The sequence below is a fragment of the Crocodylus siamensis genome, chromosome 11, assembly GCF_052110815.1.
Source record: "Crocodylus siamensis isolate JL-2025a chromosome 11, ASM5211081v1, whole genome shotgun sequence".
Classification (NCBI taxonomy): Eukaryota; Metazoa; Chordata; order Crocodylia; family Crocodylidae; genus Crocodylus; species Crocodylus siamensis.
Genome location: NC_143405.1, coordinates 39,498,837 through 39,568,390, shown reverse-complemented (window position 1 = coordinate 39,568,390; position 69,554 = coordinate 39,498,837). Strand labels below are relative to the sequence as shown.

Sequence of the window (69,554 nt, the reverse complement as noted above, 5' to 3'; positions counted from 1 at the left end):
CATGGACGTGAGGATCACCAGTTGCAAGGGCAAATTATGCATTGGGCTTGCTCCTCAGTTAGATGGCCAGATGACTGTGGTGAGTGATTGGCCACCTCTCTACAAGGTATTAGAGGAAGTATGTGTGAAGGAGATAAGGCGTAGAAGACGGCCCTGTGGAGAAGGTTGGATAGTGGAAGAGGATTCAGCTTCGTCTGATGAGGAAGAGTGGGTTAGCCTCGGGACAGGAACCAAGAGCGTGCACTTTCAGATGGCTGAAGAAGAGGATGACAAGCTACAGAAGATCCGGGAGAAAGAGGTTGCTTGGGTAGAGGAAGAGAGCATACAACCTGAATGGATGTAAGTGATGCATATTTTTCAGTACATAGGGGTCTGTTATACCAAGTAAAGTAGTGTCAGGTCCGAGGGGAATGGGCCCGGCAGCTAGTAGTCTCTGGAAGTCTCCATAAGAGGGTATGGAGGTTGGCACATGCTAGCCCAATGGGCGACCACCTCAGGGCAGACAAGGTGGTGACCCAGATAGGACAGTGGGTTTTTTGGCCAGGGATGAGGGATGACATTATACGGTGTTGCAAGCCACGTCTAGAATGTCAGAGGGTCCAAGAGAGACAGCCCCCACAGGCACCACTGCAACCAATGCCGCTCATCGAAGTACCCTTTGACTGAATAGTGCTAGATGCAGTGGGACCCTTAACAAAGACTAGCACTGGACACCAATATATATTAGTCATCATTGACTATGCTACACGCTAACCAGATGCAATACCCCTGAGATCAGCAACAGCCCCACGAATTGCTGGAGTTACTAAAATGGGTGTCCTGGGTGGGAGTGCCGAGAGAAATAATTACACAGGAAGAGACTAATTTTATGTCTGGAGTTATCCAGGCTATGTGTCAGCTGCTGAAGATTTGGCAACTTTGCACCTCAGTGTATCATCCGCAAACTAACGGGCTAGCGGAATGCTTGAATGGTACAATTAAATGGCTATTGCGGCAACACGCCCAGGATGAACCAAGAAGGTGGGACTTGATCCTAATACCTCTCCTTTTTGCACTGAGAGATGCTCCACAGGCATCCATGAGGCTGTCCCCATTTGAATTAATATATGGCCATAAACTACGAGGGCTGTTACAAGGGATGGGAGAGGAATGGGAAAATGTGGGATAACCGGGAGTTGGGGTACGGCGCTACCAACAGAAAATGATAGAGTGACTGGCAAAAGCCAGGCAGCTCGCTCAGGAGCACTTGGTCGAGGCTCAGCAGAGACAACAGTGGGAGTATGATAAAGGGAACAGTGCTAGAGATTTTCACATCGGAGATAAGGTCCTTGTATTACTCCCCATGACGGCTGACAGGTTGTTGACTTGATGGCAAGGCCCGTTCAAGATTGTGCATCAAACCGGGCCTACCAACTACGAAGTACATTGCCCTGGGCATAGAAAGGAGCGACAAATTTATCATGTCAACTTGCTGAAAGTGTTGTGAGAGCCAGAGGGCTGGCTGTTGAGCCCAGAAGGCCCACACAAAGAATTAGGACCTGAGGCAGGGGAGTCATCAGAAGGGCAAGAACCAGGTGGCCAACCAGCGTATGGGCCCAAACTCGATGCCCAGCAGCACGACCAGTTGAGAAGGCTGTTGGCAAAGTTCGGTGAAGTATTCAATGAAAAGCCTGGCCGGATCCAAGGGATACAGTATGAGATCTACACACCAAAAGGGACCATAATGTGTGAAAGGTGGAGGCCTATCCCCCATCACTGGCGTGAGAAGGTCTAAGGCAAACTATGGAAGATGTTAGCTCAAGGCTAACATCTTCATGCCTTCACACAGTCCTTGGTGGAACCTGATGGTAATAGTGCCGAAAAAAGACACTTAGAATATGCATCAATTTTCAGAAGGTTAATGAAGTCACCAGATTCGATGTCTTCCCCATGCCTCATATAGAGGAACTGCTAGACCAGATAGGGCAGGCTCGGTATATTTCCACTATCAACATGGCCAAGGGGTACTGGCAGATCCCTGTAGCAGAAAAAGATTGGCTGAAAACGGCCTTCGGCACCCCCTGGGGATTGTTTGAGTTTACGAGAATGCCTTTCGGCCTACACTGGGCCGCAGCAACCTTTTAATAACTGATGAACCACATTCTAGCCCCACACATGAGGTACATGGCCACATATATTGATGATTTAATAGATTTCATAGACATTAGGCCTGGAAGGGACCTCGGAAGATCATTGATTCCAGCCCCCTGCACAAAGGGCAGGAAGTCAGCTGCGGCCATAGGATCCCAGCAAGGTAAGCATCCAATTTGCTCTTGAAGGTGTTCAATGTAGGTGCTTGAACCACCACCGATGGCAGGCTGTTCCAGACCTTGGGGGCTCAGACAGTAATGAAATTCTTCCTTATGTCCGGCCTGAAATGGTCTAGTAGTAGTTAATGACCGTTTGACCTTGTCATCCCTTGGGGCGCTCTGGTGAACAAACGTTCCCCCAGATACAGGTGATCACCCCTGATAAACTTATAGGCGGCCATCAGATCACCTGAGCCTTAGGTTTTCCAGGCTAAAGAGCCCCATGGCTCTCAGCCTGTCATCGTAAGATCTGTTTTCCTGACCTCTGATCATGTGTGTGGCTCTTCTCTGGACTTTCTCAAACTTCTCAACATCCTTTTTGAATTGTGGAGCCCAAAACTGAATGCAGTACTCCAGCTGCAGCCTCACCAACGCTGAGTACAAGGGGAGAATGACGTCCTGGGATTTGCTTGAGAAGCAGCTATGGATGCAAGCCAGCGTTTTGGTCACTTTACTAGCTGCAGTATCGCATTGAAGGCTCATGTTCATCTTGTGTTCAGTGATGACCCCCAAGTCTCTTTCTTCCATAGCGTAGCACTGCTGAGCCTATAAGGATGCTGCAGGTTTTTCTTCCCAAGGTGGAGAACCTTGCATTTTTCTGTGTTAAACACCATCAGGTTCTCGTCCGCCCATTTGCTGAGCCTGTCCAGGTCAACCTGGATCACCCGCCTGTCTTCTGGTGTGCATGCTTTGCCCCAAAGTTTGGTGTCATCAGTGAACCTGGCCAGTCCACTTCTGACTCCAATGTCCACACCATTAATGAAGATGTTGAACAATATGGGTGCAAGGACAGAGCCTTGGGGGACCCCACTTGTCACAGGACACCATGATGATTGACTTCCATCAATTACTACCCTCTGGGTCTGACCACAGAGCCAATTTCCCAGCCAGTGGATCATGGTGGACCCAAGGCCACAGTTGGCCAGTTGCACCAAGAGGTGATCATGATGTAGTAATTTACTTGCAAACATGGGAGCAGCACTTACACCACCCCGTAGGGGTAGTGTTATAAGAAATCTGCTGGATGGGCATGATGGTGAACCCAAAAAAATGCACCTTCGGGGTCTAAGAGACAAATTATTTGGGCTTTAGAGTAGGGCAAGGTAGAATACGCCCTCTAGCTAGTAAAATAGACATAATAAGAAGATATCCGCCTCCACAGATGAAGCGACAAATGCAGGCTTTTTTAGGACTGGCAAACTATTATAGGAGGTTAATTCCCCGCTTCACAGAAAAAACCATGGCCCTAACAGATGTCATCAGAGGAAAGGTACAGGGCCCTATTGGCTGGACTCCAGGGATGGAAAGGGGTTTTGAAGACATCAGGAGAGAATAGTGTAGTGAGGTGGTCGTCATAACACCTGATTTTTCTAAAACTTTCATCTTGCAGATGGATGTCTCCGAGACAGCCGTAGGTGCAGAACGCCCGATCACTTATGCTAGCTGAAAATTAAATGACGTGGAAACCAGGTATTCCACCATTGAAAGGGAGAGTCTGACCATAAAGTGGGCAGTAAACTATTTTAGATATTATTTAATGGGGCAAGAATTCAATCTAGTGACCGACCATGCCCCTTTACAATGGCTGAATAAATTTAGGCACAGTAACGGCCAGATAACATGGTGGGTGTTATTGCTTCAGCCATTTAAGTTTAATGTGAGATATCAACCAGGGACAATTAACCGCATTGCCAATTTCCTGTCAAGGTTTATTGAGAATGAAAAGATGGAGGATGAGATGCCCCAAGGCAACTTAAATGGGGGGGTATGTGGTAAAAACTTACCAGAGTCCAGGGAGAGATGGTGGGATGCTGTGCTAGCAGCCAATCACGGCGAAAGTGAAACTGAAGCAGCTGCAGCCGCCATGGATGAAGATGAAAGGTGAAACCCGTGGCGGAGCCAGAAGGAGCCGTGAACGGCTCCCATATCTGCCTGGGTGCGCTTTATGAAAGTGTGCCAAGGGCGATTAGCTGGATGGGTGCCCAGCACCAGGAGAAAAGTTCCAGCCAGGGGGACTGGAAACAGTGCCCCTGGCTGGCCCAGAAGGGCGAGAGCACTAAGACAACCCTGGTGGCTCCCTCAGGAGGGGAGCATCAAGACAACACTGGGCCAGTGAGGGCCCAAGGAGTCACTTACGGAGCCAGTGTGGGCTAAGGGTGACAGCTGCAGTGACTGGGACACCAGCAAATACAGCAAGGACAGGACCCTGACCCAGATGACAGGCGGCAGGTACCAAACTCGGGGAGCAGATGACATGTCAAGGGGGGCTGGGGTCCAGGGAGAGTCTGGCTCCCCATAAGCCGAGAGCAGAGAGGGGCCGCTGGGAGCACTTGGGATGAGTACCATCAATAGCTAATGACCATAGCCCCTAAGAAACTGAGTATTAGGGAGGGCCTGAGCATTGGCCCTGATGGACAACATTGTGGTTGTCATTAGGTTGGGTGTAGGGGAGGTGGAGCCCTGAGAAGATATGACCGTGAGGATGGCCAAGGGGAAGTACCAGGGGAAGAAGGATCAGACATCACCCTCCTGATAGGAACCTATTTATCCTCAAAGATGTGGCAGGTGAGACCTCTGGGAAGCTGACTTGAGGCCGCTACCCATAGCCTGGCCATGCTGCCCAAGAAGCCACAGCGAGGTTTGTGAAGAACCCAGATACACGATGCTTGGGGGAGAGGCACAGGAGGCTACACCCTGCCAACTATAGACCGATCAGTCTGCCAATTATAGACTGGTCCTGGGGAAGATTGTTGAAAAAACTGTCAAGGAAGATATCACCCACAAGATTGCATCAGTACCATGGTGGGGTACTGAGAAGCATCCAGCATGGCTTTGTAGAGGGGAGGTCATGCGTAACAAATCTGGTGCCCTTTTATGACCAGGTAACTAACCACCTGGACATGAGACAGGAGGTAGATGTCATCTACCTAGATTCCAGCAGGGCCTTTGATACTATTTCCTATGAAATCCTCTCAGTTAAGTTGGAGAGTTCTGGCCTAGATCAGGCTACACTGAGGTGGGTTGGGAACTGAATCAGCGGCCGATCCCAAAGAGTCTTGACTGACAGGGTGGCCTCATCCTGGAAGACTATCTCCAGTGGTGTACCCCAGGGATCAGTGCTTGGGCCCATGCTTTTTAATATCTTTATTAATGACTTGGACAAGGGAGTAAAAACTGCAATGATCAAGTCTGCAGATGATACCAAACTGTAGGGACAAGCAGGCACATCAGAGGACAGGTCAAGGATTCAGGACAACCTTGACAGGCTGGTCCTATGGGCTGAACAAAACCAGATGAAGTTCAATAGGGACAAATGCTGGATCCTTCAGTTGGGTAGGAAGAACCCTCACCGTATCTATATGATGGGTGGTAGACCACTGGCTGGCACTGCATCTGAAAGGGAGCTAGGTGTGATGATCAACCAGATGAATATGAGCCACCAGTGTGACAGAGTTGCCAACAGAGCAAATAGAACTCTGGTGTACATCAGCAGATGGGTCACCAGCAGATCCAGAGAGATGCTTCTCCCCCTCTATTCGACATTGGTGAGGCCACAGCTGGAGTATTGTGTCCAGTTCTGGGCACCACACTTCAAGAAGGATGCGGACATGCTTGAAAGGGTGCAGAGAAGGGCCACCCACATGATCAAGGGCCTGGGGGACAGGCTCTGTGAGGAGAGACTTCAGGATTTGGGACTGTTCAGCCTGAGCAAAAGAAGGCTGAGAGGCAACTTGATGTCGCCTACAAATATGTCAAGTGAGAACACCAGGACCTAGGTGAACTTTTCAGAAAAGCCTCCCCCACCCCAGGAAGATGTGGACCAATGGACCCAAGCTAGCAAAGGAAAAGTTTCAGCTGGACATAAGGAAAAACTTCTTTTCCATACGGGTAACTAGAATCTGGAACACACTTGCAGCAGAGGTGGTACAGTTGCCATCTTTGGCAGTCTTCAAGAGGAGGCTGGACAAATACCTCACTGAGCTTGTTTAAGCCCAATTACCTCTTGCCCATGGCAGGGAACTGGACTTGATGATCTTATAGGTCCCTTCCGGTCCTTCTATGATTTCTTCCTTTCTCTAGTTCTTATTCCTGCTCAGGCTCAAGTTCAAGGGCACCAGCTTTCACTGAGGAGTCAGGGAATTGGGGTCTGAAGCCACTACTCTCTTCCAGACAAATGCTGGGACAGTTCTCATCTAGGAGGAGGGCAACAGAGCAGCCTAGGACTCAAGCCCCCCCAGCCCATGTGGTGGTATACTGCTATTCTACTATGACAGCCTCCATCCCACCCTTCCTTGGGCACCCATTGAGCAAGCCTTGGTATTGATGGGACAGAATTTCACCCTCCTTTCCCCAACCTCCAGTTGACAAAGCACCCACAATTCTCCCCAGTTCCAGTTCATAAAGCATTTGGTTCACTTAAACATAAGTTTTTAGCTGGTTAATAAAAAGTTCTGGTTCATGAAACAATAACTGTGTGCACCCTATGCCTTGCTGAATCTTTAGTTATTTGTACTCTCCTCTCACTGTGCACTACTGAGGTTTTATCTTTTGATTTACCCTGATGGTGGCTTCAGATTTGAGAACAGAATCCTCAAAAATGATATATAACATCATTTTAACCTTGTGTCTGGTTTCAAGATGAATGATGAGTTTTGTGCTGTTCTTGGCTAAAACTCTAAAAAAGCATGTTATTAAATTGCTGGGGCATGTAGATCTCAAAACAAAAACAAATCTGTTCTGCAGAAACATTTGGCTTCTAGAATTTCCTAGAATATTCATTCCAAATTCAGCCCTTGAATATGTGGGCACATGTCCCGTTAAACTAAAATCTATAGCATTGTTCCATTACCTTCTCTTGGAAGAGCTGAAATTGAGGTTTTATCTACTGGTAATCTTTTAAGACCCACCCCCATCCCCAAGGTACCTTTTGCAAGACTAGTGTTGTTAACCCTAGGGATTTGGCTGAAATACAGCTTAATAACATTCTACCTCTCTGCAGTAAATTCATCCAAGACTTTCAAAGTAGGAAGCAGTTAAAAAAAATCCATCCTATCTGGTAGTGAAACCAGCACACATGGACTACTCATGTTCTACAGCCTGGAGGCATAGTGATGTCACTGGATGAGAAGAACATGCTGGATCTGCCAATCTTGTGCACATCTGTGAGAGATGCTGCCTTCAGCAAGGGAGAGAAATAGCAAAAATGAAATGGTTATCAGTGATGGAATTAATCTAATTGTTCTGGTTTCCTTCCTTCCTTTTTTATCCTCATCTATTTAGGCTTAATATAATGTATGCTCATTGTACCACAAAACAGTATAATCTTTTCTATCTCAAGACATGGAATAATAGATAAGCAACAGTGCAATAACCCACTGGTTTGGGTACAGTTTTGTCTTAGTTTTGCCTCACTTCCAAACTAGTACTGCAGCAGAGCACTGCCCTGTGCACTCTCCCACAGTACCTGTTACAGCTCTCTGAAGCATCAGTACTCTGTATGAGAGAGAGAGTTAGCCGTGTCAATCTGAAGACAAGGTAGTGCTGTCAGAATCAGGGGTGCATATTTTTTTCTGAGTGACAGCTCCTTTTTTCTGATGCTATGAAAAGACCAGCAAACAGCTGGCTATCAAGCATAAGCAGTGATTTAAATACAACATCACTCTCTGCATGTCCTTTCATAGCATCTGTAAGGTGCATCTCTACACTGCCTCCCGGGAGAAAAAGTAAAACTCCCCACAATGCCTTGGTGAAATCTTCCATTTCTTCAGAGGGACACCAATAAGTATCAGAAGTGAATCCATTTCCCCACCTTTTATGTGGAGGCCAACATGAATGCTCATCTCTCACTCTTCACTTATCAAGAAAGAGGTATTAACACTTCTAAAAAGCAGTGCTAAGTACAGCTGGGTGAAATCTTTATTGGTGAAAAAACATATGTATTAAAATTTTCTTTAATTTCACCAAATTGTCCATTTCTGGGAAAAATAAGCCCTAAACACATAGCAAATAAAATTCACCAACTGAAATGGTTCCTTTTGAAATAAGGTAAAATAAACCCCTGCTTTTGATTTAAAGCAAAATGTTTGACATTTTTCCCCTTGCTGCAAACTGCTGAAAAGAGAAACAAAAAAAAAAGTTAATTTTGAATAAAGTGTTTCTTTCCTGAAAGTTTTCCAACGACTATTGATTTGTCATGTTCTTGGCTTGTTGTAATCTGTACTGAAGGTTGGATTTTTATTTTTTGGGTTTCTTTAATATCTGAATAGCCAGAAATCTATTATTTATCCAGTTCTTGTTGTGAGGCAGGCGTGCTGAGAAAAGTAAGTCTTCAGTTCTCTGCCTGACAAATTTAGTGGCAAATTTCATGGAACCTAGCAACTCTGAATAGTTACTGATGACCAGTCAGGGTTAGGAAGTTCTACAGGGGCTGCTGTTATACTGCATGCTTCTGGGTGTTACATTATGTGCTGCAAGAGTCTGTAATCAGAGATTAATAAATCTGAAAAGTAAGACTCTGGAACTACATAGAAATTACTGATATTGATGGAGAAGTCTGCATTCCTCCCCTGCAGCCCAGCTCAGGAAGGTAAGCTGCAGCACCTGGAATTAAACAAGAAGTTCAAACCAATTTGATAGACCATATGCACTGTGTTTATAGGCCACAAGGTGGCATATGATGATTGATGATTAAACATACCTAAGCTATTATTTAACACAGGGGTTATCAAACTTTGACATAGTGAGCCTCATTAAGCTATGAAAAAAAAAAAAGACGGGGCCTCCCCATAGCATCATTGTATTTTCATTCTTCATGTTTTGCTGCAACCTCTGCTGCTGTGCTGTCTTTGGTTTGGGTTGTTTATTTTTCTCACTGTCATGAAATGATCCATTTCTTATTTAAGCTGTTTCTAACTAAGGCCACTGCTTTTTTTTCATATTTTAAATGTAATTAAAAAATATTTTGTCCTAATGTACGTGTGCTTGCATAGTATACATAGAGGCAATTGCAGAATAGTTCAAAATAAAGTCTTATTTTTGTATACCATATGGGGGAGTGTGTGAGGTTTGGTTGGGACATAGAGGTGTGCGGGGGAGGTTGTGAGTGTCCAGTGTGTGTATACCCTTCTCCCCCCACACACACGGTTATGCAAATGACATAAATACCAGCTTCATATTAGGTAAATAACATGGAGATAGATTTTTGCCTATTGCCTTAAACTTGTGTATTACCTTGATGGATATTTTGTGCATTTTCTTGAGTTCTGCATTGCCTTAAGAAACTCTAATTTTGTACTGCTCTGTAGCTTGACATAAGTGGTCAACCTCTGTATTCTGTATGTGCGACAGAATGGGTGAGAGAGTGTCAGTGGAAAAGGAAAACATCAGCTGGCAACTGGTTGAAGACTGCAGACAGAAAAGTGAACAAAACAAGAAGAATCTTCCCCAGAACAGCGAGAGAACTACATCAATCGACCTTCAAGGAATAACACAGTGAACAAACATAGTGATAATGCAGCAAAAGCCCAGAGGACTGGAGAAATTGATAAGGCAAGACATATTGATTTTGGGTCTTGTTCTGCATCAGTTTGCCTGATGAGATGGACCAGCAGGAACCCAGCTCCCACTCGTGATTAACTTGGCTGGTCACTAAGTTGATCCGAGCACCGGTAAGACTGGTAACATATACCAGCGCAGAACAGAAATTGGGGTATGAATATGGTGTGTGTGTGTGCACGCATGCACATGTGCCTGCATGTATCAAGTGCTTAATCAATAAATGCGGTACTTTGCTTTATCCCTCTCATAAGGTCTCACTTGTGATTTGAGTAATTGGCAATGTGTGTAACACCAGCCATAGTGCACAGCTGCTGCTGCAGCAGCAGCCCCAGGGGGATGGACCCCGGGTGTTCATGGCCTGCACAGGTGCAACCCCCAGATGGCACATGGCTTCAGCCAGTTCCAGGAGCTACATGTGGTGGCAGGGAGCAGGGCCAGGCTGGCCCAGTTCCATTGAGCAGGGCTCCTAACGGCTCATGTGGAGCTCTTGAAAACTGCATGCTGATGGGGCAGAAGCTGTGCGAAATGCTGGGCCCCACTGGGAAGCAGGGTCGAGCCGGCCTAGCTCCACCGTATGCGGCTCCCTGCCACTTCCGGCAGAGTCCTGATTTGGACTCGTGCTCCTGCGCACTGTTACCAAGTCTTGCAAGAAAAAAAAAAAAGTGGCACTGCTTGTATGAACAAGCTCAACCCATTTCAAAAAGAGGAGAGTGGGGTTGCTTATCAACTTACAACTCTCAAAAAATTAAAGTGACTTAAAAAAAAAAGCCCAATTTCACTTCATATAGATGGATTTGGCAACACTTCTACTGCCACCCTGCTGGGCGTGAGCCCTGTGCTTTGACCTCTGCACTTCTGCCTGCCCTGCTCCACACTCCTGCCCAGCTGCAGCTTCCTTTTGCCCCCCTCTGCCCCTTTCCCTACCTGCTGCCCTCACCTCAAAACAATAAAAAAACCCTCAGCTCACACCTCCCTTGACATGAAACCATGCTCCTGCAGAGGCCCGTCTCCATCTGAGAACCACTGTTTTAATATCATCCAAGTCACCCATGGCAAAAATTTAGACCCGATTTAGGCAGGCACAATTTTAGTGGTACTACACCAATCTATAATCAGGCTTGAATTTGACACTGCGACATTAAAGCGAACCTCAGAAGTTCATCTTCTTAGATTCATTCTCTCCACTCCATTGAAACTACTCTCACCCAAATATCAGATGGCCTATTCCCATCAACATATGAAGACCTACAGTCCATTCTTGTGTTCCTAGTGTTCTGCCTTTAGATACCCCAGAACATTCTCTCTGTGATAACCTTTCTTCCTGGCACTATCAGCATCTCTTCTGGTAGCTATCCTTTTGTGGCACTTCTCCATTCTGCTGTTTACCCCAAAGTGCTCTCTTCTCTGTCCAGCTCTCAAAAAGCATCTTTATATCATATTTTTGCAGGTCTTTTTTTTTTTTTTTTTTTAAAGTATTCAGTTGAGTTGTGCACAAAACTTCTAGTCAAGCCATGTCTATTTGAAAGTCTTTGGCAAACAGATGCAATAAATATTTCAGCGCAAAGCTAAGGAAGGATGGTTCAAGCTGATCCTGGGATCCCGTGAAAGTAACAACAGCTTTTTGTTCCAGAGACAGAGAGACTGTTTAATGTTATGGTAGTGCAAGAGTGATGTTGTAGCTGTGATGGTCCAGAAATTCTGCAAGAAGCAAGGATTTCTTAAGGCAACCGTGTTGTTTTAATTGAACTAACTACATAGTTGGGATAGTTAGATGAGTTCTTGAATGCAAGACATTTTTCTCAGGTCTCTGGTGAAGAACATCTTGTATTCAAAAGCTTCTAACATTTTTATTGGACTGATTATGCAGTTAGGATAAATATCATCTTAAGGCCCCTGCTATATATGTACATATATTACACAATTAACTGGTCAATCACACACTGCCTTATTTACACCCACCACCAGGGCAAAGTAATTACTACAGAATTAATGGGTCAATTGCAAAGTAAACTTAGACAGACCACAGGCAAAATAATGCTGGCCACAAGTGTGAAGTAGTTATTATCATGAAGTTAACTTATTCATCCCACAGTCAAGCCTGACTTTAACATACCAGCCCCAACCTTTCACAGACTGTCCAAAAAGCCTGCTACCCAGCGACCCTCTGCTTTTAAGCAACTGGAGCTGGTTTCTGTCCAGCTTTAAGTGGAAGGCAGGGTGCTCGGGGAGGCCGAGCAGACAGACGTGCCCTGGGACCAAGACGGCAGCAGAAGAAAGAAGCGACACGAAAGAGGCGAGACAGGCTGCAGCCGCGTCGGTCGAAGGCCGCGGGCAGACACGGCCCTTCGGGTAAGCCCAGCATCTGGTATCAGACAACGCGCACACTGCGGTCTAGTAAAAGCCACGCCAGGAGGCGCGAGCGACTTCTGCAGGGCAGCGCCGGGCCCGAGCAAGGTAGGGCGCGGTACCAGATTCACCCGAGCAGAGCGCAGCACAGGACGACAGCCTCGCGTCCGCCACCCACGAGCGCTCCCGTTTCCCTACTATCTCTGCGCTCCCTTTTCATTCAACGCTGCAGGCAAACGCGCAGCCCCGCCCGCTCGCACATGCGCAGTGGCCGCAGCGAGGCATACTTGGCTCTCCCTGCCCTTTCCCGATGTGGGGTGGGGTTGTCTCTTCTCCGATGCCGGCTTTGGCTGAGGCTTTGCGCGCGGCAACTGACACGGCTGTGGCCCGGCCTCGCTCCTGGGGGCGGCCATGAGTCCGCCGCGCCCCCCGGGAAGCCGCCGGGCTCCGCTCTGCCCCGCTGAGGTAAGGGCCGGGGAGCCGCGAGGGGAGCCCGCGCTGGGGGCGGGGGCGCGGGCCCCTGCTGGGCGGGGAGTGCAGCCGCCTTAGCCCGGGTACAGGGCTGCGCTCCCCGGGTGCGTCGTGGGTCGGTGGGCAGTGTGGCTGCACGTGTGTGTATACACTCACGTGTAAGTGTATGTGTAAAAGTAATGTATATAATTACATAATAGATGGTAGTTAATGTAATATTAGTGAATAATAAATTAATGTGAAGCTATATGTATTACACCCTCAGGGACAAAGTGGTGCAGTCTTGTCCCCTCCTTTGCTCCCCCCAATCTTTAAAACCAATTGCTTGCCACAGTCTCTTTGGACTGTTCTTTGCTTACTTTGTTTTTCTGTGCTTGTTTGTTTTTTACATTTGCATATAAAAATGTACCTGACTCCAATAGTTGCATTTATTTTTTGCTTTGATATTAAACTGGATCTATACCCTTCCCCCCCACAACAGCATATTAGTAAAACCTCTAGTTCACGTGGAGAAACATTTGTTGTATTGTATGTGATGATGCACCACTCTCTTTGCACCAGCCTTTTGAAAATCCTAGATCCTCCCATGAGTGTCACACACACGCACACACTCCTCCCATGAGTGTCATACACCCCCCCCCCTTATTAGATTGGTAAAAACCACAACATTTTTCTCCTCTGCATGAAGAAATGAATAAACAGCACTGAACTTGCCTGTTGACAATTCAGAGTTAATTGTTTTGCTTAGAGCTGGTCCCTTGCTGCCTTGTTCTTAGAAAGAATCCTGTGTGCGTAGGGGGTCATCACCTGAGCTTGTAAAACTAGGGATCAAGTTGGCAGAGTAATTAATCCCAAAGTGCTACATGCACCATAAACCAAGTGTTTGCAATTACATAAAGGTTCGAAGCAATTCTCTCAGTGTTCTTTCTTCCCCTCAGCAATAGTTTCTATAAAATGTACAGTGGAGGCCCCATGTGTAAGGCAGCCCAAGAAAAGTAAGCTAGGGACACAGAAGTAATGTCTTTAGGGTCAAGTATTATCAATTTATCACTTCTATGGCATAATTAACTAACTGTTTAGTCCAGTCTCATTGTTAGGGTTCTTAGCTGGCAGCCTTAAACCATTTGAATAATATTTTTCATTGGGAAACTCCAAACATTTTGAAGCAATGTCATCCATATGTCTTATTGGTGACTTGAAATAAAATAGAAGGTCATACATGGAAACTCTGCGTTGTCAAACTGAGTATGCTTTGTAGTTGTGGTGTGGGGAGGGGAAGGGAGAAAATTGGTGCAGGGGAATTGGGTGGTTTGGATGTGTGAAGAATCACTTCAGGAGGAGCAAGGCTTTATTTCATAGTTTTACAGATGGGAAACATCCTCTGTCAAATAAAGTTGGAGAATTGTTTTTAATAGGAGTAAAATTCTATTAACCAGAATATTTTGTAACACTTTCAAATCAAATATCATTTATTTGTACATGACAAGTTTTCAATTGGTTTATTGCCAAAAATATTACTGCAGCTGACTGATTAGGATTGCTTTTAGATACTTTTTCCCTGGCTTTAGTTATTTTTCATAAAGATAGAAGCAAGAGACATGTAAAGGCATGCTAGGAGCAAGGGTAGTACCAGACATTGCAACTCTTTTGACAGCAACCATATTTTGTATTCAGAGATTGAAGTCAGTAGCTTAAAAAAAATCAGATTTAAGGAGAGATTACTTATTTCTGTTACTGATAATATACTGGGGCTAGACAAGGTAGTCATCTTGTTTACTTTAATACATCAGTTCAAAATAGATGTTAATCCATGTAATTATTGAGTTCAGAGCTTACTTGCTCTTTAAGCCGTTCATAGCAACTGTTAGCAGGTTAGCATCCAAAGAGGAGGAGGAGGAGGATGTGGTTGTTGGGTGACATCACCAACAGGTCCAGAAAGTGGGATGTGAAGTGAAGACTGCTCAGACAGTTTAAGTCTGCAGGAGCAGAGCTGCATCTTGACATCTTCACACACAAGCCACTGCCCTCCGACCCACCTCTCCCTTCAGATCCTTTTCTCTTGTGCACAGTTAGAGACAAACTTTGGAATTTTAAGCAATGTATTAAACTTGGTTTTTGCCATTACAGGTGTCCCTCACCAACCACGGATTTGAGTATCCACACTTCAGAGAAGTGGGGGGTACAGTCAGAAATACCCCCCATGGCTCTCCACAGCACCCCAGCCCTGCTTGTGCCCCCCCCCCGCTCTTACAACTTTGCTGCTGCCCCTCACCCCCTGCCCACAGACTCTGTTCCCCTAGCCCTGCCAGTTTTGTCAACCACAGGAGCTTTCAGGAACCTGACCCCCATGGTTAGTGAGGGAAACCTGTATCTGTAATAAATTACTTCTTGTCATAATGCACTAGCTGAACTCCGCTTTTTGGTAGTTCATTGAGTGCTGTGTTTATATCTCACATGCTGTGCCTGTATACTTTTCAGTTTTCCTTACCTTAAATTTGCTGTTGTGACATCTCTTTCCCTTATTTCTTTGGCACAGGTTCTTATTCACCTTCTCGTGAAAAAGGAATCCAAAAGCCCTAAGCTGCTTGAACCTGTACAGCCTCCCCACTTACATACCTGCTTACCCAGACTTCCTTCTTTACATCTACAGTTACTTCTTCAGGGACTTTCAAAAGGAAAAGTCATAACAGACATAAGTTTTGCAAAGCTTTCTAAACTATCTTTCTTTGCTTTAGATAATATTAAGTTACACATATTAAAAAAGAAATAAATACTTACATTTCATTTACCACTGTTCTAATGTAACTCCCAACTTTTCTTCTTCCTCATAATGTAACTCCATGTTTCTCTGTGCTTCAGGTCAGCTTCCTTTGATCTTAGCTGGTCCTTCAATCAAAAACAATTTTCTCAGCTACAGGAGCAAACTCCTTTTATTCATCTATTTCTTGCCCTCAGCTTTCTCATCCTGCCTCCAACTCCTAGGGTTTTATCTCCTACCACTAAGGCCTAGTTCCTTGATTGCTCCAAATTCTCCAAATCAGTTTCCCCTGAACTTCAGCTATCTTTGTTCTGCCAGAACTAGGTCTGTTCATTAGCTGGTAGTCCTTAATAATTCTCTCTTTCAAAGGCAGGTTTCCAGGTGCTAGTCTTGTATAGTGCACAGTGCATGGGGCAATAAAAGATGATCATAGCATATAACAGACATCTAATAAAATAAAGCAGTTATTAATAAGTTGTCCAGATAGACTATAGAGAGATTCCCTGTATTGTCACATGCCAAAAACCAGAACAGTAAAACTAGCACTTATGGCACAAATCAATAAAAAAGAACTCTCACAGAAATGAAAATGGGATAATAAAACTGAGCTTCCTAAACTCCCAGTCACAATATGAACGGTGTGATAGTATATCTTCTCAAGCTGTATTGAGATCAAATGCTGCTTGGAGGCAATATCTGATAATAGACTTGTGTTTCAAGAAAATGTTGAGGAAAGGGGTGGGAGGGGGAATGGATTTTAGGAAACATTTACTATCCAAGATCACTAGAAATGTAGTGGTACAACAAAACTGCAAATGCAAACTTGTAAAGAGGACTCTAGAAACATACCTTTACACATCTCGTGCCATAGCCAGCCCATGAAATTGAAATTGCCAACTGAAATAATATAACTTGAAACATGCACTTTGGAACATTCTTGATTTATAGCATATATTAATATATTAGAGCTCTTTATTCACTAAAAATTATGATATTTCTTTCTGGCCACAGAATTACAGATAAATAACTAAAATGCTTCTGTTCAGGTTTTTGGTAAGTAAAATTTAGGGCAGTTTTGGAATTTGCTTCATTTGCAAATTAATTACTATGGGCAACAATTATGATCTTGAATCCAAATTGTAGATTGCTATTTTATATTTATTTCCCATAGGATGTATATAGTAGAAGTCTGCAATGAAGTTCCCAAACAGGTTTGTGTCCTATTGCAAAAATACATTTGTAGAGTATTGCAATTATTTGATTGTGGTGACAATCTTCATGTATGAGGTAGTTAGTTCTCATAGGAAGATGGTACTTGCACTGAAGTTAGACTGTTTTGGTTTTAATTATTGTATGTAGCTTTGCTTTTACAGTAGGTGTCACTGTAGGCTGTGAGAGCTCAAAAAAATTGATTGCAGTCAGTATTCACTCTAAGGAAAAAAAAAATCATGTTTTTTTCCCAAAGCAGAAACATGGAAACTAATCATTCAGAATATTTATATTTAAAATTTTTGATTTATCAATTATGACTGATTTTTAGAGAGTTTATTTTTTGTTCTGTATACTTTCTTCATGGCATTTTATCTTGCATTCTCTTCAGTGTAGAGCTTTCCCCTAATATTTCTTCTGTGATGTCTTAGTAATTGTGAATGTTGATCAGATCATGTTGTCCTCTTAATGTCTTGCAGGCATCATTCTCAATGTTAAGAACCTTGTCCTTACTCTGTTCCCTTTGTGCTGGGTTAAAGTGCCTGAGTGGCATAAACAGGTCCTAAAAAGCCCCAAATCAGGCTGAGATGAGGATTTCCCTGGAGGATGTGCTGTGGGAGACAGCTATAAGGTTGCCTTGTGAGGACCCAAAGAAAATACTCCCGTGGGCATGTGGGTTGATTTGGAAGAATGTATTGAGGGGCAGGTTCACAAATTGGCTGCATCAAATCACTGCTGTAACTTAAACAGGACCCCACTTCCTCCAGGACAGATCCAAAATGGTTTAGCAGATACAGTCTTAAACAAACTCTAGTTACAGAATAAGGAGATTCTTTCTTTCAATTTGTCATTACTCACAGATTTTTGAGTCCTTAGAAGCAGTTCCTCATTAGCAAAACTCCAAACCACCCTTTTTGCTAGGGTATTTTCACATCACTTTATGCTTTCAAGTGAGGTTCCTAATCTCCTTAATTGTGATTTACATTTTGGCTGTCTCCAAATGTGATAATTTTTAAATTTATAAATTAACTTGGAGCTAATAACAGGCCATGCTGCTGAGATATCTGAAATCGGAAGTATACTCTAGGGCTTAGCCTTTCATACATTTGTTCTAATGCAGCAAACTACACTACGCATGCTACGATCCAGAACACTCTTTAATGAAATGGATTTTTCATTCTGACCAGTTTCTCTGCTTAATAAGTTACGGTGTAGCTTGCCTGAGAATTGTAACACCCATAACAGGATTGTAAATTGTTACAGAAGAATAGAACCCATGATTTTTTAAAGAATGCAGTGATAAAAATATAGTAAAAGCTCTGTTATCCAGCATCCCCCGGGAATGGGGGATGCTGGATAACAAAATATGCTGGTTAATTAAGCAGCCCAGGCCACCGCTTCTCCTGCTCCATTTGGGGCATCCCTCTGCCCCTCCTGGTGCATAACCGCCCCTCCCATGGACCCCGCAGGACAGAGAGGCGGGCCCTGCACAACCTGTTATGCCCCTGGGCCGTGGGGACTCAGCAGCTCAGGCTGCTTTGCCCCGTGGGGGCTTGGAGAAACCAGACGTGCCATGGTGGGCACTTCTGTTTTCACTTTATCTTACAAGCTGGCATGCTGGTTAATTGAGCATGCTGGCTTGTAAGATGCTGAATAACAGAACTTTTACTGTAATAAAAACCATCCAGAATAAAAAGAGGTACATTTCACAGTTAAAACATTTGAGCTCATCTTCTTCATACAATCTCTAGGTATCTATAAGAACATCTGTATTGAAATATCAAGTGAAATTCCTTATGTTCAACTTTTGTATGGGAAAATCTCAGACTTATTTCAGGAATACATGACAATGGTAGCATCACAATGAATGCCTATTGTTGATGCTGAGACAGTAGCTATTGTACTTTTACTTGTTGTCCAAGTTGATTACATAAGTATCAGATGGCAGAATCATGACTGAAACAAGAGACACATAACGCTAAATGTTTTAGAAAGTTCAAGATCTAAATCAATATGTGCTCCTCAGTACTCCTGTCAGGTTATGTTACCCAATGTTATATATGGCAGAAACTGATGGGAAAACACTATTTCTATGGCAGGAGACTATACCTTTATAGTTTTACTACTGAGGCACACGTTTTTTAAAATGAATACTGTGTTTTAGAGGGTATAACTGGTCTTGGCTTTATTCTTGGGCCTCAGGAGGCTTGTAAGATGTGTGTTTACTTTATCATTGTTGTGTGATCTCTTTTTATTACAGCATGGGACTGGGATTCAAAGGTGGGTTCTGTTCTGGACTTCTACTCTTTTGCTATGTGACCTTATATGATACTTAAAGGGACACTCATGACAAAAAATGGACCCCAAAACAAAGCTTTTGAAAGCAAGTTTTTATAACATTAAAACAATTTATGAAATGGGAATAAAATTAATTATTTATAAATCAAACTACCTTTCTACAGTTTTTGAGGAGAAAAAACTGAACACTAGGAACCTTGTAATAAGGTTGGCTACATTGCTTTTGATTGCCCCAACTAAAAGAAAAGCAAAAGTAAAAAGCATAGATTGGAATGTCCAGAGCAGATTAGGAGATTTAATTGTGCAACTTCTATAAATAGTAATGATAATGCTAAAGTGATAAGTAGATTAGGTCTTTAGATCATTTTATTGTAACTATTTGAAATTTCAGTATAATATGAATTTATCTTGTTTATTTGGTTTTGAAGACAGTGCAGAATTAGTGGGAATCAGAATTTTTAACCGTATCTAGTAGGTTATTAGAAATAGTTTTCTACTGGCCCAGTCTGATTAATTAGTATCTGGGTTCATGGATAAGTGAAGTTTAAGTCCTTTGTAAAGCAGCTATAAGACGGTGCAGACAGTTTTAGAGGCATAAGCTGTCAGACAGTGACCAGAGCCTGCTCTACTAACCTAAAAAAGCCTAGTGTTGTGTTTGCATTATGGTAGTTCTGGTCTGTGCAGTTAAAAGAAGAGGTGTTACCATTACTCTAGAAAATGTAACTTGTGCCAGGATCTAAGTAGTGAATTTCAGTAGTCACAGAGGATCCCATCAAACATCTTTAATTCCTAAGGAAGGTAAGGGGAATGGAAAATGCTCAGCAGCTTGTACAATATTGGCTCATGAAATAGTGAGATTCTTATTAGTTACATATGGAGGTCCAATCTTTTAAGTGTGTAGAAATGTACCGAAAGGAGGGTGTTTGTTTCCACAATCTTGCAAAGAACAATTTTTCCAACTATTTAGTTGGTCTAGTAAAAGATATCACATCTGCCCAAAGAACCATGTCTGCCTGTGTCCTTAGATCAACATGGCTACAATCAACAACCCTAGAAATGTGGGCTATTTTCTTCAATTAAGTAGCCCCATTGACTCCTGGAAAACAGCTTGAGAAAGTGAAATTACTCATGTGAATGTAGTATCTCATGCTAATATGAATATCTAATCTAGTCAGGTTTCAAAATAGGTACTTTGAATTTTTAGAAATTAAATTATTTCTGAACTAGGAGTTATACTTGTATCTGATATATAAAAAATAATGTTGACATTCAACCAGATAATATAGTTCATATATTGCATTTTAGTTACTAGCTTTCTAAGTCAAAGACTTTAAAATTCTATATAATGAGATCTCCAAGTAGCATTTTTAAATAAATTGTGCACTCTTCTATCACACCATTGTAGAACATGGAAAACATGAAGCAATGAGCACCGAATCCTTTTCTTAAAACCTTATGGGTTCATCCAGCCAAGCCTGTACGTGCCTCTTGCAACGTCTCAAACTCATTTGGAGGCATGTGCGGGATGGGAAAAGTTTCCCCCCACTGCAGGTTTGCAGCATGGGGACAAAATTAGAACCCTGAATATCCAGGGGTCAAAAAAAAATGGAGCAAAAATTCCCCACCTGGCCTGATCCCCTGCCCACTCCTCCTGCCCCCCTACCCTCCACCTGTGCAGGGCAGGCAGTGTGCCAGCAACAGGGCTCCAGTGCTGGTAAGTAAGGGGTTGGGGTGCTGGAGGTGAGGGGGGGGCGATAGCTGCCCAGATGGCCGGGCAGGGGCACACATGGCAGTAGTGCTGCACAAAGGCCAACCCTGCACCCACAGGCACCTGGCCCAGAGGGGCAGATGCTTCTACTGGCTGTGCAGTCCCCATCTGGGTCTGGCAGATGTGCAGCAGGTCACAGCCAGGTAGCAGCCCCCACTGCCAGACTGCTGCAGTGGGTAGAGGGTACAGGGAACTCTCAGGGCTGCTTCAGCTGGCACAAGGGATTGTGTCCCCAGGTACCAATTGGCTGGAGCCCAGAAGCTCCTGAGAGCAACTAGTGCTGAGCTACTTGCCAAGGCAGCTTTTTGTACTGATGGGGTCAGAACAGGGCACAGGTGCTGGCCCTGGGCTCTAGCTTCCCCTGGCTGCAGATCCAGGAGGAGCCAGGCAGGGTTATTTTGCCCCAAGTGGCACAATTTGCTCCACAACAAAGTGCACATCCAAGCAAGTGCGCTGAGACAAAAAGACCCAGCTCAAATTTGCACTGCTTCTATTTGAGCTGCTGCAAGCGCACATGCTTGCATGTGTGGACATGTCCTATCTTTGTATCCATCTCCCATTTGTCTTGTCATTACTTAGCATCATCAGCCCTAAAAGTGTGTTTTGCTTCTTTTTATGGAATATCACAATGAAGCAGAATAAAATTATATGTCCCAAACCTATCTGTTGCAAATAATAAGGTTATAAGTATGATAACAGCCAAAAATGGAATTTTAAAGACAACTCTCAAAGTCTTTTAGTATACTGAACTCTAATATACTCAAGTGTGGCTGGAAAGGTTTACTGTCCAAAAGAATAGCTACTATTTGCCACATGATTAAAGACTTCAGGGGTGCACTGATAAAGATGTTCTTGGCTGATACTAAGAGCCAATTATTAACCAGCCATATCAGCTGATACTGATCTGATAATCAATTCACAGGAATGCAGCTGGGCAGCATGGAGAGCAGCTCCCTGCAGTTAAGTCTGTGAAGGGGCAGGGGCCTGGTGGGGGGGTATAGAGGCCTCCACAGTGAGGGAGAGAGTGGGGCAGGGGTGGGAGTTGGGGGTGTTGTCCAGCTAGGACAGTGAGTGGGACCCAGGGCAGAGGTGGAGAGCAGGATGGAGCCCCAGGCAGCTCGTCCAGGGAATCAGCGTCCTGGTGTTTAAAAATGGCAGCAGGGGGTGCTTGAATTAACATTCATTCAGTGAGTGTTAGTTCAAGCACTGCCACCACTATTTTTAAGTGTGGGAGAGCTTTTAACCAGAGCATAGCCAAGTGGGGTGAAGGTGGATGCGGGCTGCCCGCCTTGGGCTCGGAACTCTCTACCCTGTTGTCTTTGCCCTGGGGCCCCCACGCCAGCCGCTTGCCCCCTGCCCGCCCAGCAGCAGGAGATGCAACTCACTGACCCCACTGCTGCTGGGCAGGCAGGGGCCATGTAGCCAGTGCAGGGCTCCTGGGGGAAAGGCAGCAGAGTGGAGAGCCCACAGCGAGCAGCCAGTATGTGCCCTGTGCACAAATATGGCGGGGGCAAATGCCTCATGTGGGGAGTGCATGCAGCAGTGGGGAGCTTCTTTACCTCATGCCCCCTGGATGAGTTGCCTGTGGCTGTCTCGCTCCCCACCCTGGCCTTGGGTCCCATTCACCACCCTGGCTGGGCAGCACCCCCAGCCCTACTCCCTCCCTCATCTTGGCCTCGATCTGCCCCCTCCATGCCCCTTCTCTCCCCTACATCCCTTCCCCTCCACAGACATAGCTGCAGGGAGCTGCTCTCAAAGCAGCCCAGCTGCACTGCTGGCCATGTGCATGCGTGTGGCCATACACATGCATGCTACATCTGTGGGCCCTGGCTAGAAGGCATATTTAATTATAGACTCATAGATTGTAAGAAGCTGGAAGGGACCTCGCAAGATCATTGGGTCCAGTCCCCCAGCACTAGGCAGGAAAGACTACTGGGGTCAGGTGACCCCAGCAAGGTGACCATCCAGTTTCCTCTTGAAGATTTCCAGGGTAGGCGATTGTACCACCTCTGGAGGGAGTTTATTCCATAGTCTGGACACCTTAACTGTGAAGAAGTTTTTCCTGGTGTTAAGCTTGAAACGGTCTTCCAGGAGTTTGTGGCCATTATTGCTGGTTTTGCCCAAGGGTGCCCTGGTGAACAGTTGCTTGCCAAGCCCTAGATGTATTCCCCTGATGTAGCGGTACACTGCTACCAAGTCCCCTCTTGGCCTTTTCTTTTTTAGGCTGAAGAGGCCAAGGTCCCTCAGCCTTTCCTCGTATGCCTTGCTTTGCAAGTCTCTGATCATACGGGTGGATCTTCTCTGGACTCTCAAGCTTTTCCACATCCCTGTTGAAGTGCAGTGCCCATTGGATGCACTACTCCAGCTGCAGCCTCTCCAAAGCCGAATAAACTGGAAGAATCTCTTCCTTAGTTTTGCTTGAGATGCGTCAGTTGATGCATGCCAGAGTATTGTTTGCTCTGCTGGCAACAGCATCGCACTGATGGCTCATGTTCATACTATGGTCTATTATAGCCCCTCGGTCCCTTTCAGTCATGGTGCTAGTTAGTTTGGTGTCATCGAGCCTGTAAGTATGTTGGGAATTGTTCATCCCCAGATGGAGCACATTACACTTCTCAATGTTGAACTTCATCTGGTTCCGATCTGCCCAACTTGCCAGCGTGTCTAGGTCTGCCTGTATCTGCAGCCTATCTTCTAGCATGACCACGCTCCCTCATAACTTTGTGTCATCCACGAACTTGGCCAGTGAGCTCTTCGACCCCACATCCAAATCATTGATAAAGATGTTGAAAAGCACTGGACCAAGCACGGACCCCTGAGGGACACCACCGACCACTTCGCCAGGATGACACAGATCTGTTTGTTAGAACTCTTTGGGTCCTACTCTGCAGCCAGCTCCTTACCCACCTATCTAGCCGTTAAGCCTGCAATCCTCCAATTTTATGGGATACCAGATCAAAGGCCTTTTGGAAGCCTAGGTGTGCAATGTCGACCTCCTCTCTCTTACCCAGGTGGTGAGTTACGTGGTTGTAGAAGATGAGATTGGTAAAACAAGATCTGCCGGTGATGAAGCCATGCTGACTGTCATTCAGAATCCTACTTTCTGCGAGCATATTGCACATAGACTCTTTGATGAATTTTTCCAGGATTTTCCATGGGATAAAAGTTAGGCTAATTGGCCTATAGTTGCCCAAGTCCTCTCTCCTCCCCTTCTTGATGGGCACAGCATTGGCTCTCTTCCCATCTTCAGAGACCTCCTCTGAGTGCCACGAGTCTTGAAAGATTTTTGCCAGAGGTTCTACAATGACTTTGGCCAGCTCCTTCAGCACTCTCGGATGAAGTGCATCCAGTCCTGTTGACTTAAACGTCTAATTTTTCTAATTAATCATGCACCAGTTCAACGTTAATAGTAGGAAGGCAGTCATTCCCACCATGCCTGTTCTGAATCTTATCTAGTATGATTTTCCCCTTAGTCCGGTGAAACAAAAAAAAACTTATTGATGAGCATTATTGGCTACACTGGCTGAAAAAAGCCGATTTAATGCAAACTTCCCTCTTATGGGTGCCAATTTGGTATGCAACCAATATATCTGTGCACCTATAAAAGACTTTAATGGATATTTCCATTCATGTTATTTTTCAGGTATGAAAAAGAAAGGAATTACAATAATTTACCCTAAAGGCTGAAAAATATTAATTAAAATTGCTTTTTCCCCCACTGTGGTAAAGATCTGTTATTAGTCTAAATATAGAGTATTTCTTACTAGTATTTCTGAAATTAAAACTGAGTGGATGTATATGTTTTTAACTTCTTCATGATGCACAAAAATGCCTTACGTGTAGAAAAAATGAATTCCTTTTCTCTTTCTGTAATTAACAAATGCAACATTTATGAGTAAATTTTATAATTGGCGTAACAATATAATGGAGTGTGCCAGAACCAGTGTAATCTTGTAACCATTTCATCACATCAACTTCTCATAGGACATCAAACCAATCACTAGGTTTGAAAACAGCTTTTAACCATGTTATTTGTTAAGAAAACAAATATTAATTAGAAAGTCTAATTAAAAAGGATAGGATGTGAATGCACATGTTTATCCTGCCACAGTTTGTCTTCAATCTTTTATTCTGCAGTAAAATTACACTGATGCTGGCTGTGTCTATGTTCATAGTTGTTACTGTAAATTTAGTAGTAATGCAAATGGGCAGTAACGTGAGTTAGTGTGCAGTAGCGCCGGTGAATGCCTTTTTTTGTGACCATACTGTGCAGTTGCCTAATACTACTGTGGAGTAACACTGTGTCATGGTTTTTGCTATGTGATGTTATTGTGCAGCAGTATCGGGTTATTGAGCAGTCAGTGTCTCCTATAGATGCGCCTACTGAGGAGCAGATGCATACAGCCAACTCTGGAGGTAGATTATGTATGAGATGGTATGCAGTTACAAGTCCTCACTACTAGGCAGAAGTAAGCCAGCAGTAGTCAGGAGCTACCCTGGGGTGAAACTGATTACATCTCTGGACACTCAGGCCAGGTACAGACATTACACTTTTTCTGACTTAGGCGATCAAAAAATCAGTCTATACCTGTAACAGGACAGAAGTTTGGAGCACACAGACCATTTTAAAATTGGCAGATCCTGGTTTAAGATAGACCTGGATTGATGTAGTATCAGACTTACTCAATCTAGATTAGACTGGTGAGTTGAATTTCAGTACTAGGTCCGCTTCCAAATCAAGGTAGGTCACTGTCTGCTGGTATCAGTTGCCTGTGCAGCTTCCCTTACTAGCCCTCCCTTGCAGGGAGCCACTGTGTGGATTACAGAATGCCCATCACGCTAACTGCTGATGGAGCAGGGAGGGGAAGGAGGGATCAGCTCCCTATGTGTTATAGATTGATTAATTGAGCTGAGTTAAAATTAGCTGCTGTTTTTCTTTTTTTAAAATTTTTTGTCCCATGCATGGCCATCGGGAGAGGGATTGAGAAGTGGGGTGGGGGCGGGTGTATGTAAGAGAGTGCGGGAGATAGTTGGGGAGAAAGAGAGAAATATTTTTTTCAAATCTTCTCCCTCAGTTTCATTTCTCCCCCTCGGTTCTTTGATTCTCTCTAAAGCTCTTCCTGCTGTGAAAGGTGCTGACCAGCACAGAAAGACAGCCATTATTTAACTTAGTTGGAGTGTAGTGCTAATAGCACCTGGGTTGTAGGTTTGATCTCTGGTTAAACTAGATGATATCCTGAGGTCCCTTCCAGCCTTACTTTTGTATGAAATATTTCTAGGAGAGGCCACCACCATCCTGTCACCAGGCAGCTGGCTGCATTGGGCTTCTCCTTTTTTAAACATTTCTTTTAAATTTTTCCCTTCCTGCCTCTACCGTGGTGATTATTTCTGCTCAACCTGCTGCTTCCCATGGCAACCATCTCACAGTTCAGCCCAGCAAGGGTGGCTTTTCACTGTGCTTGGCTTCTGCACTTTTTTGTGCTGTAGTGCAAAGGGCTGGAATGGCAGGGACAGGAGTGGGGTGAGGTACAAGGAGGGCAGGGGTGTAGATGTGTGTGAGTCTAGGGTAGCAGGTTTGTGTGGGTCACTGCTTGGGGTATTTTTACCCCCTTCTCCCTGTGTTTCTCTGGTGCGGACCTTGCTGCTCTTCATCCCCTTCCTAGTTTCCCTGCTGGCCAAGGTGGTGCCTTTGGTTTAAAGCAAAAATAGACAGTGCTGCCCTTCCCCTGTCTTTGTGAGGGTGGCAGTTCCAGGGCTCTGTATGTGTGCCATGCTATCACAACTCGTCTGTCTTCTCACCTGCCCCCATCAGCAGTCTGTGAGACAGGCATGTTCAGCTGGGTTGGCTCCCTGTCACTGACTCTGTAGCATTCGGCAGCCCAGGAGGCTGCAGGTCACACTGGGAGGTGCGCTCGCGTGCTTCTACCCTGCTGGCCTCAGCTAGTGCAGGGAGTCTCAGACTCCATCTCCTCACCGAATGGTGAACTTGTGTTTGCTCCCAACCTAAATTAGGATGCTTATAGAAACCCACGTAGGTTTGAGTGATTTTGCCTCTAGCTTTTTGAGCATCTGTGCTTAGCCTCAACTGATATCTTGGATTATTTCATCAGCATTAGGCCAGCATAAACCCAGCTAAATCAGACTAGAAACATGATTCTGCAAACAGAGCAAGTCATTTTAGCTCTTCTGCAAAGTTAAGTCTCTTCACTGGCCAAACGAAGACAGCATTTTTCACGGTTAATTTTGTAGTTTTAAACCTGAACAGAACTGTCTTCTGGTTCTTCTTGCTTCTGTAAACAAAGTGGATACCCCACCTTAAACAGCTTGTGCACATATACGCTACTTTGCTTTTAATTAATGTGACGTTGTTCATGTTAGTAAACATTCAACAACCTGATACTTGTATGATGCTTGCTTTTAATAGGAGCTGTAATAAGTTAAGGAAATCAGAGAAAATCTTTTGTATAGTGAACTAGTATTTAGTGGTTTAAATTCATTTTGTAATATTCCATATTTTGTATACTGGCTATACAAAATATTTTTTGTGAATATTTTTTTTTCCAGAACTCCAATGGAAGTGAGGTGATAAGGGAAGAGGATTGTGTTGCTAAAGTACCAGATTGGTGTGGCCTATTTGCTTCAATCCTCTTTAAAACCTAGAACAGAAGCAAAAAGCAGTTTATAGGATGATTATCTGCATAGTCCCTTAGGTATTCTGCCTGCAGTTTTAGGGGGGGAAAAAATCAGATGTTAAACTGGCTCCTCCCAGATTAACTTTACTAGGCCTATTAGCCATAGCAGATACTAAGGCAACATCATTCAGGTTCATTCCATAAATGTATATTCCTCACAACACACTACTTAGGCTTTCTGAAGTTTGCAGGAATGAAGGGAACAACAATTACTGACTCCTTTTGCTGGGTAACAGGTAAGGAGTTAATAGACTGAAAGTACTGAAACTTTTCTGTTAAAAAAACTTGTTTAAAATATAAAAAAGTTAATTACCTTCATTTCTGATTATTGGTATTTACATATACTTTATACTTTTTTAGCTTGCAGTTGTCCAATTTTAGAACATGAGCACTTGAAAGTAGAGTCAAATTAAAATTGTATGTTGAATCCCAAATGATAGTTGTTCTACTTTGCATGTGGCTCAGAAAAAAGGTAGCTTTACCAAACTACCCAGATTATATCCAAGATAAAGAGTATCTGAGTCACCAGTTTTGTTTGTAGAACACTTAATATATTCACTTTTACACTGTTCCTTTATAATTCTCAACAGTAATTATTGGTTGCCAGCCTGTTCAGAAGTTATTTAAAATAACTTCTGTAAACAGTTGTGCTAGCACTTACTGTAACAAACTCAAAATGTATTCAGTAATACAATTAACTCAATTGTTAGACTTGTCTGCTAGTTTAGCTTGCGCTGTCTTGATATTTAACTTATGGCCCCTTATGGTCTGCTTGGGTTAAATAATATTACATCACCATAGAGCAGCACCTGGGCAGTTATATGCTTCTGTTTCTTTTACATATATTGCATATATGCAGTACATTGCTACATCATAAAAAGCAACACTACTCTTATGTAAACATTGTGCTTAATGATTAAGTGATATTTGCTTCTTATGGAAACAGATGGCAAAATTCCCTCTCTGTCTCCCTCCCCCCTGCCCCCAAGGTTCGATACAGAATTAACATGCTACTCCCAATCCTCTTCCCATTTAAATTTCTGGAAAATTATTGGAGTTTTGCCACAGATGGAAAACCAGCCCGCACTGTAAATGTCATGTGACCTATGTACATTAAAACATGCTTACATTATTATTACTTCATCCTCCTCCCAACCTATTTGTTTGCTTTCAGTCACCCATTGTTTTGTTATTAACCTAGATTATAAACTCTTTAGGGAAGGGACTTAACTATTGCTAGAAAATTTGAAAGGAGTCCTCGGAGGGTTAGGTGGCCAAATCCCATTGAAATCTAGGTACCTGATTCTCTTGGGCTCCTTTGATAAATCTCAGACTACTTGTTTGTGAAGTGCTTTCGGTATCAAAGGGATTGCAATAATTGCTGTAATAAGCATCATAATAACTTTCCCTCTAATTACATATCATTTGTTAGAATAAAAAAAATGGAGGGAAGTATTTCTGCCATTTTTTTTACAAATATTCTAATAGTATGTCGGATTTATTTCTGATAGTGTAGCTTCCATTGTTCCTACGGTCCTTCCTTTCCGCCAGTTTGACAGTAGAAAAATGGAATTGACTTAGCTTTCTTTAACCCTCTACCAATTGCCTTCTGCAGACTGAAGGGCATAAGTAGCAAGTTCTTTTGTAGCTGGTACCTGTGAACCAAAATGGTACAGACCTTCTGTGTAGTGTTTCCTAAGCTAGTCTTTCCGTGCTTATTCCCCCAGCTGCAATACAATTCCGCTTGTTCTTTCTATGAGCACTGTCTGCACTAGAAGAGTAGGGAATAGAATACATCTCTGATGGGCAAGCCAAAACATTTGTGCTCCATGGCTTTGCTGTTAATAACTTCATTAAGTTGGAAATGGTGGGGAATATGTAGTAGAAGCAGGACACAGTTTCTCACTGAATCATTGTATAGCTGCACGCTTTACAGTATCTCTGTTCATGCATTTGGAATGTGCAGGGCTTAATGGGTGTTGCTGAAGCATTGTATTCAAAATTCAAGAGATGTTTATTCATTCAGAGTATATAAAATAAAAGAAATGCTGCTTACAAACATTTTGTTTCTAAAAAAATAACTGAAGTTCTGCCTACGCTTGTCATTTCAACAAGTAAGTTATTAGTAATCCAGTTCTGGGAGAAAAAAATAAGAACTGAAGAATAAAATTTTGTGATGTACCTTAAACCCTTTCTATAAATATCTTCAGAGTAACAGAAAAAATTAACAGAGGTAGTTAGTCATTGCCTCACAAGTTGGCAAGAAAAGGAGATGAAAAGGCATTGTTTCTTTAGATCAGTGGTTGCTCAACCTTTTGTCCCCACGGGCCAGATGAGTGGCATGGCACTGGTCTGTGGGCTGGATTCATGGGGTGCTGCCCTGTGTCCATGCACCCAATATGGTGTGCAGGGCATTACTATCTGGCCCATAGGTCGAGAAATTTGGCAGCAGAGGAGTAACAATTAATGCTGCTGCTGTTCCCCAACTACCAAATTTGCAGACCCAAGGGGAAACCCTGCAGGTGGTATCTGGCCCATGGTCCAGGGGTTGAGCACCCCTGCTGTAAATGGTAAGAAAAAAATTCTTTAACTGAAAGAGCAGTTGGACAGTGAAATAAGTTTGCCCAGGAGGTGGGTGAACAGTGCTGCTACTTGAGAACTGCTTCACAGGGGAATAACGTAAGTAGGTGTGGAAAATGCATGCTGTGGATCTAAATGAACTTACTGATCATTTAATTCTGCCCTATTTTAATTTAGTATTAATGTATGCCATATGACTATTACTCAGCTGTTATTAAATATGTGGAACAACTGAATAACTCTGGAAGTCAACAAAAACTGCTAAATCCTTTCTCTTTGATAAGTTCTCTCAAGGGAGGAAATAATTGCCGTCAAATATATAGAGTGCATCAAGGCACCAGCACTAAAATGACAGCTTTTTGGTAGAAACAGTTCCCTAAGTGCAACCTTTTATGACCTTTAAGCATCAGGTCATATACCTCAATTTCAGAACTATAGTTTTTTAGGGTGATATACTGCTGCTTTCTTCAGCCAGTTTCATAGTTTTTAGGGTTGAAAGTGACCTGAGCAGATTACCAAGTCCAATCCCCTGCCATGGGCAGGAATGAATGCTGGGATCAAATGACCCCAGCTAGGTGATTATCTAGCTTCCTTTTGAAGACCCCCAAGGTAAAAGCAAGCACCACTTCCCTTGGAAGTTGGTTCCAGATCCTAGCTTCCTTGACTGTGAAGTAGTACCTCCTGATGTCTAGCCTGAATCTACTGTCAATCAACTTGTGCCTGTTATTCCTAATTACTCCAGGTAGTGCTTGGGGGAACAGGGCCTCTCCCATTCCCCACCGGTCCTCCCTGGTAAGTTAATAGATGGCCACCAGATCCCTTCTCAGCCTTTTCTTGTGGAGGCTGAACAGGTTCAGGTACTGTAGCCTCTCCTCGTATGGCCTGCCTTGCTGCCCCCTGACCATGTGATTGGCCTTCCTTTGGACCCTCTCAGTGCTGGCCACATCCCTCCTGAAGTCCAGAACTGGACACAGTACTCCAACTGGAGCCTGACCAGTGTTGCACAGAGGGGGAGGATCACCTCCTTGGACCTGCTCATGATGCATCTGTGGATGTGTGACAAGGTGCGGTTAACCTTACTGACCACGTCTTCACATTGGCGGCCCATGTTCATGTTGGAATCAATAATGACTCCAAGATCCCTTTCTGCCTCTGTGCTGATGAGAAGGGAGTTCCCCAGTCTACAGGTATGCTGCTGTTCTTCCTCCCTGGGTGCAGGACTGCACTTGTCAGTATTGAATCCCATCCTATTCTCATCCGCCCAGTCCTGTAACTTGTCCAGATCTAGTTGTAGCCTGTCCCTCCCTTCTAGCATGCCTACTTCTCCCCACATCTTAGTGTCGTCCGTGAATTTGAACAAGGTGTGCTTTTCACCCCCTTGTCCAAGTTGCTGATAAAGATGTTGAACAGTGTGGGCCCGAGGACCGAGCCCTGCGGAACCCCACTGCTCACATCTCTCCATGTTGAAAATGACCCATCCACCATCTCTCTCTGGGTGTGGACCTCTAGCCAATTTGTGACCCATCTGACTGTGTAGGTATCAATGCCACAGTAGCTTAGTTTTTTAATGAGAATGGGGTGAGAGAGAGTGTCAAAGGCCTTCCTAAAAGTTCAGAAAGACTACATCCACTGTGACACCTGCGTCCAAGAATTTTGTGACCTGATCGTGTCTGACAGGACCTGCCCCTATGAACCCATGCTGGTTGCCCCCGAGTATAATCTCCCCTGCTGGTCCCTTGCAGATATGCTTCTGGATAATTTCTCAAACAGCTTCCCCAGGACTGAGGTAAGAGTAATGGGCCTATAGTTACGTAGGTCCTCCTTCCTCCCTTTTTTGAAAATGGGGACCACATTGGCCTTTTTCCAGTCCTCTGGCACCTGGCCAGAGCACCACGAGTGCTCATAAAGCCATGCCGGGGCCCCGCAATGACCCCTGCCTATTCCTTCAGCACCCTGGGGTGGAGAGCATCTGGACCTGCTGATTGAAACACGTCCAGCCCCACCAGAAGTACCCCAACTAGGTCCTCCCTGACCCTAGGCCTGGCAGTGCCTCTCCTGAGTTGATCCGAAATCCTGGTGGGAGAGATGTCCTGGTCCCTGCTCAGGAAAATGAAGGCAAAGAATTTGTTGAAGAGATCAGCTTTTTCATCTGGTGCAACCACCAGATTGCCAAGCATGTCCTGCAGGGGCTCCACGTTACCCGGTGCCTTCTTTTTACTCCCTATGTAATTAAAAAAGGACTTGTTATCTTTAATCCTGGTTGCTAGTCCTAGTTCCATCTCTGCCTTAGCTTTCCCAACAGCCCCCATACAGTTTTGAGCAATGGAGGTATGATCCTTCTTGGTGATAGCCCCTCTCTTCCACCCGATGTACACCTCCTTTTTAGCTTTCAGATGTTCCTGAATGCCTTTGGCAGTCATTGTTTTTACTATAGTTTCAATATTTATGTTGTAGTCTTAATAGCACTACCTTCTGTGGTTGATCTACGTAGTTAAATTAAGCAGATGGAACATCATTTAGGACACTTCCATTTTTTTTTAACATGATTGAAATCGAAGACCTGTTTATTTGCTGTCATGGCAATAGAGATGCATGTTACATAGATAATGTAGATGATCTGATTACTGTGAGAGCATGACTGCCACAAGACATGTGACTTAATTCTCTGGTTGAGCTAATAAGGATTGTAGCCTGGAATAACATTCTGTGCTTGTTGGGTTTGTTTGTTTGTTTTTTCTCTAGCATCCTCAGGTATTGAGGGTAAATAGAGTGGACAAATTGCTGAATAGGCCTTTTAAGAGCTAAAAATATATTTGACACAAGCAAAATAAAAAATATTTGTTCCTCTCCAGGAAATACCCTCCATCTTGATTCTAACCGCTTTAAGAAAGTTGCAGTAGCAGCTTTTAACAACACTTATTCCAAGGTTGTTGTTCTGTTTCTACTCTAATATCTTAAGCAGAGCAGAAAGCGAATTGTTTATACACAAACACCAGTTTGTAAAACCAGAGTTGTGGAGTAAAGCAGTAGGGTCAAACCAACAAATTCTTATACTTTTAATATTTAGATTAAACTCACTTGTGCTTGGAAGTGTTATACTTGTCTAACTTCCTGCAACTCCTCTCCTCTTGCAGTTACAGATCCTGTTAGTTTGAATTCTAGTTTATGTAAAAAAAGCTAAAAGTAGTTTTAGATGTAATACCTGCTCCTGATACCTGTGCCAGATTTTGTGGTTTTACAACCATGTTTGCCTCTTTTGAGATTCGTTTTTCCCCTGGTTGAGTGAATGATGCAACCAAACAGGAAAACTGAATGTTGTAAAAAATATGCACATACAACCTTATCAGTAGCACAAAATAAATCACAGAAAATGTGTATTACTATAATACAATCAAAAGAAATAAAAGGAAATTTCAAGCGTGAGATACAATCATAGTAGTTCTCAGAATCAAATTTTTACAGAAGTATGTTTACCTTGACAATACCTTTTTAACATGAATTTGAAAAAAATCACTATTTATTTTCTAGGCTTTCTGTTATGAAAGAGATTAGATACTTTTTAGTTCAAACTTTAATCAGCATCCCAAGAAAGTTATTTGATTTTTAAAAAAAAAATTGTTAAAAATACTGTTCAAGCAGCTGCAGCAGAAATAATAGTGTGAATTGGTACTTTTTATTAAGTAGCCTGCTAGTTTCTGGTTAAATAGGTTTGTAATAAGATCACTTGAAGTTGAATTATGATGAGCAGTTCCATCATTCTAGTCATGTTATAGTCTTATGAACAAGAGCTTTGAAGAATTAAAATATGCGAGAAACTAAAGATTTTGCAAGTGTTTACTGAGTCCAGTTCGAATTGAAATATATATAAAAAATGCCTTTAAGGAGTACAAAATGATCAAATTATCATCAGCACTTGATGTATGCATTTACTGAATCTCCAGTAATTCCAGTAAGTACTGCAACTTTGTTAGAGGAAGATCTTGTAGTTTATAAAGTCAAATGCTTCAAAGTTAGAAATGCTAGATTTAGAGTCAGGGCCAATTGCCAGATATGTGGGACAGGGAGCCTGATCTGGCATTGAGTTTGGGGACTTGCCTCTTCATCTACCTTTGGAGAAAGGAACAGAAATGGGATGCCTTGGCAGTGCTCTGGTTTGGTGGAGCCTGAGCTAACTAGACTCGGCTCTTTCCCTTTCTTTACCTCCCACCTCTGCAGCTTCTCTGGCAGCTCCCAAGCACTTGCAGGGCATGCATGATGCTGCCTGCATGATGAAAAGGATACTCTTCAGAGTGTTTGTGCATTCTGTCATGGTTTTGGCAGGCTTCCCGTGTTTCCCTCAAGGAATGCAAGGGAAAGATGGAAAAGGGCAATTTTTACTAGTTCATAATTCTGCTATATACAAACAGATTATTTCTGGAACAAAATAAAAGCACTATAGCTTGAAAGCTTCTCCTACAAATTTTTCAAAGGCATTGTGAAGACAGAGGAGGAGGTGTTACAGTTCTTAGAAAAAACTTTTAGAATGGAATTTGAGATTATGTAATTATAGGGGTTACTGCTCCTTTAATAAAGCAATTGGCTTCTACACAGGAAATAAGGAAACGCTGTAGATGTAGGTAATCCTGGTTTGTTTGTTTGTTTGTTTTTTTACATTATGATTTTATTTCTTGATCTTAGATTTTAAAAAGTCCCTTGTTTTTAAAAGTATTTCTACTTTTACATAGTTTCATCAGGCCTGATATTCTGAGGCCACTTTATATTAGCTGTGTAGTATAATGTGGGCTTAAAAATGAATATGTCTGTAATTTTTGCTTGCTTTCCAGCCCCTCAACAAAGTTAGAGCACTGAAAAGTGGCTAATATACCAGTAAATGAGAACATTGTCTTTATTTGAGGTATTTCTGACCCATTCCCACATAAGCTCATATAATGTGTTATCTGAACTGACAAAATGACATTAAATATTTAACATAAATGGTTTTAAAAGAATTATACAAAATTATTCTTAAAAGATGGACAAGGAACAAGAAGCAGTTAACACTTTATAAAAATAAAGGCTAGAACTGCTACATCATATCTGCTCCCCTTCCCCCCCTCCACTTTAGCAACACAATTCTTGCTTTGTTTATGCTATTGAAGCTTAGCAACATTGTTACAGAATTGGAGACTTAATGCTTGTCTGCATGGAAGTTTTAGAAGTAAGATTGTTTTGATTATATGTTTTACTGGACCAACTCTATAGTTGGAAAAGATATTAAGATAAGCTTTTTGGCCCCAAATGCCCTTCTTTAGGTCTGAGAGAGAAGCAGGAACATTCTAAGCTAAATACCTATTAGAGCAATTAATTGGGTTTAACCTGATTAAGTTAACAAAACTGATCATGGTGTGGACAAATGTTACATTTGAAATGTTTCCAAGCACAATAAGCTTAGAACGATTTTAAAAAATAGTCTTTCAGTTGTTGGAAATATATACAGCCCCTGTACTGTTTGGGAGGTGGACAGTAGTAGTCCCTCAGCAGCAGATGGGTGTGACAGGGGGCAGACCTGAGGCTGGGTCTTATGCCGGCCCGCCCACGTGCCTCTATGGGGCGGCCTGCCCAGTCTTTCCTGCCACGACTGGCTATTCTATAAACTGTTGGTATAATGCAGGAGACTGCCCATTACTGCCCCAATGCCAACGGGTGCCATCTGCAGCTCTGGACCTTCCCTACACTGTAGCCCATGCCTCAAAGATGGCACCCAGATTAGTATTGCCCCCTTGTCTGAGACCGGAGCAAACCGAGTCCAAAGTTGGGCTCCACTCACCCGTACATTCATACCACCTCCTCTCTCACAGGAGGCCTCTTACACTCCACCCTACTCTCACTGGGGCCTGTGGTATACTGCCCATTACTGGGTCACACTCCACTGCCCTTGCTGCTCCTTGAGCGGTCCCTCTTAGGCCATCAGGCTTTGCTACTTGCATTCTGACCTCGCCATACAGTCCTTTGGTTCCCATAAGTTCCCCTACTCTACGTAATCTGGCCTTGTGCCAAACCCTGGGCTAATTCCGCCCCAAGTCCTTCACTGGGCAACTCTACGCTACGCCCTACCCCGAGGTCTCTGTCTCATGCTTGAAATCAATTTCTTATGGGGCTAGCCCTTGTGCTGGCCTTCAGGCTTACTCCCATTTGGCCCTACTCAGTGTACCCCTAGGACTGTCCTTCAGGCCTACTTGAATTTCAGCCCTACTCAGCCCCCTCACATGCAGAGCCCTTCAGACCTACTCTTACAGCTCTACACACTACCCTCTCTGGGGTCTCCAGGATCAGCATCCCTGCTGGGCTCAGGCACCCACATGTGGGCATACCTGGCCCCACTGCTCCTCCAGCTTTCAGAATTACCCACTGGGGGGTGGGGGGCTGGGGTTACCCCTACCTGCCTTTCACCAGGGGGGTAACTGGCCTGGCACTTCCTGGGGGCTGCCATGCCACTAGGAGCCTCAGGAGGCTACCCTTCCCTGACAGGGTGCAGTTTTAGGTCATGCCCAGGACCAAGAGCCACCTGCTTTGACCTCTAGATGTTCCATGCCATTCAGCCAGGTGATGCTTCTGCCTGGGCTGGCAGCAGCAAACTACAGCCTTTACATACCTAGTGTTCCCAAAATGGCTGCCCTCATCAGGCACTTGGTAGCTGCGTGCCTCTGCCCTTAAAGTGGCAGGCACCCAAAGGTGCACTGCCACAATGGGATATGGAGTCTGGGAGCAAGGTCAAGCAGTGGTCAGGTAGAAGAGAAGTGGTGGGGCATGGAGATTGGTGGTGGCAGCGGGACTATCCTACTGCTTGGATTCCAGCTTTCTAACAGCTAATCCCCAAAAACTCTTGTCCTCCCTTCTTACCAGAGAGGTAGAAAAGATTGGGGCCTGAAGAGCCGGAATTCCAGTTTGGTGGCAGGTGCAGTGTGCAGGAATCTTGGCATGGAGTGTGCGATCCCCCACATAGGACCTGACACTGCCCCAGTATCAGGAGGATCCTAGGACCTGAAAGTGCTTAGGTAACAGAGTGGTTGGGAGCAGGACTCTGTAGCTGCACAGTCTGGCAGACCTTCAGTCAGCCTGTCAGCCTCTCTATCCCACTCCCCCTCTACCCCTTCTGGAGGTTGTGGAACAGGGGAAAGCAGAGTGCTGTGGGATTCTGAAAAACCTATGAAAAACCTATCACTGTGCAGACAGTAGTAGTAGTAGCAGTGAAGTGCCTCAAAATAGCAAATCATATCAAGAATTACTGTTTTAGAGTGCTTCAGCTGCTTTTGGAATGTCTGTACATGTGGCTCTTCGAAGTGTTTCAGAGGCATTTGAAATTCTTCAAGTGTTACATCTGACCTGGGAGTTTCAATTTACAATTTAAATTATATTTAAAAAACCCCCAAAGCTTCTTACATGGTCAAAGACTCAGACTCCAGCTTCTAAAAGAGTAGCTAAAAGAGTAGTATTCCCCAAAGAAAATTTCCTTGGCTGCCACCATGTACAAAAATGGGGGAAGGGTTAACAGCTGCTGTATATTCATAATTATAGTGATTAGTTTTATGCATGCAGATGCCTGCAGGTATGCTATGTACAATCTCACATACATGGTCATCTTTTAAAAAAGTATGCAGAAAGGTTGCTGGGACAAGCTTTCTCTCGTTTAAAATGACTCCAATGATTAGGTCATGCTAATGATTACACCATAGGTGCTAATGCCTAGCTGCTCAAAACCTCCATACTGTGCTCTGGTACCTGATTGTAGTTTTATAAAGAGTAGGTTGGTTTCTTTCAGTGAATGTCTTGAGTCTCTGCATGTACAGTAAACATGTTACTATTTCAACAGGTCCTGCAATGGCTGCAGGAGTCTTGCTGCAAAATCAGTTACCATACTCTTCCCTGTTAGAGAGCAGTGCATATCTTGCAAGTATGAGTTCAGGTAATCATTTTCTCTAATATGTCTTTTTAATGAGAATTTAGGTGATTTTTTTTTTTCTGTTTTGTTTTTACAAAGGAAATAGATTCAAAGAAATAAAAGCAAAATAGATCTATGATGGCTAACTTTTGGTGAAAATGTATATATAATACAAATGTTTCCCTGTACAGGTTTCCCTCCATTTATGTGGGTTCTGAGTATGCAAATTCGATCTTATGCGTTGAGGATTTTTAGACCCATAATTCATTATATGAGAGGTAAATTCACTCTTGTGATCGGTATAGGTCCCTGCCCAAGCAGGTAAGTCTGTGGGAGGAGGGGAAAGGGCTGTGGGGCTGAGGCCCCACTCACCCCAGCCCTGCTGCAGCAGTCCAGGGAATCGCCAGTGCCAGCTGCAGAGGGAATCATTAGTGAGTGCAAGGGGATAGGGGGGAACATGCCTCTTGCTGCTCCACATCTCCTGGGAGGGCTGGGGGGCTGTGCCCCCAGATCTGTGCATGGGACAACAGCAGGATGGGGCCCGGCAGCGGCACAGGGTTGTTCCCAGTACTTGGCGCAACTGCCCTTTTCCTAGTCCCAGCCTCACTCTCTCCCTCCCTCTCTCAAAGCCATGGGAACCTACCCCTATTTGTTACATTATAAAGTGGGTTTGCTTTATGCAAATTTGATTTATGTGTCATTTCTGGTTTGTCAGAAGGTAAGCTTTTAGAGGCGAGAAATGAGCTGTACTTTGTGTTCAGAAAGTGCCAGTACAATGTGACGGGCTACAAAAAACAGTAATCGTTGTTATGGGGTTAACCATTATATGATGACTCTCATCCTTTCAGCTGAGTACCTCCAAATCCTACTAAACCTAACGGGTGAATGATGACAGGATCATATCCTTCGTCTACATCAATTTTACCAGGTCTTGGCTTTGCTATCTAACTCCCTAGATTTTGATAAATACAGAAGAAAAATTGCACAGAATATTAACGAGACACAATTCAAGCTAAGGAAGCAAAATGGTCAATTTTGAAAAGTTATTTAAATTCACTGGATGTAGCAAGTATTTTGTCTCTATACCCTCTTCCCCCACCCCCTGCCCTCTAACACCCAGATGAGAAGATTTCTTCTCCCTCCTGACATCAGTATTAGGGTTGAGCCAAGAGAATAGAGACTGTTGGGCACTACCACCAACAACAGTCAGGGCAAGCAGCTTTTCTTACTTTCTGTCACCACTGCAGAGGCTGTCGTCTTCAGCAGACCTGTCCTTGTGTCTTCAATAGCCAAATGACATTAGTTTTCTGTATTCAGGAATTTGCTTTCAGCCTATGATTTGAAAAAAAAAAACCAACCCAGTAAGTTATGACCTGAATATTTTTCAAATGGAAAAATTCACCTTTCATTTAGCAGGGTTTTTTTCATGCAAATTCTACTCCAAGCGCTACTAGCTGCTTTCGATACATATATGCAAGTCCTAATGATGTTAAATGAGAAACATATGCCCTGAGGGCAATACATGACCCTAATAAAGGATAACAGGAATAATTCTATGCATTAGGCAGTGCTATACTGATGTTCTTCACTTGCCTGTTAGTATCTATAACATGCACTTTAATATACAGCTGATGAGATGATGATATTGTTTAAATATTTTTACAGTCATTGCCCCAGGCAGGGGCAAAACCCATATCGGTTCCTGTGCTTTTGATAAACTTGCTTTTTTTTTTTTTTTTTTTTTTGGCTAAGTCAAATTACCCCCTTAGCATGGAAGCAAGTGAGAAAGCAGCTTATAGCCCAATACATAGCCCTCAAAGCTAGAGCTCTAAAATGAGATGGCAGCTCCACCCAATATTTTGCCTTACCAGTAGAGCTAAAAGCTTTGGTTAATCAAAAGCTTTGCTCTGAAAAAATAAACCTCTTGTTTTCAATAACAAATTGTGTTTTGTTAGTGGATATGAATGATCCAGAGTGAACAGTCTACAATTCATCATGTACTGAACCATTTCAATAGGAACACACTAATCTCAATCATTACTAAACTAATGATGCATTTTGAAGCTGCTGCATGGAGGGAAAGCGGAGGTAGTGGAATGTCAAACTGAGAAGTGGGGGTGTACAGTGTATTTACTTACAGATTTCTAGGAGAGCAGGGCACTTTGATTGCTTTATTTCTATGTCATATGCTATGTACTAATATATTTTAAAGATACAGCATTTGCTATACACTAAAATTCTTTGTTTATTTATGCAAAATATTGTGGTCATTTCCATCAATTTCCAAAATTATCTACTGGAAATGCAACTATTTTCATCAGCTGTGGACAGTTTGTCCCAAACAGAATCCATTCATATAGAATTTAGCTGCCACAGGGGTAGCTGGCATCAGTGGCTTCGTTGTTTGTTACTATGGAAACTGCTCAGCCTATCCTGAATAGCTGTTAGATCACACAGAAAGATGCACATCCCTGTGTAACTTCAGCATTGAGCAAGTTGGATTTCAGATCCATTCAGTCTTCTACAGCATATGTGAACTATTTGCAATCAGCTATGCAGGGCTCTCCCAGGCGGCGCTCAGCTGTTAGTATTTTTAGCAACTTCTTTCAGGGTCGGAGGCATTCTTGCTCCGATCCTCTTCTCCGTATAATCCAAAGGCGCCGGAGTTCGGTTGTGGAGGTACTGTCATCATCAACACACAGGGTTATGGTGGCTATCTCATCCCTAAGCCCTGAAGAGCTGGATGCAACTTTTCCTGAGAAAAAGAGTAAAGTACTTTTAACTTGGTTTTGTTTAATACAAATCATGGTTGCATTTTATAATAGGCTAAATATATATATATAAAAATATTGTTTTGATACACAGGGCATATGGGGGGTCTGCAAGTGCATGCATGCAGACACACACACACATACTCTCTCTCTCTCTCCTAGTTTTTATAATGGTTAATGTTTTATTATATCTAAACTACCTTGATTGGTATTTTATACGGGAATGAATCTGTTTTATTTTTTATTTGTACAGCATTTCAGTTTAACACCTTTGTTACAGAAAACAAATAAACAAGACAGTGCTATGAGATTTGTGAGGACATAATAAGCACTTCTATATTTAGGTAAAAGATGACCATGATATTTGTGGTGTTGTGATGAATGCCACATGCCTATAATATCCTCAAGAAAGAAAACACGTTGATGTAAGAAAAAAAATTACATCAACAACAAGAGAAGGAAAGAGCATTCATTTCACTGAATATCTTTGCTGGTTTTTTATATTTATATTGAAAAATAGATCTTCAGTATATAGTCCATATGTTTGTGTATTTTGCAATTTAATCAAGTTGTTGGTCTGATTCAAGTTTTGGATAGTGACTATCATTCGTTAACTTTCTTATTTACTCTATTTTTTGTATGTGTTGTAGAAAGTGCAATGCGCCCAACTGCAAAATATACTAAAGTAGGGGAGCGCCTTCGCCATGTAATTCCTGGTCATATGCAGTGTTCAATGGCATGTGGTGGACGTGCTTGTAAATACGAAAATCCAGCTCGATGGAGTGACCAAGAGCAAGCCATTAAAGGGCTTTACTCTTCTTGGTAATATGCAATGATAAGTTCTATTTAAATTATCTATAGTAAATAAAACATAATGAAATAACAGTAATACAGACCCGTATTCTGTTTTCTACAAAATATATAGACTGCCATGATAAATACTCCATGTACTGTAATAAAATGTCAGTTAATGTTTGGTAGCCCATAAAGCCTCATATAAAGGGATTCCTCCCATTTAAGTTCAAAGAGTTTGGCCTCAGATCAAAAATAAAATACCTATTTATAGATTATGTAAATATTCTAGATCATAGATGTTCCTTCTTGAAATGTCAATACAGCTATATTTAAAATGAGTTCATAATAACTTATTTAATCTTCCACAATATTTTTTATTTTAATAATGAAAAAAGCAATTTTCCATTCTGTATGTTTTTATTATTCTAATTTGATGGAATTTTTTAGAGAAAGGTATAAAAGCACATTGCTAGTTAGAGAGAGTTTCTTGAAAAGGAAACAGTGTCTGTATTTTGGTAGACTGTTACCCATGAGATCATTTTTCCTAAGTTTTGAATGTCTTTTCTCAGGATAACAGATAACATATTGGCAATGGCTCGTCCCTCAACAGAAATCATTGAAAAATATAGTATCATTGAGCAATTTGAAAGGTAATGATCTTTACTGGTAATGAATTCCTATAAATAGTACTGATGTATCCCTGATCCATTTTTCCCTCCTACTTAGATCTGGATTGTTGGTAAAGATCCTTTCATTTTAGATATACAGGTAAGGATTTATTCTGCAGAAAGAATAAATATATGTTTCAGAAAATAAGGGATAATGAAAATTTAGGTGCATATAGTAATGTGACTCATTTGTTCCTTGCTTAAGATGTGGCATAAAAACAGTAATTAACCTTCAGCGTCCTGGGGAGCATGCTAGCTGCGGGAATCCGTTGGAGCAAGAGAGTGGCTTCACCTACCTTCCTGAAGCTTTCATGGAAGCTGGAAGTAAGTTCACTCCTGCTGCTGTTCCTCATTAATTATTGAGGACAATACTTGCAGATATTCTGACTCTGAGCTCTCTCAGTCAAGAGAAGTTACATGAGGAGGACTACACAAAAGCAGATCTATAAGAAAATGAAACTTAGTAAGCAGTTTTGAATTGGCCCCTCACTGACATGTTGTTGGGTGTAAACTGGAGAAGCCATGTTGCTTCAACTGCCTGGTAAAAAGCTAAATGGAAATTGAGAGTAAAGACATACATAGGATATAACTACATTTCAGACACTTAAATGACTCATATTTTGCAATTAGAATTCAATACACTGATTTCTTTGTATTGGCAGTATTTCTTTTTTTTTTCCCTCTCACATTACACTGAGTTGGGAAGTGTTATCTGCTTAGGAAACAGCCATTAAATTAAGATATGCTATTATGTCCAAAATAGAATGTTACACTATTCCTATATATAGCTCAGTAATTTTAGTATGAATCATTTAGTTTTGTGATACCCGTTACATTCCAGCTGAGCTAAAGTCTGAAACAACTAACTCCAGGGGTGTATAAAACTTTCCTACTGAGCTTACTCTGAAGTGCAACTAATCCATTTCAAACAAATTATACACAGGTGGATCCTACTGGGATATTTCTGTACTGTCAGGATTTTTATTTATTATATAATTTCTCATCTGCATGCACAAAAAGATTAATTCTACACTGTATAAAATAATTCTCTCTCTCTTTTTTTTTAGTTTATTTTTATAATTTTGGATGGAAAGATTATGGTGTGGCATCTCTTACCACTATACTCGATATGGTAAAAGTGATGGCATTTGCCTTGCAGGAAGGGAGGGTAGCTGTTCATTGCCATGCAGGACTTGGCCGAACAGGTATGCTTTCAGATGCATAAGTCAATGTAAATGTTTTTCTAAAAGGTACAATATCAGATTATGAACCAGTACAGGTTTGTTTTAAACTGTATATTTTCTGTCCTGAGATGTATGCCTATGAGACTGTTAACATCTATTAAGTAAACATATTGTGTCATTCTGTCAAATGCAGCAAGATGAAACAGCAGATTGAGAATTAAGAGAAACTTTGTTCCATAGAATTATCTATCGCCTAGCTATATTGAAACTACAGTTTCCTCACCTAGACATTTGCCATTCCACAGTCTCAGATTAAGGAAATAATTCATCTTGTGCTTTTCCATTCTTGAATGCAGCTAGTATGTGTTTGCTCGCTCAGTCTGCAACTTTGATCTTTGGCACTTTCTAAAGATATTTCAAGATGGAATTACTTCTGTTCCCTTTCCAAACTTGTTTCTTTGCCTATCCTTCTCTGCAGTAGCCACCATTGCTCCCTGTGGGGGAAAAGAAGTTTGTAAATAACAAGGTTAATAGGGATGCTGTTGAGAGAGAAACTAGCATTCTTAATGTTAGTTGAATTTTAAAAGTTTAATTTCTTAACCACTACCTTTACGTTCCTTAATTTATTTAAATCCTTTTTTTTTGGCTTCAATTTGCTTAAAATCCCCTCACATCCACAGAATAACAGCAGTGCCTGACCCGTAGCAAGGTAAGGGTGAAGCACCTGCAGCTTCTGATCCTCAGGGCCAGAAAAGAGCTTAAGGTTAACATCTGAGGTGCAAAGTATGTTATGTGCAAGAAAAAAGAACAAGGGCTTACCAACTGGAAAAAGTCTATCTGAGGATTCTAGAGACTCGAGGCAAGAAGGAAAGAAGCCAGATGTTGTTCTGTAATAACTCCTTTGAAATAATAATGTCTCCATATTGTGTACATGCATTGTGCACTCGCATATAAAATATGCTTTTCTCAGGTATACCAATGAGAATAGGACCTTCCTTATAGAAATGAATGTCTTTCATTCCTGCCCCACATTGTCTAATATTCATGCATTTTGACATTATGTCTTTTGATTCATTTGAAATCTGAGTGCAGAGACAAAATTTAGATACAAACACTCAAAATGGAACAAAACATTCTGAGAGTCTCATCTAGTCTTAGTAGCTCTTAACTAACATCTGATGTTTCTTGCTGTTCTTTTCCTGTCCCTAAGAGGCTGGGGACAAAAGACCAGGTCTGCAGCATGATTTGAAAGCTAACAAATTCAGGCTTTGGTAGCAAAATGGTAGAAGTGAATTCTAGAATTCAGTACCCACACCTAAAAATGCACTGCCTCTGACCCTTTGTAGTTGAATCATGAATCAGCCTGCAGCTCCACAGAGATGTATAGAAATAAAGGCAGTCTTTGAAGTACTGTTTCCAAACCATTTACATAATAGCATTTTTGCTACTCCATGATAAGTTAATAGTGGGAGTCAAGTTTCTCCCCTACGTACCAAGAAGTGGAGATCTTGGTCTGCTAGCAACAATACTGGAACAATAAGATATATCAAAGGTGGGGGTGAGGGAAAGCAAAAATGAAAGAAGATGCTAGAAGGGTTAATGTTAGTCATGTGAGCCATATCAGTAACCTACCACTAAAACAGTAGATTTGATGCAACAGAAATCAATGATCATCTAGTTTTTACCAATCTATTTATTACTATCCAAAAAAGTGCAAACAGGCATGTAGGAAGCACATTATGAAACAAAACATAAAAATTGCATCTTAGTGAATGAGTAAATAAAAACATGTTTATCCTTTGTCTTTTAAATTTTCTAGGTGTTTTAGTAGCTTGCTACTTAGTTTTTGCAACAAGAATGACTGCAGATCAAGCAATTCTTTTTGTTCGGGCAAAAAGGCCTAATTCTATTCAAACTAGGGGACAGTTATTATGTGTAAGAGAGTTCACTCAGTTTTTGATCCCTCTGAGAAATGTTTTTGCTTGTTGTGAGCCCAAAGCACATGCAGTTACTCTGTCCCAGTACCTGATCCGTCAGCGGCATCTGCTTCATGGTTATGAGAGTAGACATCTCAAGCATGTGCCAAAACTTATTCATCTAGTTTGCAAGCTTCTTTTGGACTTGGCTGAAAACAGGCAGGTGATAGAGGAAGAACTGTTAGACATACCAGATCTCTCAGCTGAAATCGAAAAGACTGTTTCTCAGTTGCTCTCTACACAACTAGATAAAGAGTTAACAAGACAGGACAGTGATGCATCAGATTCATTCTCCCACTCGGTGAGAAATAATCCTTTTGAGACCCAAGATTCTGTTTTCTCACTTGAACACGAATGTGATCCTCTTTGGAAAAGAAGGAATGCTGAATGCCTTCAGCCTCTGACTCATCTGAAAAGGCGTCTAAGTTACAGTGACTCAGATTTGAGGAGAACTGCATCTCTCTTCGAACAGGGAGAAACTCCATGGACAGTGCCTGCACAAATACTATTCTGCAACAAACTGAAACGACCTAACAGTGGGGAACATTGTTTTGCTGCAGGCAATCAAAAGCCTCAGCTGGATTTAAACAAAGAAGCTTTTGTGCGTAGCACATTTACTTTCTGGAGCCAAGGTAAATTTAATTTGGATGGATCCATCCAAAAAGATGGATCTGCACTTTATCATAGAAAAAAATCTCCAAAAGAAGTACAGCGTAGTAGAACCTTTTCAGCAGGTCTTACATATGTACACAATGCTAGGGACCCCAGAACACCAAAGTGTAATTTTGCCAAAGACATGGGTCACAAAGAAGAACAAAAGACTAATATACATGGCAAAATAATTTGTGCATCTGAGGACTCCGATTGTTCTTCTAAAGAAGAATGCTCTCTTGGATGTGAAAGCCAAGATAGTAAAGATCTATCAGAAACAATTCCACACATTATTTTGCAATCAGAATTGAGTCTGGAGGCACGAAGAATTTTGGCAGCTAAAGCTCTTGCAAATTTAAATGAATTTGTGGAAGAGGATGAATTGAAGCAGAAGGTAGAAATGTGGCAGGTATTCTGTTTTTAAATTTTATTCAGTACTATGTGTATCCGTATTACATGTATATTTTAATCCATTCCGTATTAAAAACTCTACTGACCTAATGAGAGTAAGTAAGTAAGACTCTTAGAAATTACATGTAGGACACAGATGATGTGCTAGTTAAGTACAAGGTTGCATTTATGAGCCAAAGGACAGTACCAAAGCACTTTTTCCCTAGCAGTGAACAGTGTGCTTTATCTGCCTGAGAGAACAAAAGATTATGGGTTGGAATTCAACATGGGTGTTATAATAGGTCATGGACACCAGCCCGGATATACTGGGGATCACGGAAACATGGTGGGACTCTATGCATGACTGGGCGGTGAATGTCAAGGGCTATAGGTTGTACAGGAGGGACAGGATAGGAAGGAGAGGTGGGGGCATGGCACTCTATATCAAGGAGGAGTACACATCCTCGTTAATTAGCAAGGTGTCAGAGGAGGGGCACTCTGAGGTGCTTTGGGTTAGAGTACAAGGCAGTTGAGGGGTGAGAGATTTAACAGTGGGGGTCTACTACAGACCTCCCAACCAGGGAGAAGAGCTTGACCAGGAATTCTTAGGTCAGCTCACAGAGGTGGTGAAGGCTAAAGATGTGGTAGTCATGGGGGACCTGAACTTCCCGGATATCTGCTGGGAGGAGCAGCCAGCCAGGTTTCACCGCTCTTGTAGGTTCTTAAACAGAGTGCAGGACCTTCATCTAACCCAGGAGGTGCACAGCCCCACCAGGGGGGATGCCTGGTTGGACCTAGTGCTGGCCACGGGTGATGACCTGGTGAGGGGGCTGCGGGTGCTCGACCTTCTGGGTAACAGCGATCATCCCCTGCTGGAATTTACCATCCAGAGCAAGGTGGCAAGGGCATGCAGTAAGGCAGCAGCCCTAGACTTTAGAAGGGCAAACTTCAGCGAGCTAAGGAGGATAGTTGGGGATGTGCTGAGGTCCCAGAGGGGAGGGGAGCCAGATGTCCAAGGAGAGTGGTTGCTCCTTAAGGGGGCAATTCTCCAAGCACAAAGGAAGGTAATCCCAATGAGGATCAAAGGGAGCAGGAGAGCACACAAGCCTCCATGGCTCACCAAAAGCATCCGGGAATGTCTCTTTGCTAAAAAGGAGGCATATACCCAATGGAAGGAAGGGGTCATCACCAGGGATGACTATTCTGCAGTCGCTTGGGGTTGTAGGGGGGCAGTTAGGAAGGCCAAGGCAAAGATGGAAATAGGAGTAGCTTCTCAGATTAAGGACAATAAGAAGTCCTTTTTTAAATACATGGGGGGGAAAAGAAGGTCCCGGGTAACGTGGGGCCCTTGCAGGACGCATTGGGGAATTTGGTTGTCACACCAGACAACAAAGCTAACATGTTTAATGATTTCTTTACCTCTGTCTTCCTAAGTAGGGACCAGAACAGCCACCTCCCTGCTGGGCCCCCCTTGGGCCCTGGGGGAGGCACACCTGGGCCAAAGGTTAGCGTGGAACTAGTTAGGGGCTTCTGGAGGGGCTGGACATGTTTAAGTCAGCCGGCCCGGATGATCTCCACCCTAGAGTCCTTAAGGAATTGGCTGAGGTCATTGCAGGACCCCTGGCACGGCTCTATGAGCACTCGTGGTGCTCTGGTGTGGTGCTGGAGGACTGGAAGAGGGCCAACGTGGTTCCAATCTTCAAAAAAGGGGAGGAAGGAGGACCAGGGAAACTATAGGCCAGTCAGTCTTACCTCGATCCTAGGCAAGCTGTTTGAGAAAATTATTCTGGCACACATCCACGAGGGGCCAGCTGGGGACTGCATGCTCAGGGGCAACCAACACGGGTTCATCAGTGGCAGGTCCTGTCAGACCAACCTGGTGGCCTTCTATGATCAGGTTACCAGATCATTAGATGCAGGGGTAGCAATGGACATAGACTTCCTGGACTTCCGGAAGGCATTTTACACTGTCTCTCACCCCGTTCTTGTTTGGACAATGGGGTAAAAAGCACCCGGTTCAAATTTGCTGATGACACTAAGATGTGGGGGGACGTGGGCACACTGGAAGGATGCAACTGGCTACAATCAGACCTAGACAGGTTACAGGGGTGGGCGGATGAGAATAGGATGGGTTTCAACACAGACAAGTGCAAGGTGATGCACCTCGGGAGGAACAACCGGCACCATACCTACAGGTTAGGGAACTCCCCTCTTGTCAGCATGGAGGCGGAAAGGGATCTGGGGGTCATAATCAACTCCAAGATGAACATGGGCCGGCAGTGTGGGGAGGCAGTCAGGAAGGCCAACTGCACCTTGTCATGCATCCACAGATGCATCTCAAGCAGGTCCAAAGAGGTGATCCTCCCCCTGTATGCGGCAGTGGTCAGGCTGCAACTGGAGTATTGTGTCCAGTTCTGGGCGCCGCACTTCAAGAGGGATGTCGACAGCATGGAGAGGGTCCAGAGGAGGGCCACTCGCATGATCAGGGGACAGCAGGGCAGGCCCTACGAGGAGAGGCTACGGGACCTGAACCTGTTCAGCCTCCAAAAGAGAAGGCTGAGGGGGGATCTTGTGGCCTGTTAGAAACTAGTCGGGGGGGATCAGTGGGCATTGGGGGAGTCACTGTTCCCCCGAGCACCGCCAGGAGTGACCAGGAATAATGGTCACAAGCTGGCAGAGGGTAGGTTTAGGTTAGATATCAGGAGGCGCTTCTTCACGGTCAGGGCGGCTAGGGTCTGGAACCAACTTCCAAGAGAGGTGGTCCTGGCTCCTACCCTGGGGGTGTTTAAGAGGAGGTTAGATGCACATCTTGCTGGGGTTGTTTGACCCCAGTGTTGTTTCCTGCTATGTCGGGGGGTCGGACTACATGATCTACTCGGGTCCCTTCCGACCCTGGAAACTATGAAATTAAACCAGGGATCAGCAACCTGTGGCCCAAGGAGCTGGGCAACTTTGGTGGTAGGAGCCTTTGCCTATACCATGGGTGGGTGGCAGGGAGAAGTGACAGCAGCAGCATCCTAGCATCAGCCTGCCTCAGACTTAAACTGAGTCATTTCAGGCCATTGTCAGAAAAGGTTGCAGACTACTGATCTAAAGCATTTGAAAAAAAATTTCTTATGCAAATAATCTAAGATTTAAGAAGCAGCATAAAAGGTGGTCACTGTAATAGAGACATTTTATGGTAGGAGGCCTCAGATTGAAGCCAGAATAGTTTATAAAAATTTACGTATCAATCTTAGTTTTAAATGGAAAGTTGAACATTTTTTGTGGTTGTGTTTGTTTTATTAAAAATCAGTCTATAATTGTGGTCATCATTTTGCAGTTGGTAACATGAAAGAACTTCAGATTTTTAGGTTAAAGCAAGTCTGCAAGCTCTTTTTATTACAGATTTCTCAGAGCTAATCACACGATTCTGTGTGTAAAAGTATAAAGGAATTTTTTAGGAACTCAGTGCTTATCCTCAAAACCAAATCATATTAGCTTTGAAGTAGGACTCAAAAGCTGCTTTATATATTCTAGTAGATAATTAGAAAAGAGCAGACCTGTGCTATTCATGTGGTCCTAGTCTAAAGAGCTGATTAATGTTGACAATTCAGGAAAGTGTGGAAATAGATTTGTATTGCTGATAAACTCTCCTCCAAGTGTTTAAGAAGCCAAATGCTGCTAGAAGCAAAGCATATCTTAGCAAACTTAAATAGATAGTGCATTTTTATTTTTTGTTAGAAAGAGCTGAATTCTCGAGATGGAGCTTGGGATAAAATATGTGCTGAGAGAGATCCTTTTATTCTTTGCACATTGATGTGGTCCTGGATAGAGCAACTGAAGGAACCTCTTATATCCAAAGAGGATGTGGATATGTTGGCAAAAAAGTGCATAGAATCACAGGCAACGCTTAACTTACTAGAAAAGGTAAATACTGTATATGTCAGTTCACTATCTTATTGCAAAACATTTTACTAACTTGTATTAAGCTTTGCATTGGTGACCCTTAGACAAGAATTTTATACTCTTAAAGGTAACTTCCTATAAAAAAAAAATTGCATTTGTAAATATATTTTAAAAAGCAAAGCTGTATCTTGTAATCCACCACAAGGGTGGTAATCAACGTGTTAATGCTAGGGTAGTAGTTACTATAGAAAAAGGTGAAGTGGATAAAATGTTAGAAACCTGTTCTGAAGAAACTGATGTCCATGTGTGCCAGCTAAGGGTATTTATTGTAGGTTAAAAATTCAGAAAGGCAAAAGGCAGGATCCTCTTTCCCTTCAACTGTGCCTTTGGTTTACATACACATACTGACAGCATTGCTTAATATTTACCATATATCGTTCTTTACATCTTTAAAATGCTTGTAAACATCTAATAGGAGCCCTGAGAGGGTTGGTGCCATGGATGGAAGGGGGAACTGGCACATCCAGTTAATAATGCTTCAGTAGCTTGGCTGAGTTTCATCACATACATCAGAGCAGTCCATGTTCTCAAATCCAGATGAGGAGTTAGGTCCTTGTGCTCTAAAGGTTTTTCATTTAAGTATTCTTTAAAGGGATATGTATATCTTAGTTATTCTCCCCTTTCACAACCTATATTTCCTTATACAATTTGCAGTCTAGTTTGTTTTAATGTATTACTGAGACCTCAGGAAAGTAATTCTTGGATAGTAGGCAGTTCTTGCCTTCTCTGCAGTTATCTTTTTCATGATAGTCGGGCTTTCCCAATTCAGTATTTTGAAATACCAACTTCTTCCTGAACCCAGATCATCAAGACTCCATCACTGTATTTTGCTGAATAGAAGATAAAATAGCTACTTGGCCCTTAGAAGGAAACTAATTGGACTACTGTTAAAATAAATTTTACTCATCTCTGGGCATGTCTACATGTGCATTAATGTGGCGTTGCTACTGCATATTAAGTTTAGTACCTCTAATATGAGGTACTGCATAAATGCACAGTAGCCAGTGCTAATGAACAGTAGCAACAGTGCACAGTCCTTTTGTGATGCTTAATGCCTAATAGACTAATTCTATTGTGCATTAGTGCATTAACATGTTTTTTGCCATGACACACTAATGTGCAGTAGAATTAGTCTACTGTGAATTAAGCGTCTTGTGTAAATGTGCCCTCTGAATTCTAAGAGTGATATCCAGAAGCATCCTTGATATCATGGTTTTGTTGAAACTGAAGAAAATTCTTCCTCCCCAATCTTGACTAACGAATCATATAAGAATCCTGCAAGTGGAATATTGTAGCTATATGTTTCTCTGACTCTTACCCTCAGCAGTTTTAATGCAAGGATGGCCTATCTGTTCTTAGAGTACTTAAAAAAATAAAATGTTCCCTTTGAAAATGTTTCCTTTACTAATTTGCTGTTTCTTTTACCCTCTAGGAACAATATCAGACTATTCTTTGTATTTTACATTGTGTAGTGAATTTGCAAATGATACCAGCTAATGTGGAGGAAGCTTTACTTGCTCGGGCCATTAAAGCTTTCACAAAGGCAAGTAGTAATTTTGTCCATGACTTGTGCTTATTTGTTAGATTGTGAAGAAATCTACTAAAATTTTCAGCTAACAATAACTGTGCTTACATTTATATATTTTAGAGCTTAAGTTTTCTTATAGCAGTTAAGGCCTAGGAAAAGTACTGAGCCCAGATGATGGACTTTTTGTAGAATAAAACTGGTATCTTTGGGCAGTTTATCTTAATTCTGTGGTTTCTTCATTTCTGTGTCACTGGGTCTTTTCCTGCAGGTGAATGCACAGCCAAATTATTTCAAAATGGCCATAAGTCACACATTCTAATGAATATTATCTTCACCATTAAGAACTGCTTGCCCCTGGTTTTAAGTAATCATTCAAATCAAGCACAATTCATTATCGGGCTTTCTCGAGGAATTCCTCTAAGACTTACTGTTCTTAAACATGCTGAAGCCTTTCTTTTATCCTGTTTGTTCAGATTACTGTTGCCCAGGGTATGATAGAACAGAGCTTGTCACCCATGCTTTACACTGATAACTGCCCAAGAAATCTAAGACTCATTACATCAAGTCCCCAAGCTAGTACTTTTCAAATGTGACTGACACAGTGAGTCTTCACAGACTTTGGAGTCTGTTGTTACTTTGTGCCATGCTGTTTGTTTTTGATGACTGAAGTTGCTTCTTCTGTGCCACTAGCACTTATATCATCTGAGGGAGATTCCTTGGTGTGCTGCCTACCAAGAAGCTCCCATTTATTGACACATCCACATCAGTACCATTGAGCTGGAATCTATTTGCTTCTGTAACTGTTTCTCTTGGCACAGATTTTGTTACAACTTCTCTCTTGTCTTCTTACTTGGATATTTCTCCAAAATCTACAGGATGCAGTTCCTTCCAGCACAGGGACCAAAAAGTAACGACTCTAAAAATTTCCCTGAAAATATGTTCAGTAGTAATATGTTTCTCATAGAGAAGTCTAGAGATCCACTCTGTCCTTGGAAGAAGGTACCTTGTCTGCATCTTCACTGTGTAATGACTAGGGCTGTGCAAAACTTTGCACACAGGGGACCCCTCCCCCAGCTAGGCGACTGGTGCCTCCTGGGTCTGAGGGGGCACCTGGGGTCTCCCCACGGCCTCTCGCTGAGCGGGGCAGGGAGACCTGGAATTGGACTGGAAGTACATCTGGTCCACTTCCGGGTTTGCTGCTGAGCACGTGGGGTGTGGGGGTGGCCCAGTGCTCCTGTGGGACACTCCCTCTGCCCCACCATCTCGGTGTTCATGAGCCATGCCTGGAACCTCAAGGCATGTAGAAAAAACATTTAAAGCTATGTCTGTGGTTGAATTGCTGATTCTCCAAATTTGGCATCGAATCTTCAGATTCAGATTTGGCTGAATCGAATTGGCAGTGATCAAAATCAACTAATCGAATCACTATCTCCCGAATCGAATATGGCCTGCTTCACACACCCTTAGTAATGACAGTAGAAGTCTTTCTTTTAGATGTTCTTCTTGGTGGTTGTGATTGGTTCCTAAAAGAGACTTAAAAGCCCTTCTCATCACAGATCCCATACTTCTCACAGATATCCTATGGCTTGGTTCCTACCATTGTCATGATAGGTGTTTTTCTGGGATATAGTCTTGGCTTTACTGGTCAAGGTGCAATGCTCAATATTTCCTTACTCTTTATCTAGCCAGATCTATTCCTCCTAAAGAACCATCTAAGACATTAACCCATCCAACCAGGAACTAGAACGTAAATTTTGTATGAAGGAAGATCTCTTAGAACAGGGGCAAGCAATTATTTTGGGCAGAGGGCTGCTTACCCAGTTTTGGCAGGCCTGTTGAGGGCCTCATGGGTAGTCCTGCCCCTTGACAGGTGCCCCGCCTCCTGGTTACCATCTTGGGACCAATGTCCCAGGGCCAGCACCAATGGGGCCCAAAGCGGGGCACAGGTTGGCAGGGTTCTGTGGAGTCGGGCTGGGCTGCACCAGAGGGGGGTGGGGGGAGAGCTGGCCCAGCTCCATAAATCTGGTCATCATTTTGACCCTCTGTGTGTGAACAAAGCCACTCCTAAGGAGCATCAAGAAACCTCAGCCAGATTGCCTGTGTCCAGCTGCAACAGCATCCAGTGTTTCAGAAAATGTCAGCCTCCTGTTTCCTGCCTCTCTAAGGCCAAATAAAACAATCATTGTGAGGGAAATAGTACTTCTTTCTACAGGTGACCAGCAGAGGCCCTGAAGTATGGGTTTACACAACATCTCTTGCATACATACCACATTTCCTTTTAACCTGATCATAGAGAATCCATGTTTTGCAGGCGCTGTTTACTGTTTCCAGAACACCCCTGTCCCATCATGCCCCCCCATCCATAAATGTATCAAGCTGTAGCTTAAAGCAGTTAGTTTTTTCACTTCATGATCAGTAGTCATTACTAGGAAAGAGTCCTACTCCATCTGTTTTTCCCCAGCTTCAAAAGTGCATATTTACCAAATGCTTTTTAGTGGTGGTATTTCAGCTGAGATAAGGTCTTCAATACTTAAATGTATTTTGATATATTTATTTATTTACTTTTTAGGCAACACCCATTCTGCTCTAAGATTCTCATGATAGTCAGGCTGGTATGTTCATTTAGATAATTTCCAGATTTAGGGTCTATGATTTTGGATGGAATTTCTATTACACATGAATATATTAGAATGCAGAGCTATTTGCCTAGCCTGCAATCTATCAACACCTAGTAGACAGTATGAGGACAGAGCACAATATAAACATGAGATGGAGCAAGATGTTTACCTTTGCATCAGGAAACAATTCTTCTGGGGAATGGCTCATACTTTGACTCATCTTAATTGCCCTTCATCTAGCAGGTGTCTAGAACAAGTTGGTGAAATATCTCAGTAGGATATCATAGTTCACCACAGATGGGAGTTAAAACATTATTCTGGTTCAGGTGTTTCTCAAACTGGAGTTATTTACAAGACGAAACAAGAAGTATTCCATATTGTGCTCCCAAGAAGTAGTAAGTCCAGGCTGGTAGGAAAAGGATGTGGTGCATGCTTTCTTCCTGTTCTGTTAATCCCCAGAGTCCTTAGAAAAACGTATCAAGACAAAGCTTAGATAATTATAGCTCCAGCCTGGGCCAGTTTTGATTTTCTGGACTGATGCATCTATCTGGTGGTCAGCCTTTTCTGCTGCTTTTCAACATTCCAGGCACCGTCCACAGAATCATAATCCAGTACGTCATCTGACATCCCTACAGCTGACAGTATATAGATTGGCTGATTATATTTTTTTCTGATTTTAAAAAAAGAAAATATTAAAAAACAACAGGTTTTGATGCAAAAGCCTCTACAAGGTTCACATGTAAAGAAAGGCTCTTGTATTAGTTACACAAGTTCTTCAGAGACGCATTCATCCTTTGGAATCATGGGTAATCAATTAAAGATTATTTGTTGTTTTAAATAGTCAGTGCTCTTCATCAATTCTGTTGGTCATTTGTTCACTATCTTTGTATCATCCACAAGTGAAGATCATTCAGCTTTTTTTCCCCACCATATTTTATCAAGATTCATAGTTTCATAGTTTCTAGGGTCGGAAAGGACTTGAGCAGATCATCTAGTCCGACCCCCTGCCATGGCAGGAAAGAGTACTGGGGTCAAACGACCCCAGCAAGATGTTCATCCAACCTCCTCTTAAAACCCCCCAGGGTAGGAGCCTGCAGCACTTCTCTTGGAAGTTGGTTCCAGACCCTAGCCGCCCTGACCGTGAAGTAGCGCCTCCTGATATCTAACCTAAACCTTCCCTCTGCCAGCTTGTGACCGTTATTCCTGGTCACTCCTGGCGGTGCTCGGGGGAACAGGGACTCCCCCAGTGCCTGCTGGTCCCGCCTGACTAGTTTCTAACAGGCCACAAGATCCCTCCCTCAGCCTTCTCTTTTGGAGGCTGAACAGGTTCAGGTCCCGTAGCCTCTCCTCGTAGGGCCTGCCCTGCTGTCCCCTGATTTATACGAGTGGCCCTCCTCTGGACCTCCATGCTGTCGACATCCCTCTTGAAGTGCGGCGCCCAGAATTGGACGCAGTACTCCAGCTGTGGCCTGACCAGTGCTGCATAGAGGGGGAGGATCACCTCCTTGGACCTGCTCGAGATGCAACTGTGGATGCATGCCAAGGTGCGGTTGGCCTTCCTAACTGCCTCCCCACACTGCTGGCCCATGTTCATCTTTGAGTCAATGATGACTCCCAGATCCTTTTCCGCCTCCGTGCTGACAAGAGGGGAGTTCCCTAGATTTCTGAAGAGACTGATTCATGTTTCTAGTTGAGGGATCTTGTCCTACTTGAAACTTAAATGTAGTGCATCTGTCCTTGATGAGAAGTACTTTTTGAACCTGTGTGATCATTTTCTCTCCATAAAAGCTACACTCCCACTGGCTATCATTTCAGATTGCTGAGGGATTAAAATACAAGTTTGATGGCATGTGCCTTTAAACATTATTCATTTAGGATGGAATTACTGAAACTGAGTCAAATATTTTTACTGATCATTGTTTGGTATTTTCGTATCAAATCTGTTTCTGATCTATTTATGATTGCTTTTTCCATTTTGAAGTGAAGGAATGCTGAATACACATGACACCAAAGCTGCTGGAACATACTAATTTTGTGGTTAGTAATTAGCATGCTCCAGCAGACTTGATTAATCAAGTTTGCTCCGACATGTGCTAATTAGCAAGTGTTACAGCAGGCATCTGGCATGTGTATAGGTGCCCCTAAAGATCAGCCTTTTCCCTAGAATGATTTACAAAGGTTTTGGACTCTGACAAGTAGAGGTGCAGATACAATATGGACTGATGTATATCAGCACCATTAAAAGGAAAATTGACATTATCGGCATTCAGCGGTTTTTGGCTGATGTGGCTGATAATGTTGCCGATTAAATGCTGCATGCACGTGTGCAGCTGCAGCATGTATGTGGTCAGGAGGGCAGCCTGGAGACCAGCGTCTGGGTGGCAAGTCTGTTATGGGAAAGAGGTGTTGGGAAGGGAGGGAAGGTAGTGGGGAGGCAAAGAGGACTCTGCAGCGAGGGAGGGAGTGGGGCTGGGGCAGGCACTGCACAGCAGGGTGGGGCAGGGCACAGCTGCCACTGTGTACACCCCCGGGGGAGGTGAGGGAGGGGCATGTGCCCCCTAGGATCTGTGCATGGGGTGAGGGAGGGCTGCCACTGCATGCTGGGGGGGCTGTGCTGGCCTATTCCTAGCAGCTGCACTCAAGTGGGGTGGGGTGAGTGGCAGCAGTGGCAGAGCTGGGAGGGGGGGCTGTGGTGAATTTTGGGGTGGCTATAGCTCCTCCGTAGCCTCCCCATCCCGCTCCCATCCCGTTCAAGCGCAGCTGCTGGGAAGAGGCCAGCTCACCCCGGCCCCAGGCAGGCAGCGAACAGCTCACCTTTGTCCTATGTACAGATCTGGGGGGTACATGCCTACCTTGCCTACCCCAGGGGTGCACACAGTGGCAGGAGCCAGCCCCCCCATCCATGCTCCCTGGATGAGCTGCCAGCTCTGTCCCGTGTCCTGCCCCTCTGCTGCTGGGCAGTGCATGCCCCAGCCCACTCTCTCCCTCAGCACGGGGCCTCAATCTGCCCCCCATCCCATGCCCTCTCCCCCCACCCCCAGACTTACCAGCTGGATGCTGTTTTCCAAGCTGCTAGGCTGCATATTGGCAATCAAATTGCTATGGCCAATATGGCTGGTCAATAATTGGCCATTGGCATCGGCCCAAAATCTTTATCGGCGCACCCCTATTAATAAAATATCCGATGCACCAAATAAACAATCTATCTTTAAGAATTAGGGCTGACATTACTAGAGGTTGGGCTATACTTGTAGCTGGCTGCAGAAGAATTTCATTTGAGGCTTGAAGGCTGGCTACTCAGTAAATGCATGAACAGTATTTCAGTTACTGCTCCACTATTTTAGATCAGATACCCAATTTGTCAGGACCGGCCCACTGTCAGAATTTATATTAGGATGCATATTACTCATCTTTGATTCCTGTTGAAGTGCTTCTCAAATAATCTGCAGTGGAATCTACAGGGAAAAAGTTTAGGTACCTTTTCCATCACAGTTCCTGGTACTGTGGCCTAGCAGAGGGAATTTTGTAGAGTGATGATAAAGTGAGGCCTCAGTCACATACAGAAAGAGGTTGTGTGGGAGTCTTTATTTGAGGCAAGTTAACTCTAGGTTTGGTGGGTTCCAGTGTTGCTCAGTTCAGAGCTGCTGTCCTCCAATACAGGAATTCAGATAATATGAAAGGAAGATCATTATATGTAGTTCATGGTCTCTCTTTTTGATCAGTAACCGACCATGATTATTCTGTAGTCTGACTATCTCCTCCCTACTTTTAGGCAGAAATAAGATGGTCAGTATAAAAATATATATATTCTTTGTTAAAAAAGTTGCTGAAACCTATGCTGAGTTAAGAAAAAACAAACATTTTCTAGCTCAAAATAAGTATGTTTTGCTTTTTAAAATAGCCACATGACATTCATTTAAAGAAATGAGTTTTAATTTCTCCCCTTTGCCAGATGAGTTTGGATTCTGAAAATGGACCATATGTTTACAACACCCTGAGGAAACTATTTAAACAAACACTGGAAGAAAAAAGAAGGGGGCTTAAAGAAGGAATGGAAATCCCATTGTAATGTTTACAGAGTTATGCTGAAGGATTTGATTTCACTTACCAGCTACTGTATTTTGTGCTATTTGGCATGTATTCCCTAACCTTGATTAGCTATCAAAGATGTGTTTTTCTTTCAAAAGGGATCTGTAGTGAGACTAATTCTAGTTACACATATTTAAGCTGATTTTTTTTTTTTAATGAGTTGCTGCTGTGTGAATGTACTCTTTGGTTTGAAGCTATATTCTTTTGTATTGTGAACTCTTTGTTTTAAACCTGTATTTATTGATTTAGAAATCCATTATTGGTAAGCTATATTTTTCATGTTAATTGATTGCCATAAATCCAGTGCCATGTTACATTTTAAATGGTTTAATGTATTGAATTAATATTTGTGTTAACAATACAACTGTTTACATTAGTGCGATTCCATTTTACTTTATGTTGAATAAATATTGACAGTGCTCATAAACTGCACTTATTTGAGCGTTTTCCTTTGGAAATCTTAATGTAAGATTAGTTGTAATATGCTAATTTAAAAAAAAATATACATTGTTTTTAGTTGATCACCAGGAATGTTAATATAATTCTGTCCTGTCTTACAACACCTTTAATAGATTTTTAACTTTTCAAAATATGTTGCTTATTTACCAAGTTTAATATATTTTTAGTAGAAAGGTTTCTGAAATGTTTTTTTAAAAAAAAAGGTATTATCTTAAAGTGCTTAGAAACAGAGTCAATGCTTTTCCTGTTACAGATGTTTAATCTATTTTTAAAAAATATTTGATATTTAATCAAAAAAAGATTAAATTTAAAACTCAGACCCATAAAATTAAATCAGTGTAAACATCAGCATCTGCAATACACTTTGCATACAAAAATCCAGGATGTAGTACCTTTATATCTTTGAGGGGGCCTTTTCTATTCATTTTATGGAGGCAAAGTGATCAGAGATGTCATCACAACTTAATTTTATGCTTAAAGAATCCTTGTGGATTAGGATTCGGTTTGTACAGTTACAGCTCATCTGGCTAGATGTATTTAGTCATGGAAAAAAAACTTTCCTTTTAAAAATGGACTGACTCTTCTGAGTTTAAAAACAGAACAATTTGACACACAGATAATTTATAAAAAGTTTCAACTGTAAGATGACTCTACAGCCAATTCAAAGTCCTTTTTGTAGAATCATCTTAAAATGAACGTGTATGGAAGGAAAATATATGAACTGCATTTTAAAAAGTGCAACTGTTAAAAAATAAAATAAAATCCAGAGGGAAGAGCTTGCAGTTTGCAGGGCAGCTCCTGCTCTAACATGGTACTAACTCTCATTTTAACCAGAGCCAGCCTTTGGGAAAATGGTGCCCTGAGCAAACTTGTGTTTTGGTACCTGCTGACCCCCCAGCTTCACCCCAAGTCAGCGAAGTTGCTGCAGACAGAGGCAGGCGGGGAGGCAGACAGCATGGTGCTGCTGCCCACACTGCTTGGCCCAACTTTTTCTGAGCAGTGGCTGGAGGTGAGGGGTGTGTGGTGGGGGTGGCAGCAGGGGGGTGTCTTTGGGTGGTTGAGGAGCAGTTTCTTGTCACTTTGCTTGCAAGGTTGCACTGAACAGAAGCTATACTGGGACCCTGTGGGCAAACCTAACTCTGTGGAGGCCACAAAACTGCAAACGGTGGTGAATTAATGGCTGACAGAGTAAGGAGTTAAGATTTGTCAAACTGTAACAGGATTCAGTGGTCTCATGGGGTGTGTCCACACATACAAGCATGTACATTTGCAGCAGCTCAAATAGAAGTGGTGCAAATTTGAGCCAGGGCTTTTTGCCTAAATGCATGTGCTGGGATATGCCCTTTGGTGTGGGGCAAACTGTGCCAGTTGGGGCAAAATAACCCCATCTGGCTCTTCCCAGATCTGCAGCCAGGGGAGCTGGAGCCCTGGGCCAGTACCTGTGCTGTCCCCAGCAGTATTAAAAGCTGCCCTGTCCTGGCCCCATCAGTACAAAAAGCTGCCCTGTCAAATTGCTCAGGGCTACTTGCTCTCTGGAGCTTCTGAGGCCCAGTCAATTGGCGCCTGGGGACACAATCCCTTGTGCCAGCTGAAGCAGCCTTGAGAGTTCCCTGCACCCTCTACCCACTGCAGCAGTCTGGCAGTGGGGGCTGCTGCCTGGCTGTGACCTGCTGTGCACCTGCCAGACCTGGATGGGGACTGCACAGCCAGTAGAGATATCTGCCCAGTGGGCTGTGGCTGCAGAGTTGGGCTTTGTGCAGCACTACTGCTATGGGTGCCCTCTGCCTGGCTATTGCCCAGAAGATGTTCCCAGTGTGGCGGCCTGCTTTGAACTGTCACAGCATGTCCTCCTGGCCCCAATTGGCTAGAAGGTCAGCCACCTGCAGGTGGGTCCAAGGTGCCAACTCTGAGCAGGCAGGGTCTTGCCACTGGCCTCCCTAGCAGGAATTCCCTATTTGAAAACTGAAAAATCCTTGATAAAAAAATCCCAAAGTCACTCCGTAAAATACCCTGAAATCCATGTTCCTCCACAATTAAAACAAAAACCCACTATATATAGAGAGAGCGCGTGAGATAGTTGATCAGTTGGGGAATATTTATTGATATACCTACAGTGTTAAAGCAATTTGGAAGCCTACCAGTGTCTCTATCATCATAAGAACTGAATTCTAAATATATGTTTTGCTGTTTGCCTTTGGTTTTCTTACCATGGAGCAGTTAGAGCTTCCCTGACCCCTTCACTAACCAGGATGTGGGGACAGCTGCCCCTGCAGCCACAGCTCCTGCCACCAGGTTTCATCTGGGCTCCATGGTTGGCAGTAGCTACCCAGAGCCTGGGCCGGTTGCAGCCAGGAGGCTGCAAACATCTGCTCTGGGCTCCAGTGTTAGTTCCATACCAGTGGGTGCATGTGTTTCCTGGAGCAGATAGCAGGAGGGCTGTGCTGCCTCAGGGCCTATCCCCACTGTCCACTCTGAGGTGCGCATGCACCTGCTGGGATAGAGCTGATGCCACAGCCTGGAGCAGATGTTTGCAGCCTCCTGGTTGCAACTGGCCCTGGCTCTGGGTAGCTGCTGCCAACCACGGAGCCCCGTCTGCTTGCAGCAGGGCTTGCAGCCGCCCAACCGCCTGCTGGGAGCAGCCCAGGCTTCGTGGCTGGCAGCAGCTGAGCCCACCTGACTTCCACCCAGTCCGAGCCCTTTGTCTGCCTCTGTCTGGTTCTGCATGTCTGTGTGCACACACGTGTCTTGTTGTGGATGTTTGTGTGTGTGTGTCTGTTCTGGTTCTCAGTGTTTGTGCATGTGGTTCTCTGTGTGCATGTGTCTGGTTCTCTCTCTGCTCTCCTTTTTCTTTCTCTTTCTCTTGTCTCTTTTTTTCTCTTATTGCAACATGCTCAATAAAGTCGGAATACAGAACAAAGGCAACGTTTATGGTTATTAAATATACTAATTGCAGTGAGTCCTGCGACATACCCCCCTGCCCTCATTTTGTTTTTCTGGCATACCAGCACTCCGGTACCTTTCGAGGTAGATGTTGTGGTTTTTTTGGCACTCTGGCCAAAAAACATTGCCTACCCCTGCTCTATAGCTACACAGATCAGTTCACTAATCTAATTTATCTACACTATGTCTGCTAGGGGTTTATTCAGTCACCCCTTTGCAATGGTAGGGAGCTAGGAGAATCTTACCACACACTCACATCCCTCTCCTCAGGACTCAAGGAGGATGCCTGCCAGCTGGGAAATGATTCACTCCACTCCCCACTGCTCAGGAAAGGAAATAAGAATATACTGACATTCTCCAGCTAGGATGTATGTAATTGGCAGGAATGAGGCTTTCAGAGATCCAACCAAACCCAGCAGTTCTTGGTAGGACATCTGGGACTTGCATAATAAAGGACATCCTGGCAAGTTATTGTGGAAAGCTAGAAGAGATAGATGAGTGGCTGCTGATGCTTATGACCATGCAAGCTCTCCTGTCTGAACGTTACACATTTGGGAAGCTGTTAGGATTTACTGGGTTGGGGGAGGATATATGGAGTGTGGAACAGCAGCTTTTTTAGGAATATGAATGTTAGGGGATTTTTATAGTGAAGTGTTTAGGACAAGAAGAAACACATTTAGATTCATATCTCCCACAAGGTTTATTTTATGGATGGATTTTTGTTATGGGGGATGTAGTGCAGCTGGTACTGATTTCTTTTGGATGCAATATAAACTTCAAGCAGAACTTCAAGAAGCAGCTTGTAAATGCTCACTTTTGAACTGGGTTGGGGTATCTGAGGTTTGCACATGGGAAAGTAGCAACATATCAGGCAAACACAACAGGTATGGGCAGGCTGACTAGGGAAGAAGGCAGTACAAATCCTCACATGCAAGGCACCTTTCTCTATGCTCCACATGTCTTTTGTTAACAGAGTACTGCTCTAGGGAACAGAACTGAACTTTACATTAGTCTTTTGTTTCTCTTTCCTAGCCACAAAACAGGGCAAGAATAGAAGCCGAGCCTGTGCCATATCATAACACAAACCTGTTTATTGCCCACTCTCAACCTGTCAAAGTGTCACTTGTGCATATTTTCCTCTTTGAAGATGACTAAAAGTCTTTAATTCTCATATGATTTTGAGATCTAATTAGCCTGTTTGTGAAGCACTTTGAAGATAAAGAGTACTCTGAGGCTTAAAACTATTAAAACTTATCATATGTTCTCATATAAAACATACCTTTTCCCCCAAAACTAGCCAGGGGAAGTTGGGATGCATACTATATACGAGAAATACAAACCCTCACAGACCTGGAAATTTGGCAGCAAAGGAGCAATGGCAGTATTAATGCCACAGCAATCAATGGTGCCCTCGCTTTCCTGCAGTCAAGTTTCTGGACCCTGACCAGATGACACGGCTTGATGCACACTTCAGACCCAGCACATTGGATCAGTCAGTCTGCAGCTGGACCCAGTGCACAATCCAGGAGCTAGCATACAGGGGTGGCAGCAGGCTCAGGAGCAGACTTGGCTTCTGCAAGACAGTCACTGATCCATACTACAAAAGTAAGATTTTTTTCTTCATGCTGCTTTTCAAAAAAAAAAATGCATATTACATTGAGGCATGCCATATTCAAGAAAACATGACTTATGTCAACTCTTAATGGCCTTGTGCTGCTTCCCTGAGCCTTTTTGGTTCCAGCAGATAAGCAGAAGCACAACTAGGGAGAATAAAGTGCAGATAGATGTGCTGATGCTCCAACTTTTGTAATGACAGAGCAAGAAAGAGCAGTTTCCAACATTACCACATCCTTATAAAAATTCAGCATAATAAACTGGGAGTCTACATAACAAGAGATGGACTCTCCAGCAGTGGGAAGGAATAGAGATGAACCAGAGGCAGGTTAAAAGAGTTAACATTTTACATCCCAATTATGTGCTTAGTGCTACACGAGACCTGCTCCCTACCCCAAGAAGCCCACCTATAACAGGCACGGATGTTTTTCCATAGATAGTCCTGTAGTTGATTTTTATGGGATTTCAAATAAGACATTTTTTAGTGTTGGACATGCAACCCTGCAGTACAAATCTTATAGGAGTGGTCACCATGGGGGCCTCGATCTACACTTCCATTCTGTCCCCCCCCCCCCGACTTATCAGACTGATGCTGGTCTCCATGCTGCCTGGTTGCATATTGAAATTGGATTGGTATTGGTCAATATGGCTCCTTAAAAATTGGCCAGAAGTATTGGCCTCCAAAAATCTCTTATTGGTGCACCCTTGTCTTTCATTAAAACACAGGGAATAGTAAAATAGTTTTCAAAGCATCACACGAGTTCCCAAGGTCTTGGAGGTAAGGGAGTTGTCTGGGTTGTGGATGCTTAAGTTACCATAGAAGATGAAAGCAGGTGACCAGGAAATGGCTGAGAATGTTCTGTACTTTGACCTATGATTCAGGAAACAGCTGTTCTAACACCTATACAGCTAGCAGAGAGAAATCTGTCAGTGGTTCATCACCTAAGAAGAGAATCATTCAATACCATAGGTTTCCCTTTGAAGGAAGTACGATTTGCAGCCTGGCACTGTTGTTTAACATTTACTTTGAAATTTCAAATACAAGCCAAGTGCTAGGTATTATACCTCAGCATTCTGGGCCTATTTGGCAAATTTATTGTGTCAGTTAGAACACAATACTGTCTCCCAAAAACGCTACAGTATAAAATTTAGAGCAGATAAGTGCCACCTTGTCTGTTGTTAGTTCTTAACAGGGTAATCCGTAACAATGGGGAAGAGATGGTGATATCTGTGGTAGGTCAGAGAATAGGAGGACAATGCTCGGTAGGGCATGGATGCCAATGGACTGCTACTCACTTCAGCCTGGTAACTGAAAAACCAATTGGGGAACTTCACAGACCATTTGTGAATGGACACATTTATTTCACTTCTCTCCTGTTCCTCCAAGTTTGCCATTCAGCTGGAGCACACAGAACCAGTACAAAGAGAGTTCCCTGGTTCTCTGCCCCCATCCCCTGGATTTGTGCCACAACAGACAGCCCTGTGATCTTTCACAACAGAACCATTAACTGGGAAGGCACAAACTAAGTGGTTAATATTACCATTTCAGCTAGCACTGACCCCATGACCAAGCTGTGTACTCCTTGCAATATCATTTTGCCTAGTTATGCTTTGAGCACTGAAAAAAACAGTGCCTGGGGGCATCTGAGCTGGCTGGCTGTGCACTTGCCTGCCGGGGACAATCATCCCAGGGTCAGACTCTTACATGTGCAACTCCAGACTCTACCTTGGCACCTCAGAGGCAGTTTGTCCTTGTTCGAGCAATACATCAGCACCAAGCTCAGATTTAATGCTGGCAAAGAGGAAATCTAAGTACAAGAAAAGCCTTTCCAGGTCATGGGACCCTTTGTCTCCCAAGGCTATAATACAGGTGTCTTCTTTCACCAAGAAGTCATGGCAACTTCCCTGAAGCTTATCTTTCACCTCATTCACTGCATTGTTAGACATGGGAAGAGAGAGTTTCTGCATTTGCAGCCATTTCTCTGCAATTGGAAATGCCACCCTATATCTTTTGAGAGAACAAGCCTCCAATTGATGTCTTGATAGAGAGACTAAACCTCTGCCCAGTGTTCACAGGGGGAAAATAAAGCTTAAAACTCAGCTTGGTTTTTCTTACTGTATTGCTAGGGATGATATAGTTCATAAGCTCCCTCTACTGGTGCCTCAATAGGTCTCGCTGCTGTACAGGTTACCACAGTTTCCAAACATGAAGGCACCAGATTAATCCCTAAATTTTAAAATCTCCCCATGTTAAGCACTAGCTCTGGGCACTTTTACCTAACTTGTACTTCCAGCATTGACAAATTACGAAATGACTCCAAAATGACTGCCAGTCTTTGTTCTCGCTAGGTTTCTGCCCAGACTTGGAAATATAGAACACACATTTTGTTTCCTGCTTGACTTTCTTGTTGATGTTCTCTCCTGTGGTGTCCCCTTGCCATTCAGGAACTAGAAGAGCAGACACACCTGTCAGACTAAAAGCATGGGTACAGACAAGAGAAGAACTGAACTTGTGGACCCCACAAAGTATCTAGTCAAAAAAAAAGTTCTTTTACCTTCCAGAGTATGTTTGGAGCCAATATGCCCATTATTTTATATCGTCTTAAAGGACTATACCCTCTCCATACTGTCAACTCTCCCTTTCCAAAGCCCACTCAGGAACTGAAGGGTGCATGCCTTACAGAAGAGAATAAATTTTGAAGTTAAAACAGGTGATTTTTTTTTCTCTGAAAAGTTTCCATGAATTCAATAGAGATGGCAGGAGAGGGGAAAGGAGTGAAGTGAGAAGAATCCATTCATATGCTGGCTTGGTCTTTGATCGCAGATAAAATCCAAGGCGCAAAATGAGAGGGATCACCACACCTCTCCCCTTTGCCAGTGTTGGCATGGGCATGATCCACTTAATTCCCCTCCTCAACACCCTCTTCTCAAGGCTGGAAGAAAAGAAAAGGGAAACCTATTCAGCCAGGATTTTTGGTCCAGCTGTCATATTTCTTGTTGCTATGGCTGCCTTTGCCAGACAGGGGATATCTTCCTTTTGATATCTGAAAAAAGAAAAAAAAACAAAACGGGGAGAGAGACAGTGGAGTGAAGTATGATTTGCAGTGGGGATCTCTCAGAATGGTTAACAAGTAACTTGCAGGGTTGTTGGTTGTAGCTGTGTTGGTCTAAGGATGTAGGCAGACAAGGTTCTTTGGGTAGATGTGATATCTTTTATTAGACCAGCTAAAAAGTTGGAAAAAGTTATTTGCAAACTTTTGGGCACAAGCACCCTCTCTGCAGAGGAGTCTCCCTATGCCTGGCAAAGGGTGTTTGTGCCTGAAAGCTTGCAAATCACTTTTTCCAACTATTTAGTTGTTCTAATAAAAAATATCACCATCTACCCAAAGAACCTTGCCTGCCTATGACAAGCAACTTGACACTCCTCATCTCCAGCATATCATGCTTGTGAAAGAACTAATTTGCAGGGCTCTGAAGACTGCAGCCTTCCATCATGCATTTAGCCAGGTTGGGGATTAAGTACCTAGGTAGATTTCCCAGCTATGTTCAGTATTTGTGCTGTACCTGAATACCATTTCCTAAAACTAGTAAATTTTCTTATTGGTTTAGAAAAACATGCTGAAGGGAGGAGGGGAAAAAAGAGAAGCAGAAGTACAGGATGAAAAGTCCAATTTCCTTCTCCAAGTCAGGATGTGCCACAGAAGAGAACATCTCGACAGAGAGGGAGCACTCATTTTCTCCTTCAGATTATTCAGTTGTAACAGACGTACCTTTCAGAGCTTGTGTTGAGTCCCAGGCTTGAGATCCTGCTGTTTTGATTGGTGGAGCCCATCCACCAATTAGGAGGCAGCAAGAGAAATAACATCACACCCCTTTCCTGAGGGGAGGGGGAGAAGAGCTCCTTCAGACCTGATTGAAGACTGCAAACTGTCAGGTCTGGAAGACTTCAGGGTGGAGCCCCGGAGCGTATAAAAGTTGCTGCGTGCCCAGCACGAGGGGGATGCGTCAGGGACAGAAAAGAGGGAGGAGTGGCGCTGATGAGAGCTGCTCAGCAGGGTGAAGCAGTAGCCCAGGAAGAGCCCCTGAGGGCTTCTATCAGTGGGGAGCATGGCACAGCTCCAGCAATTAGGCTTTCAGTTCTCAGCAGAGCGTGCAGTGTCCAGAGCCTGGAAGCTGCAGGAGGCAGCTTGGCTCTGTAACCTCTGGTGTGCGGCCAGAGTCACGGTGCACAGACTGGTGCATGGAGCAGGATCCTCGGAGGCCCTGGGGCGGCTCAGGTCCTCAACCCCCAGAACAAGGCTGGGATCTCGATGCAGGAGGCGCTGTACGGAGGGAGAGACCCTGGGAGCTGCTTGAGGTGGCTCGGGTCTACAGCTGCTGACATGGGGCAGCAGCTCAGTGCAGGTGATGCTACCCAGAGGGTCCGGGAACAGACCGAGCCCCAGTGCTGCACGAGGCTGTCCTGACCTCCAACCCCTAGCACAAGGCAAAGCACCCACAATGCACAGCGGTGCACGTGGATCTAAGCCAGGACAGCGGCAGCAGAGTCAGGAGGCAGGAAAACATGGCGGGAAACAGAGCTTGACCTGGAGAACAGGCGGCCACCCTCCGGGACTGTCGAGTAGTAAGTTACCCTGGAGAGAGGGTCCCCACAGGGGAGGGATCCCCCCTCCAAGGGTTGCGAAGGGGCATCATGTGGGCTGCTCCTGGGTGATAGCGGGGGAGCTTAGGAGTCTTCAGGGTCTTCCTCTCCTTTTTCTTTCCCCCCACCTCCTTTCCTGTAGTGGTACCTTGGGAGCGGGGCCCCTGCCCTGAAGGGCACCCAGGTAGTCTAAGGACAGCTGATTATATTTGTGGACTGTGCCTTACAGCTTATGTGAATAATTTGAAGTAATAGTCTGTATATGAATAGAGTTAAGGTTGCCCAATCAATATCCTCTGGTGTGAGTGTGAGTGTGTTAAGGGTTTATCGTTTTGTAAATTTGTACACACACACACACACACACACACACACACACACACACACACACACACACACACACAAATAAAATCCATGTCCTTACCCTTTAATGGTTTTGTTGTAATAATATATTTGTATATAGTTAAGTAATTGATTGACTGGACCTGACTCTAGAGGGGATGGAGGCAGCTGCTGGGCTGCTGTGTCCCTCCACAGCACACTGCCCTGCCAATAATTTCCCTCAATTGGAGAGGGAAGTAAAAACTCGTGTACACCCAGGCTACACAGTGAAAGTTAAAACATCAGAGTGGTTACCCTGAGTGCAAGAGCACCTAGGAGTAGTACATTGTAAGACACCTGGAGGACCACCTGGACCGCAGTTAGCATTGGTTGACACGGATGGCTTGATATAGCATCCTTCAACTACCTGAAGGGGGGTTCAAAAGAGGATGGAGGTAGACTGTTCTCAGTGGTAGCAGATGATAGAACAAGAAGCAATGGTCTCTAGTTGCAGCAAGGGCAGCTGAGGTCAGATATTGGGAAGAATTTTCTCACTAGGAAGGTAGTAAAAGATTGGAACAGGTTTCTCAGAGAGGTGGTGGAAGTCCCATCCTTGAAGGTTTTCAAAATCCAGGTAGACAAGGCTTTGGCTCTAATGACCTAGCTGGGGCTGGTTCTGCTTTGAACAGGGCATTGGACTAGATGACCTTCTGAGGTCCCTTCCAGCCCTAATTTTCTATGATTCTGTCCAGTGGGGCAGGATGTCGAGGACATAGGATGGTCATTGTCCGACTCCAACCCCATTTCAACGTGTCTTGCTGTCTTAATGCCCTGTCGTCATCACAGTCCAGGAAACAGAGAGTCCCTGACCTGGGTTATTTCTTAAGCTGTATCCTGGATCCTCATGGGAATTGCTTGTGACAGCTGTCTGTGGCCCACACAGCCACAATGATATCCACATTCCATAGGTGGGCTGCATAATGTCACCCCCTGTGAGGATGCAGCACAGGTCCTGATA

The 69,554-nt window shown here is 43.5% G+C and overlaps 1 protein-coding gene across 3 annotated transcripts; it reads left to right on the top strand.

The window, feature by feature from the left end:
- The first annotated feature begins 12,536 nt into the window (after window positions 1–12,536).
- PTPDC1 (protein tyrosine phosphatase domain containing 1) lies at window positions 12,537–58,988 on the top strand. 3 transcript variants are annotated; one of them, XM_090022240.1, is made up of 11 exons: window positions 12,537–12,716; window positions 37,877–37,969; window positions 38,137–38,223; window positions 41,367–41,538; window positions 42,081–42,161; window positions 42,385–42,503; window positions 43,247–43,384; window positions 45,183–46,399; window positions 50,104–50,289; window positions 51,761–51,871; window positions 58,427–58,988. In XM_090022240.1, the coding sequence occupies exons 2-11, from the start codon at window positions 37,885–37,887 to the stop codon at window positions 58,541–58,543; spliced, it is 2,313 nt and encodes a 770-aa protein (XP_089878366.1). In that variant the 5' UTR covers window positions 12,537–12,716; window positions 37,877–37,884; the 3' UTR covers window positions 58,544–58,988. The 3 variants fall into 3 exon arrangements, with proteins under 3 accessions (XP_089878366.1, XP_089878367.1, XP_089878365.1); XM_090022241.1 differs by lacking the exon at window positions 38,137–38,223 and having other exon boundaries at window positions 12,539–12,716; XM_090022239.1 differs by lacking the exons at window positions 12,537–12,716; window positions 37,877–37,969; window positions 38,137–38,223 and adding an exon at window positions 38,242–40,712.
- Window positions 58,989–69,554: the final 10,566 nt, after the last annotated feature.

What these genes read in the sequence shown, in the direction of transcription:
- PTPDC1 (XM_090022239.1), top strand. Translation starts at nt 40,499, where the DNA reads ATGCAGGGCTCTCCCAGGCGGCGCTCAGCTGTTAGTATTTTTAGCAAC. An exon ending in TGCAGGACTTGGCCGAACAG is followed by an intron (nt 43,385 to 45,182) that starts GTATGCTTTCAG and finishes TAAATTTTCTAG; the next exon opens with GTGTTTTAGTAGCTTGCTAC. An exon ending in CGCTTAACTTACTAGAAAAG is followed by an intron (nt 50,290 to 51,760) that starts GTAAATACTGTA and finishes TTTACCCTCTAG; the next exon opens with GAACAATATCAGACTATTCT.